The 72,089-nt window shown below is 37.7% G+C and overlaps 1 long non-coding RNA gene across 1 annotated transcript; it reads right to left on the bottom strand.

Annotated features, from left to right (window-relative positions):
• Positions 1–50,105: 50,105 nt before the first annotated feature.
• Positions 50,106–56,217, bottom strand: LOC139436374 (uncharacterized). Its single transcript, XR_011645589.1, has 3 exons — positions 55,812–56,217; positions 54,322–54,425; positions 50,106–50,601 (listed from the first exon to the last, which is right to left on the bottom strand). It is a non-coding gene; the product is annotated as an uncharacterized lncRNA (long non-coding RNA).
• Positions 56,218–72,089: the final 15,872 nt, after the last annotated feature.

The following is a 72,089-nucleotide window of genomic DNA, read 5'->3' as shown; positions in this document are numbered from 1 at the left end:
AATTTTAAGACTTGGGCACACTGCCATCAGAGGTAACTAGACTAAATCATTCACCGGTGCAAAAAGAGGCTCTATAATGTCCCTAAATTATAAATGACAAATTTAAATTTACATATTTTTACTAAATACAAATTGGTTACTAAGTATCCTACCTTCATTTGTTCATTCAAGTAAATCATAAGATTAATAATCAAGTTGCTTATATCTTCAAGGACTAACCCAAGTACCAAGGTAATTAGACATGATGAAAACTATACCTCTATTAATTTCCAATTCCCTTTACAGCTAAAAAGATTTTTCTTTGTCCTTAATATAAACCAAAGCTCCAAACCTAGGAGTAACCCATACAGCAGAGTCAATGTTTTAGTTTGGTTTTTAACAACTAGATAGCACTGTACTGATTTCAATATAAACATTTTCCTCAGAGCTCTTCCTCTGTGATCCTCTTACTTCATTTTACCCCTTAAATATATTTTTAAAAATACTTATTTTGTAAATTCAGTAGCTAAAAATCTACCTCTTTTTTTTTAGTGATTGTATAGAATTTTTAAATTATCCTTTAGAAAAATTACACTAGGCATCAATGTTTCATGACAAAAACTAGCAGGTAAGAGAAAAGAATTAAGCATTTATCCTGGCTTTTTTTATGAATTCTTTTTCCAAATTATCAAATAACACTAATTGATAAGGGGAAGGTTCTTCATTACAGAAGAAGTCCAACTTAAGAAATATGAAAGGGAAATTAGAATTGAAATTCACCATGTTGCAATCCCTAAGATAACAGGAAAAATACCAACAGATGCAATCATTAAGTAAAATATTAAAGAGGGATCGAGGTTATCTTCTAAATCCCCTGATCAATCTCAGCATTTCTAAAAAGGAGAAAAAGAACACCTCATGTTTCTAAATGTGAAGGCTTTATAAGTATACAGTACTACCTACAAAGTATTCTTACCAAAGAGATGAGCCAAAGTCAAAACACGTGAATTTATACAAAATATAAAGGGCAAATAGAAATTGTGGGACATTCTATCCTGCAATTGATTTGGTTTCTTCAACATATCAATAACATGAACAAAAAAGGGAGGAGTTAGGATAGCCTTAGATAAAAGAGACTTAAGAGACTTAAAACAGACCCAAGAAACCCTAGGATCTAGATTCTAACAAATTAAATATAAAAGTCTTTTTCAGCCAATCAGGGAAATCTGTATATGAGCTGGGTGTTAGATGATACCAAGGAATTATTGTGACATTTGTTAGGTATTATTTACGGACCTTATTATACTATTCTAAGTGTATTTAAAATTTTTTCAGTTAAAAAACTTTTAAATAAAAAGAAAAGATTACACTACATTAAAATTTACATTCACTGTTTGAAGGTGCCCATTTCTTTTCACCTTCAACAAAAGTATTAAATCTTTTGAATCTGACAAATGAAAATAGCATATCCTTATTGTTTTAATTTGAATTAAATTTTTTTTATCAGTGAAGTTGAGCATCTTTCATGCATTTATTTTATATTCGTGTTTCTTCTTTTGTATTGTTTGCCACTTATAAAATTGAGAAGTTTGCTTTTACCAGCTATGGGTATTAAGGCTAAGTATCATGCTAAGTATCAGGCTCTGACATGACAGCTAGTCAGTGTCAGAGCCTGGCTTTCAATTATCTTCATCAGCCTTTCAATGTACCATATGGCCTCTATACTACCTGCTTCATAACAAGAGTTGTTTTCTTCTTCTTTTGAAACTTTTCATCAAAAGGATGGAGTTTATATTACTTAGTGTCTATATCCCTCCTGCCATGCTCCATACATATTTAATTTCAGCATGACTTTTATTGTCTAGTACCTGTTGGTTATTGGTAACCCTACTAAACCTTATTACATAGGTAATGTGTACTCTAGTGTAATATTTCTTAGGATTGTTTCCCTGGTTATAACTGTAGAACTCTAAATGAGAACAACTTAACTAAAGCTACTCACAGATAAAAAATCCTGCCAAATGAATTAATACTTATATTTTCATTTTTATTTTAATAGGTTGTATGAAGTTCCTTTTAGCCTAATACCATGGGAAATTATTTCAGATCTTTCCCAAAGTGAATATACTGTCCTCATACTGCTTCTCTATAAAGCAGCCTATAAACTTGCTTAATATTAGTGGAACACTAAAAGTAGGGAGTTAAAGAATCTAAGATGAATTGAGAGCCTTTTATTGTAATTTAATATAATTGTTGAGAAAACAGTTTTTTACAATTACCTTGAATTGCTTCTTGATGCAGATTTTCCCTCATAACTCTTTAACTGAAGAATGTCTGAAGCCAGTGCTGGCTATTGCCTGTCTGAACAAAAGTAGGCCTTTTTCCCTCTTGTTTTCACTTTAAGAATTATTTCTGGAAAGCAAAGAAAATGCTTGTCTAGATAGTAGGCAGTAAGTCAAGAAGAATACCAATGAGCTACTTTAAATCCTCCGTTAGTAAAAAAGAAAATAAAGGCACAACTTTGCCATTGATACCTAGGTCTAATAGTCATCAAATTTTTAAAATACAATTTCTAACATTATGGCTCAAAATAGAGAAGAATCAGAGGCTTATGTCGCTCTATATGTTTGGAAGCCCTATTTTGTTTTCCCACTCATCAGCCCTCAGACAATGTGTAGGTCCCTTTCTTCACCTTTCTTCAGTTGAGATCCCTTCAGCTGTAACTCTCATGACTTGCAAAATTTGACTGGATTTAGCACCTCTTGGGTCATGCCTCACTTGTACCAATCTTAACTGACCCATTAAGCTGAGCTGACTACTGCATATATCAGAACTCTACCAACCCCTAAAATCAATCATTCCACTCCAAAATTCTCACCTTAGTGGAAGCAGGTGGAAATGTTTCAGACAAGGACCAACAGGACTCAGTAAACGCTAATGTTTGCTCTGACTTGTGATCTACCATCTTTGCTGAAATTCCTTAATTATGCTTCTCTGGATGGATTTAAAATGAAATTTATTCCATTTCTTCAGAACATGACACTCACCTTGCTAAATTATTTGCCTGTTATATTGTTCAAGGCTCATTCAAACTTTATCATGGCTTCCTTCCTAATAAACAAAAGTTTAAATTGTTTTATCCAATATTAACATCAAGAAACAAATAATTTTAGGCATAAAGCTCTAGTCTTGATGATGGTAACATATTGTTCATTTCATGCAGATGTTGTCAGAAACATATTTGGCTTGTACTGACTTTTCACCATTCTTTAGTATTTGGAGTTGTAGTGGGTTAGGTTATGGATCAGAGTTAATACTGTAGCAAAAACTGCTGTTGTGGAATCAGTATCCATTCTCCACTTCTTTCAAACTATATTTGCGGGAAAGGGGCAATATTTCCAGAAAAAACAAAACTACATTTCCCTGGGCCCCAAGTTAATAAAGTAACAGTTTTAGTTTGCTAAAAGTTGCTGGTAGCAATATACCAAAAATGTGTTGGCTTTTATAATGGGAACTTATTAAGATACGAGCATAAAATTCTGAGGCTGTGCAAATGTCCAAAGAAGCTGTCTTACTAAAGGTCAGCTGCTAACGGTCCTGGACTCCTTCCACATCAAGGTAAATGGAGGCATCTGCTTGTCTGAGTTTCTGCCTTTTTCTCTGGCTTACTTCCTCCCAGAGCTCAGATGTGGCAATCAAGCATACGGCTAGTCTCTCCCCTCTTCTCCAGACCTCCTCTCTTTGAGCCTCAGGGGCCTTTTTCTGTGGCTCTGTGCTCTGCTGTTTCCAGCCTCCAGGACTTCTCCCTTTACCTCTTTGGGTTTCTCTGCCTCTGCTGTCTTTTTCTTTGTATCAGCTATTTCCATCCTCTGTTTATAAAGGACTCCAGCAAGAGGGCCAAGATCCACCCTGGGTCATGCCTCACTGAATTAATCTAATCAAAGTCCCCCCAACTGAACCCAATCCAATCAAAGGGTTCCAAACCCACAGGAATGGATTAGCCCCAAAAACATGATCTTTTCCATGATCCACAAAAAGCTACAAACTGTCACAATAACCAACTAAATATAAGTAATTGCTTTTGGGTGGGGCTTTGAGAAGATATCTTTAAAGGGGTCTGACTAAGCTAGAAAGCACACTTCCTCCCCTTTTCTTCTTTTATCTATTTTCTTCTGAGATGTTATGTCTAGAGCTGCAGTAATTACCTTGTAAGTGTGAGACTAGCTTGGAAGCGGTATGCTGAGAATGACAAGGCAAAAGGATAGAAAGAGTCAGAGATATCACTGATGTGGTGGAGCCTCAAACAATTCTAGGGGCGCCTCAGTATGCGCTTTACCATGATGGGAAAAAAGCACATACTGGTAAATTCTTTTTAAGTCTTAACTACTGAATATAATTCCTGATTGAAAACTTGCTGTAGCAAAGCATCTGTGTTCTAATAGCATGTTCAGAATCAGTCACCCATGATGGTCTCTTGACAGACCATGCAACCATTTTAAGTGGTATAAAACTAGAGTATATTTTGAGCTCATTTGATTTAAATTTACATCTTGATGAGTGATTTAGTTTGCTAAATGCTGCCAAAGCAATCTACCAGAGATGAATTGGCTTTTATAATGGGGATTTATTAACATATGAGTTTCCAGTTCTGAGCTACGAAAGTGTTCAAATCAAGACATCATCAGACATGCTTTTTCACTGAGCCATACCTGTGGGTGATCAGGCACATGGCAGGTTGTATGCTAATCTTCCCCCTTTCCTTCAGGCCTTGTTGCTTTCAGCTTCTGGCTTCTGTGGCTCCTCTCAGTTTCTAGGAGTTTTTCTTTGTCTCTGCAGCTTTTTATTCCTCTGTTTATAAAGGACTCCAGTAAGAGGATTAAGACCCACCCTGGGTCACATAATCTAATCAAAGGCCCTTAACTAAAGTAACTTAATCAAAAGGTCCCACCTACAATAGGTTTATATGCACAGGAATGGATTAACTTTAAGAACAGGATGTTCAGGGGTACATTGAAAAAAGAAAAGAAAATACATTCATTCCATCACAATATTTCAAAAAGCCTTAAATCACTTCAGCAACAGTATAAAATACAGTCTCATCAGAATTGGTTATAGGCATGTCTGTGTTGGGGCAAAATTCCCCTCTGACTGTGGACCTGTGAAACTTAGAAAATGAGTTATCTGCTTCCAATATACAAAGGAGAGGAAGTCATAGAATATGACATGACGGGGGTCACCACTCAAAAGCTGGTAAGAAGTTCATCTGGGACTACTAGCAGCAATCTTACCAGCTAAATAAAGCCTATCCGCCAGGGCAGAAAAAAAGGTAGGAATCACAACATTGTTTGAAACCCTACATCTAGATATGCAGCTAAACTTCTTAATTACATAAGCTAGTGAAGAAAGCCATACTTGCATTATTTATTTGTTTATATTATTTTGCTTCAAATATTTTGCTTGTTAATTTTGATTTTGCTTCTGTTGTATGCAACAACGAGAACCTGAAGTAATAAATGACAATTCCTTGCAAAAGCTTGGGTTGTGATAATAGTGAAAGTAAGTTTACACCGTGTTAGTATGTTAGATGCCATCATGAATGTTCTTTAACTTTATGAAAATGTTCATTAAAAGGATTTGGAAGACTTTATTAAAAGTTTCAAGAAAATAAGATATTAGAATAGCTAATAAATCCTTGATGCTTGGCTGCTTCACTAGGGGACAGGAATGTGAAAGTCTTTGAGGAATTATGATAATACACTTATTTTTAAAATATTTATTGAGCACCTGTTATGTACCAAGCATGGTGCTACATACTGGGAATAGATCTGTGAACAAAATGGATTTGGTCTCTGTGTATTCCTAGAGAAAATATTTTAGAATATTAATAATAGATCCTGTATTAACCATGTATTACTAAAGAGAATGTGTCCATCAGTGCTCAGTTGCAGAGAACAGAATTCACACACCTGGTTTAAACAGAACAGAATATTGACAATAGAGCTTAAAATAACCAGATATTAAAATGGAGTATATGTGTCAGTTAATGTTCGTTTGCAAAAAAAAAAGTTTTAAAGGTACCTTTTACGGGTATTAAATGACTTTCAGAATCATTCAGAGGCCTGAAGAAGGATACTTCAGGTTCGTCTTTCAGATACTTTTGTGTGTTTCTGCTGAACTGGGCAGCTGCAGTGCCAGAACCTTCACTGCCACAATAAAGAACCTGCCACAACCATGTACTGATGTGACCAGAAGTTCCTAAAGCCAGAAAGCAGCTGCTGCTTCAGCCAGCTCCAGACCATGCAATGGCTACTGCCTTTCACAACAGCAAATGGATACCCCACCCCTGCCACTCCACCTCCAGGAACTGCACGGGGCCTTGCTCCGCTGCAAATGCTGCAGAGGGAAGCCAAATGCCTCTACGAGCAGTGGAAAGAGAAGCAGAAGCAAGGAAGCACGGGTCCCACCTTACTCTGTTTTCCAAATAGGAGTATAACTGATTAGAGAGAAATATAGAGAATCCATTATTAAGAGTTACTTAATAACATAATTTTAGTTTTTCTGCTTCTGCATGTCAGCTTTGGAGGCTATCGATGTTTTAAAAAATCAGTGATAGTTTTCTGTTCTCAAGAGTTCGTTTGTTTTTGTAGACTAAGTATGTGGTTCCTAGTAGTTGTTGGTTAATTGGTATGTGAGACACTCAACTCAATGCAAGACTTCAAGGGCCAAATACTGCTGCTGATTTGTTACTATTTTTATTTCAGCCAAAAAATTAAAGTAGATAATTGATGTAGAAAAGAACCAAAAGCAATTAGAAATAACTCACCAACATAATTATGCATACATAAAATCACAAAAAGATTCAAGTAAAAATGTAAAACTAGCCTCAAATTTGATAACGATGTTATCATAAAATAGTATGACATGAACAGAACTTTTTCAAAAGTATGGTTCTTTTGGACAATTACATCCATATACCTATAGCAGTAAAATTTCCTCCAAATTAAAGCATATTAGGGAACACCATTGTTTTGAAGAACAGAGTTACTCTGCATAGGAGCTGAAATAGTTGAAAATTAATTATACTAGTGCAAAACCACAGCAGAAAACATTCAAAAGTTTGTGGTTTTCTGGATTGTTTTTGTTTTGTTGGACATTTTTTTATGTGAGAAAATCACCTAAAAAGTCTTTCTTTTCAGGGTAGTAGAATTAAATCACTTTTTCTTAGATTTTGTTTAGTGATAGTCAACAAATGATACTTTTAATTAAAAAAAATAAAAAGATACTTTTTTTTTAGCTTTGCAAGGATCTGGGATATAAATGGTGGTGAGCGAAGTTAGGTATATTCAACAAGCATTTATTTGAATCTTTGGCTTTATTTTGGGGTCAAAGAACCATTTCAGAGGAAAAGGTATGGACCCCAAAGCCTTTCTTTTAAGGTTTGAGCATGGACTAGTGTGCCCCTGCCAGAGGATTAGCAGTGATCCCCAAGAAACTTATTACAAGAGCCTTGTCTACACTGATGAACTGTGTTCAATATCAAGGCCTTGGTTGTCAGAGAGGAGGACTGGCAGAACAGTGTGGCTGCACTTGACTCAGCAAGCATTAATACAGTTAAAAGCAATTCCACTTGGGCATTTCAATACACTTTTGCATGAAATATCATAGTTCAAATGCTTCATTGGGGATAGAGGATCTCTTTGTACCTGGAGAAAGTATTGCTTGCTACCTTAGAGGCAGACCTTGGCTAGTGGACTGACCATACTTTCTTGTGTCTTGTTTTTTGCAGCTATAGAATTGAACCCTTGTATCCAAAAAGCACTTTGGAATGAAACAATATGGAATTGCATTCCTCAGAGAGATGCCTGGACCATGCTATAAACCACTAAAATCAAATTCTCAAGAGGTATGCCTTAGAGGTCAGTATTTTCAAAGTTCCCTGGGTACAGTCAAGGTAAAAAACCACTGGGTTAGACCATCACAAACTGACAGCATCATATTCTCTTCTTCTTTATCTTTTCCCTGCAAGCCTCAAAACTTTGTCAGGTTGCTGGCTGAATGGGCATACACAATGAACAGGTACTAAGAATTTAGCTTCTTTTATTCTATGTTTATATTCATTTACTTTTTCATTCAACATTCAATACACAGTATGAACATTTATCTTTCACCCTCAACTACATGCTTAAAATAGGCAACTGGAAAATAAGCCCTTGCCCTCCAGGAACCAAGTAGGTTGTTTCCACCTACCCCCAGTACAAGATGAAACCACACGTGTATTTAGTCATCTCTCTTAACAGAGCAAGTCAGTTATACTGTGTGCAATTCAAAATGAGGAAATCAATTGATATAAAGCTTATTCCCAAATGCTTTCTCTTCAAGAAATATAACTAATTTCTCGTGAGAGTTTCAGAATTTCCTGTTCTCAGTCAAGTCTGGAATAACATGAACTCATATGACCCTTGTATTCCAGTGTATTCTCATCCTGTCTGTCTTAGACCAGAATAAGCAGAAAGACAAGCATAAAAAGCAAAAGTGTGCTTATTCATAAGCATTTGTTCCAATCTAAAGAATATTGTGGGTAAATTTCTTTATTCAAAAGCAGCTCATTAGTCTTTGTTAGGTAGCTAAATTATATTAATTATGTTTAGGTGTTAAAAGGGAGAAAAACTATTTCTAGAACTTTTGATTTGGAGACTATTGTTTGCAGATGATTTAAAAATGTGTTTTTTAAAGCGCCATTATGTTTTTTTCACTAAGGACAGTTTCTCTTGTTTCCATAGTGATATTTAAAAGAAGTGTAGGTGCAATCAAAGAGAGTGACTGCATTAATAGGTGGTTTAGCATTTCTGTTGAATATGAAGTTTGCCCAATATTTTAAAATAATTCTGCTATTTTTAAAATCCTCATTCCTTAATGGATACACTTAACATCAGCTGTCTTCTTTATGAAATGAGTAATAAAGCCCACTTCGTAGTTTCAAAGATACTGAAAGATATTCTGGTCATGCTTTGTTTTTATAAAGATCATATGGATAATTACTTCAGACAATTACTCAGAAAGCACTTTTTAAATAACTATGCTCAGTGTGAAACAATGAAAGGGGATGGGCATATATGTGAACAGGTATAAAATAAGAAGATTCTTACCCTCAAGGAATTTACAGTCATTTTTAATCTATTGATGGAATCTAGCCAGTAGTATTGTTTGGAAGTTAATTTCCAGTAGTAACAATCATAACCAATATTTATGTAACCGATGAAACCATAGTGGAATAAAAAAAAAAATACTTGAAATAGCTTACAGAGAGTCCTCAAGACGCTCTTTTTCTCTACCTATGTATTATGTGGAATTGACTCACCAAGGAGCTAGACAACTGTTGGGCCTAATGATTTATTATTGAATCATTTCAGGAGCAAACAGAATCAACACTATTCCTTGTGGCATTTATTCTGCCAACAGCTGTTTTCCCCAGATATGCTCCTAGGAGTCTCACGAATTACATGAACAATGGTTTTGAGGAGAAAAAAAAATGCCCCCCAAAAAACAAAACAAAACAAAACCCCCATAGATCCTGTCAAACTGTCTCTACTCACCAACTGTGAGAAGAAACTTTAGCAAATTAGCAGAAAGATCTAATTCAAGTTTGTAGGTAGGAACCTCCAAAGTGCATTGGATGTGTGTTGAAGGAAATATTTTAGTGTTCTAGTTGGGGCATTTTGTTACAAAATGAGTTCAAGGAGGATTACGATTAGAGAATAAGCTTTGTTCTCAAGGAGTCTGTGTGTATGTGTGTGTATGTATTCAGCTGAACATCAATTGAATGCGTGTGTGCTTTCACTGTGTTTGGCACTGGGAAAAGGGAACACAGATATGGTCTCCAGTTTCATCTCTTGGAGTGACAGACCTAAACTGAACACTGCAAAAGTGCAGTTGTAATAGGTGCTTCAATGGGATAGGTATTAACAGTAGTAAAAGAGGCTATGCTGGTTGGGGAGGCGGGTAGGTTGTCCCTTGGACAGAAGGTCAGGGAAGGCTCTCTGGAAGAAAGGATATGTCAATAAACCTTTATTTCCAGAACAGGTGCTGTGCCAGATTTGTCCTATGAGGCACAGTTTGCTGATCTCTGCCTAAACCTTTTGTAACAAAGCTTATAAAACAAACCTCAAAAGATCAGTTTGCTCTACCAATAAATTAACTGTGTGCCAGCTCTAAATTCAACTCTCTTTAAAGACAATAAAATCCAAACAATCAACAACATATCATTCACAGTGTTTATTATACAAAAATATGACTACATGTACAAAGAAGCATGAAATCGTGATCCATAATAATAAAAAAGTCAACAGAAAGATTAAAAGGAGGCAATGATACTGGGATTAAAAGATGAAACTTTAAAACAGTTATTATGACCACATTCAAGAATTTAAAGGAAAATATTACGTAAGTAAATATAAGAAATAAATCTATGAAAAAATACAATTCTAGAATGAAAAGACTATATGAAAAGAAAAATTCACAGCATGCTGGACACTACAGAAGAAAAGACCAGTGGCTTGAAGACAGGGCATTAGAAGTTTCTAAACTCAAATAGAGAAAAAAATTAAGAAAATAATCAACAGAGCCACAGTGACATTCAATAGATGTTGAGTGGTGCAAAATTTTGAAATGAAGTACCAGAAGGAGAGGAGAAAGAATGGGACAGAATATACTTGAGAAAATATGGTTAAATATATTCCAAATTTGGTGAAAAATATTAATCCATACATCTAAGAAACTCAACAAACTCCAAACAGAATAAACACAAGAAAACTACACACAGGCATATCAACTCTAATAGCTAAAAAACAAAGATAGAAGAAAAATCTTAAAAAGCAACCAGAGGAAAAAAAGAGACACCTCACTCGCAACACTAAAATTTACAACTGACTTCTTACCAGAAGTAATGCAAGTCTGAGTACAATGTTGTGGTAGGCAAAATAATAACTCTCTTCCTCCAAAGATGTCAACAACTGCGGCGGCTTGCTCAGTCGGTAGAGGTGGGGTCTGGCTGCGGACGAGGGGTCGGTCCAGCTCTGGACGAGGGGTCGGTCCCGCTTGGGACGAGGGGTCAGTCCCACTTGGGACGAGGGGTCGGTCCGGCAGCAGACGAGGGATCGGTCTCACAAGGGGTTGTGCGGTTCGGCTGACGGGGTCGCCCGGCGAAGCCGGCGACGAAGGGGTCGCCCGGCGAAGCCGGCGACGAACTGGGGACAAGGGAGGCCAGGCCCTTGTCGGGGGCTCTCAGGACTGGAGGGCGCACGGCAGAAGAACTACCGAGGAGACAAGGTAAACACGCAAGTCCACTTTACTGAGGGAGAGGCAACAGTTTTATAGGGGCTGGGGAAGGCTGATTGGTCGAAGCCACGCCCTGTTCTGATTGGTTGCCGGCGAAAGGTCAGTGGGCGGTACTGGACGGGGGAGGGGTGGTGGTTAGGGATTGGCTGTCGCTGTTGCTGGGGGAAGGGGCAGGGTTTAGGGATTGGTGGCTGCTGTTGCTGGGGTGGAGGGCAGACTTGAGTTTCCCGCCCACGCCTGGCTGTTGCTGCTGTCGGGGGAGGGGAAAAGGGCGGGCTGGATTTTTCCGCCCACACCTGGCTGTTGCTGCTGTCGGGGGAGGGGAAAAGGGCGGGCTGGATTTTTCCGCCCACACCTGGCTGTTGCTGCTGTCGGGGGAGGGGAAAAGGGCAGACTGGAATTTTCTGCCCTGCGCCTGCGCAGGGAGAAGGAAGAAGAAGGGTGCCGCCCCACAAGGCATCGGGTGGCGCCATCTGGGAGGAGGGGCGGCCGCGGAAGCATGGCTGCCGAGAAGGGGAGACCCGAGGGCACTCTGCGCCCATGCCGAGCTTCCTTCAGGGGTGGCGGTGGGCCTGACCAACCACCCTATTATGGGGGCAGCGGAATTAGGCCTACCGCGGCCGCTCCCCTGCCAGGCCAGCAAACCACACTTCAGCCTGAGGGGTGACCGCAAACAACCTAATCCCCCAAACCTATGACTATGTTACCTTACTTGGCAAAAGGGACTTTGCAAATATGATTAAGTTAAGGATTTTTTGAAATGGGGAGGTTACCCTATATCATCGGCTTGGGTTCCATGTAATCACAAGGCTCCTTACAAAGGAAAGAGGGAGGCAGGAGCTACCCAGAAAGACTGGAGATGTGACAATAAACCCAGCAGTTAGAGTGATGTGCTTTGAATCAGGAACGAAGGAAACCTTTAGAAACTGAAGGAGGAAGAATACAGACACTGCCCTAGAGCTTCCAAAATGAACATAGTATTGCCCACACTTGATTTTAGCCCTTTAAGACTCATTTTGGACTTCTGACCTACAGAACCATAGGATAATAAATTTGTATTGTTTTAAGTCACTAAATTTGTATGATTTTCACAGCAACAATAGAGAATGATAACAAATGGAATTACTTAAAGCATTGAAAGATGGAGGGAGTTGTTACTACTGATACTGTCTTTCTAAAGTAAGAGTCAAATAAAGATATTTTTAGACAAAAGCTGAAATAATTGTTGCTTCAAATCTTCAGATAAAAGGAAAATGATACCATATGAAAACTCAGGCCTAAAAAAGGAATGGAGAATTCCAAAAATGGCAAATATGTAGGTAATATATAATGTTTTATCTTATTTCTTTTTTCTGTAAAATATAATTTATTTTTATAGCAAAAATAATAACAGTATATTGTGGGGGTTATAGCAAACATGGAGGTAAAATACCGCATAGCCTGGGAAGTGGGAAATGGGAGTTTATTGCCAGTTCTTATAGTGAACATGAAGTGATAGAGTGCCAATTTAAGGTAGACTAGTATAATTTTTTTCTTTTTTCCTTTTTTTTTCTTGAGGTACCAGGGCTGACGATTGAACCCAGGACTTCACATGTGAGAAGCTGGTGCTCAACCACTGAGCCACATCGGGTCCCCAATTATTATAAATTAAAGTTACATTTTATAATCCACACAACACATATACAAAAGAAGTGTAACTAAAAAGCCAATAGAAGACATAAAAATGAGTGAATAAAAAATACTAAATTCAATTAAGGCTATAAAGAACAAAAAATGAATTAAGTACAGATGAAACAAAAAGAAAACAAGCAGCAAGATGGTAGATTTACACACAAATAAGCCAGTGATTATGAAACATTTCAATAAAAGGCAAAATTTGTAATAGTTATTTTTTAAAGATCCGATTACAAAAGATGCACTTTAAGTAGAAATATATAGATAGGTTAACAGTAAAATGATACAAAAAATGATATATCATGCAAACAATTAAAAGAAACCTGTAGTAGCTATAACATCTGGCAAAGACTTTGAAATTGGGAATATTACTAGAAATACAAAAGAACATTTCCTAATGATGATAAAAGGTTCAATTCCTTAGGTAGAGATGATAATTCTCAATATGTATGTACCTAATACTAAACCTTCAAAATGAATAAAGCAAAAGTTGACAGAATTGAACAGAGAAGTTGACAAATAAACAATTATGGTTGAAAATTTTTTAATCTCTTTTTCAGTAATTAATGCAAAAAGTTGGCAAAAAATACAAGATGTGGAAAACACTTTCAACCAACTAGACCTAATTAATATTTATAGAAATTACACACAGCAAGGCACAATACACAGTCTTTTCAAGTGCACTTGGAACAATTACCAAGAGAGACTATATGTTGGACCATAAAACAAATCTCAATAAACTTTAAAAGGATGGGGAAGTGGATTTGGCCCAATGGATAGGGTGCCCACCTACCACATGGGAGGTCCAAGGTTCAAACCCAGGGCCTCCTGACTGGTGTGATGAGCTGGCCCATGCACAGGGCTGATGCGCGCAAGGAGTGCCCTGCCACGCGGGTGTGTCTCCTGCATAGGGGAGCCCCACGTGCAAGGAGTGCGCCCCATAAGGAAAGTCGCCCAGTGCGAGAAAAGCGCAGCCTGCTCAGGAATGGTGCTGCACACACGGAGAGCTGACACAGCAAGATGATGCAACAAAACGAGACACAGATTCCAGGTGCCGCTGACACAAGTAGACACAGAAGAACACACAGCGAATGGACCCAGAAAGCAGACACCTGGGGGGTTGGGGGGGAGGGCGGGGAAGGGGAGAGAAATAAATAAAAAATAAAATCTAAAAAAAAACAAAAATAAAAACTTAAAAGGATGAAAGTCATACAGGGTATATTCTCTGACCACAACAGAATTAAACTACAAATAAATAACGAAAATATTTGGAAAATTAACAGCACACTTCTAATAACCCACAGGTCAGAAAAGAAATCAAAAGAAAATTAGAAAAGAATTTAAAATAGTGAAAATGAAAATATGACATATTAAAATTTGTGTAATACAGTGCTTAAAAGGACTTTTATAGCTTTACATGCCTGTATTAGAAGACTGGACCAAAATAGTGACCTATATTTTTACCTTAAGGGTTTTTTTTAAAAAAGCGAGAGAAAATTAAACCCAAAGCAAGTAAAAAGAAGGAAATAACATAAAAGCAGAAATCAGTGAATTAGAAAATGAATATATTAACAACCCCCGAAATTGGCTTTTTGAAAAAACCAATAAAACAGAAAACTCTAATGCCCTTTTTATATTGGAATTTTTAAAAATCTTCAGATACCTTAATTTTTATACAAGTTAGATTAACAATTGTCCCCACATCATTTTGTTGCAATTAACTTACTGTAACGAATTAACAAAATATTTAAAAATTTTTAATTAATTAGGGATGATTATTTAAGTTTATCCTCATATGCTCATATTCACTTTATTCATTAGAATATACCTTCCTGAGAGAAAAAAAGGGTGGCATCTTCAATCACACTTTGAGAATTTTACATAACCATAGATATACCACGGGCATGTCTCCTACACTTAAACATCGGTTGCCATGTTTGTTGAAGCAGAAAATAAAAGATTAAGGACCACTGAACTACCTCAGGTAATACAGTCTCCATGTTAGAACATGAGTATTTGTCACAACAAAATTACTTGGAATAAAATCACAGAGCATGATCAAAGGATTAAAGAAAACCCAGAGTCAAGGTTTGCTGGCAATCAAAATTCCTGCGTAAGAATCTATTAGATCCCAGGCCCAAGAGTTCTCTCAGAAAATAAATTCTGCCCTTTAAGTTGAGAGAAATGTTTTATGTTTTAAGTGGATCTTCCTGAAACCTTTAGATAACAGACTTACAAGCAGGGGCAAAAGCTTTCATGGTAACATAAATTAAGTAAAATTACAGTTCTTAAATAAATGTTTTCTCAGTTTCCTTCCTGACCTTCCACATATTTTTTTAGATTTCTTTCTTTTGATGAGGAAAGAACATGACTATTTTGTGTATCAAATACAAAAGTATGAAAGTAAATTTAGATCTGTGTCTGGGCAAGGACTTAGGTAAAACTCATATTTTTAGAAGAAATTAGCAACTTCCAACCCTTCTAACCCATGGCTACTTTCAAGGGCATAAGCATCTTCTATATACTCCATAGCAAATTTATTGAGTGTCTACTATGTACCAGGCACTGTCCTCGATGGTCAGGACACATCACTGACAAAACAGATTTCTCTCCTTGTTGAATTTAAGGATAATTTACCCACAATAGAGTTCCAATCATTTTTAAACTCTGTTTAAGAACTTTGAGCAGTGCCTTAGTTCCTGCTAAACCAAAAACAAACTCCTCAGTCTTTCATAAAGACAGTCCACTCTGGCTAAACTGCCTCTCCAATTTTTCTCTCCTGTTTTTTTTTTCATGTCCCTTGAGATGATTTTATGCTCCAGCCAAATAGGGAGATTATCTGCAGTTTTCTTTGTTTCTTGCCATCTTCCTCTTTTCTTTGTTTCTTGTCATCTTCCTCTATCCTTGCAGTCTGCCTTATTTTTTTCTCTTACTCCTTTTCTTCCTTCCTATCCTTTCTCCCGTCCTTGCTATCAACTTGTCTTCCTTGGCAAATATTAATGAGTACCTACTATGTGCCAGGCATTGTGCTAGGTACTGAAAGTTTTCTTCTCTTTCTGCTTTTGAACTATTCAGTGAACTAGCAGTGTTTGGCTTTGACACCAAATCCAAAAAACTCTGGAGTGTAAGAATGTGGGGTGGGGGTGGTGGGGTTGGATGGGACCTCATATATATATTTTTTTTAATGTAATATTATTACAAAGTCAATAAAAAATAATTAAAAAAAAAAAAAAAAGAAATAACAATGCCGCTCAAATGCCCTTCAGTCCAGTTACTGGGCAGTCAAGCTGTAAGCTCCAAGAAAGCAAGGGCCAGGTCTGTTTGTTCATTCCTTTATCTCCAGCACTTGGCATTACTGGCATATGGCTAAAGCACAATTAATACTGTCGAATGACTGAATGAGAACTAGCAAAAAAAGACCGAAAAATGGCATTGAAAGAACAGCAGGAGAAGACAACAAAGGAAACAGTTGGACTGCCCAGGACCCACGAGGAGAGGGTACTTGGAAGACTTGGTGATGGAATGACAGAACCAGTTGAGTTGACAGTTAAATATTCTTGGATTGTCACCCAATTTCCAAACTGTCTCCAAGCCTGGTAAGGTTTGGGAAAGAGAGCATATTTGTCTTAAAGATTCATCTCTTGAATTAAGGGCCAAGAAAATAACTTTCTTCCAGATGCACTTCCTTTTATCAGGCAATGAAACTCACATCTATTTCTCTTCTTATAATTATTTACAAGGAAACTCAGCTAAATCGTGCTCAACTCCCAACTCCAGCTGAGCCTCAATTGAAAGCACAGATGATAATTTCTCTCCCATCAGGGTACAGATAAGATAATTTATGATAAGAGCTCTTATCATAAACATATGAGAAGCTCAATGAGTGCAGCTACATTTAAATACCCCAGCATCCACATAATTCAGGACAGGACCAACTTGTTATGGATGTGGAATACATCTGTGACTTTAGGGATCTTGGGGAGTGGCATCCTGGTGGTGCCATGGCAGCATATCATAAAAGAGTGAGTGGTTGAGAACTCTGGAGCCCGAGAGCCAGGGTTCTAACACAGCTCTGTCACTATTGTGTAAACTTGGAAAGTTAGCCTCACTGCTTGTTTCCTCACCTATAAAAAAATAGGTATACTGTGAGTATCTATCTGATAGGATTGTAAAATAAATAAGCTGATAAATATAAAGGGCTTATTATACATACCCAGCACACAGTAAGCACTCAATAAACTTTAGCTCCTATGATATTTCAGGTTACAATCAGCACATAACCTTCAAAGCTGGAGCAGCGCGAAGATTAAGGGCACTGGGGTCAAGATGCCTGGGTTTACATTTTAGGTCTACTACTTCCTAGCTTATGCTGTGAATTCAGGCAAATTCATTTCCCTGAGATTAAATTTACTCATCTCTAAAACATGGAGAATGTTAATAGCATCCATGTCATAAGTTTTCATAAGGTTTAAGTTAAGTGATCATATTCTTAGATTCTGGCACATAATTAATGAAAACTGTTATAATCTTATAATGAAGAAGTGCTCAAGGTGCTCACAGTCCAGTAGGAGAGAAAGACCAATGTAGCAAATAAATTACAACATAAAATGAATGTATTGATACACATTTCTATTATGCACAATGAGAATAAAAGACAGACTTGTTTATGTGGAAAGTTAAAGAAATTATCATGTAATTGATAGAGTTAGCAAAATATATTTACTTAGGTATGGTATGATCATTTAATTATCTGATTGGAATAACAGATATTGACAAAAAGGAAACTCCACTAGAGGAAATAAGCACTTTGTTAATAGGATATCTTTGTTTTAATCAAAGATGACTTAGATACAGTTCATTTATTCTAGATCTCTTCAAAGATTGTTCAACTGTGGTAATAATAGTGAATCTGGATCTTACTTCAGAATGACAGGAAATATGTTTAATTAAGTCTGCAAATCAAAACAACCCACCACCACCCCTTGTAAATGTGTTATTTTCACAGCTTGCTTCACACCTCTTTTAGCAGCACCTGGTAATTTTTGTGTATTTTTGTACTCCAGAGGAAATCACTGCTATTGTCGCAGGCTATGTCTATTTAGGTTACATACACCCAAGTGTTCTGTGTTATTTCTCCACACTTATCACTCCCATCTGCCTACCCTGGGCTTTTTGTTCTTTCCATTTTGATCTATGACTGTGCTAAGAGAAATCAAAGAGGTGCCCGCTTTGACAAGTTTAGAAATGGGGAATTTGGAATGTAAATCAGGGAAGTTTAAACCAAAGTTATCAGAACCAAAGTAAGCCTGTTCCCTGTTGGAGTCTTAACAGTGGGGCTCAGGATTGTCATTACGTAAGGTAATAATTTCTGCCCCTGGTTCTGTGGACATGCTGATTAGTAGAGTTAATGGAATTTTGAGCATCTAAAAATATGTGACTGTGCTTAGGTTTTCTATTGTTCTGCTTGCCTCCTTGTTTTATTGCTACCTCAATTTCAGTTGAGATTTAGTTTGAAATATCTTTTCCTTACCCTTTCTTCACTCTTAAAGAGGAATGAAACAGTTCTTAGTTACTGTCCATGTGAGTGAAAAAAGATATAATGTTCAACTAATCATACAACCCCCTTCTGAATGAGAAACAGAGAAGTTTGAAGCCTCTATGTTCCAGAAACTTCTTGTCAGAACTGGAGGACTCTTCCCACTAGGAATAACGATCTGAACCTCAGGGAAGCAAAGACTTACTTTCTTAAAGAGTTTAACATCAGTAAATTTGGATCATTAGTAAAGAGAGGTTTTGAGAACATGCTTGTTTTAAGCTTAGGAAACACTGAATAAACAATAAGTTGCATGGTAATAATTTTATCATCGTATGAGTTGGAGTCTTTTGGTTACAAGCTGTGGAAAACAAAATTCATACTGGCTTGAGAAACAAAAAAGAGTGTTTGCTCAATAATGTCACCAGGAACTACTTTCCCTTCATACCTCTCTGCTCTGCCCCGCTCTATTGCCTTCAGTATCAGGGCCCATGTGGTAATAAGACATCTGCAGGTAGCTGCAGTGCTACATTGTACCAAGAGCAAATAGAGTAAAATTTTACTCTCCTCATTGGGAGTCACATGACATGGGCTGTAAAATGTCCCCTTGGCTTAAACATTGATACATGTTCTTTCCTGAGCCTTAGGACTGAATGCAAGGGAAGGATTGTTTCTTTGGGAAATTTAGGGTGCTATTAACAAACAAGGAAGGAGAAATGAGGTATTAGGCACTCAAAAAACAAATGTCATCTAGTAATAAGAGCTAGTGATGTCATCTACTGATAAGATTTAATGTGTATGGGGTACTAGCATTTGTAAAGCAATGTTCTATGAGTGTTACCAGCTCTCAAAAGAAAATAATTCCTGCTTCTCTACAATACAATAACTAATAGAATTAATGTTTTGTTTCTTGTCTCACTCTTAATTTAGACCCATACTTTAAAACTCAATATACTTGGTAAGAAATTAGAATCATAGAGTTTTAGAGCTGGAAAAAGTCTTGAATTTCATTATAGTGATATATAGGTACCATCAGGTGCAGTAAAACATAATTCAGGATTCTCCAAACCATTTTGATCAGAGTCTTCTATGAACAGAAATTTAGAATATATGTGCATATTACTAATGATTTACATTCCTCTACTCTATTAATAGATCATCTATATTATAAAATATACATCTAAAATAGAAACTACAGGGAAGCAGATTTGGCTCAATGGATAGAGCATCCGCCTACTCCTGACCCGTGTAATGAGCTGGCCCATATGCAGTGCACAAGGAGTGCCGTGCCACACAGGGTTGTCCCCTGCATAGGAGCCCCACGCACAAGGAGTGTGCCCTGTAAGGAGAGCTGCCTAGCGCGAAAGAAGTGCAGCCTGCCCAGGAGTGGTGCCGCACACGTGGAGAGCTGATGCAGCAAAGTGATGCAACAAAAAGAGACACAGATGCTGGGTACTGCTGACAAGAATACAAGCAGGCACAGAAGAACACCCAGCACATGGACACAGAGAGCAGACAAATGGCGTGGGGGGGGGCGGGGGGAGGGGAGAGAAATAAATAAAAAATAAATCTTAAAAAAAAAAAGAAATTACAAAAGGATATTTTGAAGAGGAAACAAGTGATTTCATAATGTCTTGCTAGTCATGATAGTTGCATATTTTCATCCATATGCTAATATCTCAAGCACAATGGTCACTTCATGAGATTCATCACTAACAGTGGTGGATGAAAATCTATGGTCCAGATGTTCTTTTGATAATTTCAAATTTTTGGTCAAATTCTTTTCAGTACTGATTAGGCTGCCTTTAAAAAAAATCTTAGAACCTTGCTGATTAGCTCATAGTAAGTCTAGGAAAAGAGTCAGTTTTGCCAGTTTCTTGTTCATCTGTGTCCAAATTATGGGTATTTTCTTTAATCAGCTGTTTTGCATTGTTATTTGAAGGAATGTTTTTGAACCATTTGTACATTCTGTGAACATAACATTATTTAAAACAAAATATGCAAAATCTGTCAAACCCCTTGCCTGGCACTCATACTCAATAAATAAGAGACAATATACTGAAAGTCACTTTCCTCTCTTGAGGACACTCCGCTCTTCCCTCAGAACCTTTCCCACATCTTAAGTACTCATAAATGAGGGGCAAGTATCCATCTATCTATTATATATTTGAAGAGGAGATTTTTTTCTCACTTTTTAGATAAAAATAACGAGAGCTAATATTTACTCTCTCCCGACCCAGTGGACTACTACCTTGAGCAGTCTCTGCATTCCAATGACTTGTGGCACAGAAAGAGTATTAACAAACAGTGCATATTCTGGTCCTGCCAGATCCTACTGTGTGACCTCAAGCCCATTTGTAAAAATGGAGGTTATGAAGTCATCTTCACAGAGCTTTTTTAAGGCTTATATGAGATAATTAATTCCATGGAGAGCAATTTTTTTTCTGGAAGAGCAAGACGGTGTCTGAATTAGGATCTTGCCTGGTCTGAAGTCAGACTGCTTAGACGAAAGGCCAAGTCTGTAGACTGCCCACGGTGCAACCTTGGGTCTATTCCTCACCTGTTAAATGGTATTATTAGTAGCATCATAGTAGTGGCATCCCGTATCTACATAGATAGATAGATAGATAGATAGATAGATAGATAGATAGATAGATAGATAGATAGATAGATAAAATAGATAGATAGATAGAGGCAGATATTATATATTGGTAGCTCATCTTCTAGGGTTGTTTTGAGGATTAAATGAAATAACATTTGTAAAGCTCTTAGCGCAGTGTCTGATATAAGGATGTCCCCCATTAGTGTTAGCTCTTGTTTCATTATTATAAGGATCAATTTCGAAAAACTAAAAACTCTTACTTACAGCTCATTTTATTCAAAATGAATGTAACTATATAATCCTATGGGAGAAACAAAACAAAATATAAAAGTATATCCTTACAATTTAGTCTAGCCACTCCATAATATAGAACAGTGACTAACAAAATGTAGTCTGGGGACTCCTGGGGTTCCTCCAAAACCCTATCAGGAGCTCTAAGAGGTCAGAACAATTTCTGGTAATATTACCAAGAAGTTACTTGTCTTTTTCACTCTCAATCTCTCAAGAGTTTATATAATGGAGTTTTGCAGAGTCTATGTGTGTGATATTGCACCAGATCGAATGAAGAAGCAGATATGAAAATCTAGTAGTAATCTATTGGGCCAGACATTAAAAAGATTTGTAAATTCTCCTTTATATTCTTCTCAGTGGATTTTTTTGAGGTGGAAAACATTTTTTTTCATAAAAAGTATGTTATTTATGTAAAGGGGCTTATTATTTTTTAAAAAATCTATACATATTTTAAAAATGTATCAGTTTTAATCATTAGTAAGGTAAGTACTAAAATCCACATAAACAAAAGATCTTTGGAGCCCTTCATGACTCTTGGGTAAATAGGGTCCTGAAACTGAAATCTTTGAGAACTGCTGACATAAAAGACTGCTGAAGAGAATATTGGCTCTTCTTTTAGCCACTAAAACTAGCCACACATTCTAGTCTTTCAGTGTGAAACTTGGCACCAGCTGGTAATGTGAGTTAAGCTGGATGCATAGAACCTACAGGATGATTATCACTGACAAAAGTACTGAGCATCCTACCTGGTAATACCAAGGGCTCAAATAAAATGTGGAGGTTAGAGCAAAGTGGTTATTAAAAAGAGATCCAGAATTGTTAATATCTTGCCTAACGCCACAGCCCATTAGCGGCAGAGCAGGAATCTCAATTGGGGCTTTTCTCCTCCAAATTTTTATTCGAGGCTGAGCTTTCAGATATAGGGATTCCGATGCTTTTTGATTCTCTTCCTGTCTTACTATCCCTCCCAAAAGTAGTAGAAAAAAACAAAGAAAAAAATCATTGTGATCATTATGAAACATTCGTCTTTTAAGTGTATTTCCATCTGAATCTTAACATGAATCCCACTTTACCATGGACCATTTTGGCTAGACCTTACAAGATCTGCAAAACAGTCACTTTAGTGTTTCTCCAACGGTAAACTAAGTATAGTACATCCTAATTAGTATCTTACGGGTCCTCCTTATAGTGTTGCTCAAGCTAGAATCTGCATTTTCCCTATGAAATATCATACAAATGCCACATTGTTTAATTTCTTTTACATCTTGTCACATTTATGATTGTTTTGGGGGTGGGGGACAGTTAAATATATTCCACAGGGACAATGACATAGTTCTTCATCCCTCATTCTCAAGTATTCTAGGGTGACTATATTTCTTCAACTAGGTAAATTATTCTTCTGTACAGAAAAGGAGTTTTCATTCTGATTGTAATCTACAGATGTTTAAAAATGCATGCTCTGTGTTTGTCAGTCAGTTCTGTTTGAAATCAACTTTTTGAGGCTACTGGCAGCCTTTATTTTATTTTTAATTTTTTTTTTATTTCTGAAGAAGCTTTAGATTACACAAACTTTATATCAAAAATATAGGGGATTACCATATACTCCATCCCCTCCCCCTTTATTTTATTTTATTTACTTCAGGCAGATGGGGTTGGTGACTCATTTGTTTATTTTGGAAGTTTTTTGTTTTGTTTTGTTTTTTAAATAGTACTACAAACCAAGTTTGAAATTTCAATGTTCTTCTATCAAACTCCCATAACAACTGGGAGATGTCAAAGGAAATTTTGAGGCAATGTAATCTTTGTCCAGAATAGGCATTTCTAAACCAGCTAATAATTTAATAATATTATTTTGTTATGCAGAAGTGATCTACGGACTTTATTTGCTTGTAGCCAAGTTTGCTGAATACATTTGCTTAACACCTATAGTTTTCTTCCAGGTTTGATGGTAGCAGTGATTTATAGAAAACATTTTCCAAAATGTAGGTTCCATCTGCTATGCTTAATACACAAAGCCTCAAATGCAAAAGTAACCATCGAAATCACAGGTTAGCCACATAGTTGGGAACTTGGGTTTTGTGTTCAGGTATGCCTGGGTTTTTATCTCTGCTCCTACATGTGTGATTCTGGGCAGATCACTTGACTGCCCCAAGTAACAAACTATAAATTACACTTGTACAAAGTTCCTACCATATACAGCTGCTAAGCAGATTAGAAATAAGCTAGATTTATTAACACCAGGTACAATTTTCCACCCCTACAGAGCACCGACACCTCCCAAACATTTACTTTAGAGTTAAGATAGTTTTAGAATCCTGATAAATGCCAGGGCATTTATTGTTCCTTTGAAGAAAAGAAAAAGAAATCGTTCCAGTCCTATTTTGTATTTCAGTCTTAAATGCCTTGGGAGAAAGAATGCAGTACAAAGTTTGCATTATATTTAGTTTAAATTCCTGGGGCTTTATACATTCTGCAAGTTAAGTCTACAACAACAAAAAATGACAATTTGCTGACTTTTTCTTTTTGACCTTGTGATACTAGAAAAGTGAAAGGGCTTGTTCTTACATTTTGGGAGTTAATACTGCAATTCTAATTTAACACATAAAGTTACACTTTCTGAAATTCATACATACAGCTTCCTATTAATATTCAAGTTGAATGGACACTGGAACTTTCCCGTATTTAAATTCTTCATTATAAAATAGCTTTAGCCTCATTTTCTTTCCCTTCTTTTAAATAATGCATCTGGTTGAGAGTTATACCACCAGCAGGCTGCATGCAGCTATGGGTTGAATTACAATAAGGAGCCTCTGCTGTGTAAAATCGGTTAACGTGGCTTCTCACTGTCATCTGGGTGCTTTTTAAAGATAAAACAAAGAAGGTCTTATTCGAGCTTAGGAAATCTTCCAGGAAGACTTATTTTTCCTGGAAAAGAACAGTATAGGGAATCAAAATGTCTCCTATGGAAATCGGAAGTAAATCAACAGGCAGGTATTTTTCATGAATGAGTAAACTAGGATCTCTTTGTGTTACCTCAGCCATTTTTAAAGAAGGGTGACTTAGGAAACATTTGTCTACTGATATTTCATGAACCAATGACTTGTGCTCTTTGGCTCAAACTCTAAAAACGTAATTAAAGATCAAGAAGAATATGGTAAATATGCCAACTTTAGCTAAGGAGTCACCCTAGTAACATTTTAATGCTTATAATATAACGTGTCTCAGCTCCCAGGTTTAGTCATATTTGCATTTAGGTTTAATAAGGCTTTAAAAATCTCTTAATATATGGTTACATAGCATTCACTCATTCGTGTAACAATTACTTATTCGAGTGCGTACTCTGTGAGAATTGTCTTACAATTCTCAATAAATCTGACACTGTTCTAGGCATGTTGAATGCTGGGTTCCCAAATATCATCAACACAAAACTTCGATGACACCAAGCTGAGTTTACTATTAAGAAACATCACCAGCTTCACCAAATTTTGGTGGTGTCTCTGAGGAGGAAGGCAAGGGCCAGATTTACTGAAAATTGGAAGTTTGGTCTGAGGTGAGCCTTTCAATGAGGTGTAGAGGGGTGGAGGGAGGGGGAAGGGTTAGGATTGGGTAAGCACCAGGATTGAACAGTTTAGAATTGGTGAATACAACAAGGCAAGGATTTTTGAGGCAAAAATTTGGTGTTAACTGTCTGTAGTTGCACTGATTCTTTCTATGGAACAGTTGACAATATTTTGGAAAGTTACCATGATGAACAATCAAGTTATGCAATCTGGGCAAGAGTCTCCTGGAACAGAAAAATTATGCCAATGAAGATGATGTACTCATAAAGTCATATTAATATAGCCAGTTAGCTGTGCTTGTATGAGTGGGGAGAAGGGGTGTGGCAGGGGTGGTAAGCAGTTTTGAGTCTCAGGCATTTGGGATCCATTAGTGGACAAAATGGATGAAAATCCTTGCATTTCGGAAGTTACATTCTAGCAATTTCAATCAACCTCAGATATTGAACAATAATAAGTAGTTAAAACCAGGTATCAGTCACTGGTTCTGAGGCAGGCTAGTTTAGGGAATGAAAAGACGAATCTGGGACCCGGCAGAGAGACACAGCCGTAAAACATGTGGCCATGGAATTCCACCTGGAATCCCCCCTGAAGGAAAGACCCCCACCAGAACCCCACAAGACTCCTCTGTTGAGAATGGGATTTCACTGGGGATCAAAGAGAAGTCCAGGATATTCTCAAGGAGCCTTATTATTGCTCCCCCCACTGCAGGAATTGATGGGTGGGGTAGTCAATTAAAACAGCGAACAACTGGGACCCCTCCCCTGAAACATTAACAAGGGGAGGAATAATTAATGGTTTAAAAAGCAAGCACAGAGGCTAAATCATCCCTTTTTTTCTTTTACTGCCTGGACAAGCCTGCAAGTCTACCTGCCACCCATAATCTGTTTTCTCTCATTTCTCTTCTCTCATTTCCTTAGAAACCTACTGGCCTAACTAAATCAGCATGTTTTTAAAGTCTTTCATGTAACATAGCCAAGAACCTAGAGAAAATCCGGAAACAGTTCCTTCTTTCATTGTTTGATTTTGAATTAGCCAGGCACTAGTTCTTCTAGGTCATTCAACAAGGATTTTTGGATTCTTGCAAGCACCTAACCTTGGACTGGGTGTTATGGCAAGATTCTTTTTTCAAGAATTTCATTTTTAGTGTGTGACGACTTGTAAATAGAGTCTTATAAGGTAGTAAGCTATTCCTAAGAAAGAGTTATTTATCTGATAAAATTACTATTTGCCTTAGCATAGTGTTCTTTTTTATAAAAGCGCTTACTTTAAAATTGAAGCGCAGGAAAAGGGGAAAGTGAACGGTGGAAAGGCAAATCCACTGGTCCAAGATTGTTAAATCTGTTTCAAAGGGACTGCATTTGAATAAAACCCAAGGTCGTTGTGTATACTTGTTCTTATGACTAAGCACGAAGAAGCAGCTACTGTGTCTCCTCCCCCAATTCCCAACCCATTCAGTTATTCTACAGGTGGTTTTCACACTTAATTAGAATTACAAAAATTTGAAAGACTTTTGATGTCTGCCCTGGGGACTGGGGAAAGGTGCCAGCCAAAAAAGTGTCTATAGGCCTGATTTAACCTGCATGTGATCTGTTTCTTAGGGCTGAGTGTTGTGTTTTTTTTTGCTTTTTTTTGGTGTTTTTTTTTTTTTGTTGTTGTTGTTTTAAAAGTCATAAGCTAGAACACACTAGTGGAATGAGATCTCTTGGTAGATTGGGAAGCCCTCTCCGTAGACAGAAAGTGCTGTGCACTTGCTTGTTCCACAGGGACTTGACCCTTAGTAATTCTTTGTTCTTTTTAGAAATTTCACTCTACAGTCCTTGTCCATGAAGGGGAATCTCAAAATGAGAGGCTTTTATTTTACATAAAAGTTAACTCAGTAGTCATTTCACTAGGAACAATTTTTATTTGGAAAAAGAGAAAACTATGTCTTTGGCTTGAAGTATCGGTCAGTATGCTATAATTAAGATACATTTAATTCTTATGCATCTTGTTTAATGCACAGTTTTTAAATTTCATTCTAATTTCAAAATTGTGTTTTTCCATATGATAAAACCTCAAAAAGTTAGTCTGTGGTCTTAGGTTGTTAAATTGAAAGAGATCTTAAAGACATCCTCCATTTTTCAGGTGAATGAGTTCAAATCCTCCATTTTTCAAATCCTCCATTTTTCAGATGAATGAACAAAGTCAGAGACGCATTTATTCAATCCATGTCACAAAGCATGTAAGAAGTGGAGCTGAGGCCAACCCTCAAGGTTTGTCTACCTTCCCTAAGGAGATTCTCTTGTAGGGAGACAGGGTAGGGTGGTAGAACTGTCTTCTTTTTAAAGTGCTTTTAAAAAATTAACAAAGTATATACAAGTTGAAAACAAACAATGCAGAAATCTATGAAGTGAAACATTAACGCCCCCACCTTCCTTTTCCTCCGTTCTAATCTCAGCATTCTCAGGGTTAACTGTGGTGGACGCAGAGGGGATGCAGTGATGGCGTATTGAAGGCTAGGACTCAGGAATCTCTGAGAAGGAAGATTTATTATGACCGGCTGGGCCCGGCAGACTCCTGTCCAAAAAGCCAAGCCCTGAGTAGAGGTTTTAGGTTATTTTTATGTAAGAGACACATGTGGTGGGACCAGGAGAGGTTTAAGGTCAAAAAGACTTTGTTAGTTTTTTAGGATTTAGTCATTTGTTTGAATACCAACTAAACCTGAATTAGCATATCGCCCACCCTCCAGGTAAGCTTGAATTAACGTATAGTCCACATTCATCTGGATGTAACTTTTAATACACATTCAGCCTACATTCTTTTTGAATATTTTAAAGCATATAAGGCCTATATTACTTAATTGGCTTTCTAGAAACTAGACCTACTTGGATACAGAATTAGATAAGTTTGAATTCATGCACAGGCTATATTATACTCCCCTTTGATACCTTGCTTAAGTTTGTTAAGCTTTAGAATCACTATTTTCGGAGTTATGAGGTAGGCCACTGTCTGTGTTCTTACTGCATTATTTATTAAAGGGTATACTCTCGTTATTAAGGGGAGAAAGCAGGGAAAGATGATGAGAGCATGGGAGGAGTTTCAGCTATTCACCATTTCAACTGCTCATTTTTCCCATTAATTTTTTCAGGGGGGCTTAATAAAGTTTCTGGGAATATCTGGGGATCTCTTGGCTTTTGGAGGAAGTCTTCTTCTGAGTGATGGAATCTTGGGGAGAGTTTTTGCTAGGTTCCATATCTGTCTACTGATTTCCTATCTTACTAGCCTGTTCTATTTTTTTCCTTTAGAGAGTTTACACCTTTAATCTTAAAGGGGGTGCTGAAGAGAAATGAACTTTTTTCTGTAGTTACTTCCTGCTGGTCAGGGGCAGTTGGCCCTAACTGACAAGGTGTGAAACTCTATTTTATCTCATGTGGAGGAAGACAGATCTGGCATCCTGGGTGAAGCTGGAGGAAGTTTCCATATGGCTAACAGGGTGTTGATTCTGGAAGAAATAAACTTAATTAGAATTTTGAGAATATATGGTCCCACTAAGAAAACACTGGGCCACAGAAGTAGAAAAGGTCAGGTTCCTGCAAAGGCTGCATTTTTATAAAGTTGGTAGGAAATAGTATATCTATCTATCTATCTATCTATCTATCTCGAGAGAGAGAGAGAAAGAGAGGGAGAGAAAGAGAGTGAAAGCGAGAGAGTTATTTTATGCTATTGGTTAACTTCAGAGAGAAATTGCAATAGAAACAGGGTTAGGTATAAATTGTTAATCCTAGTTAATCCAGTTAATCCTAGTTCCTAGTTCCTAGTTAATCCTAGTAGAGGAGAGGAATGAAAAGAGGAATTTCTTTTTTCAGTTAAGCTAAAGGAGATGAAAAGAGGCAAGGTTTTTAATGGGTAGTCTGGTTTGCCTTTTTCCTAACAATAGGCATTTGGGCTAGAGTTAGAGGAAACAGTTGATTTTGACATAGACACTACTTAGCTTTGTCTTTTGAAGAGGTATCTCAGGCTGTCCAATGACTGGCACTCATGTGTTCCGTCAGGTGCTTCTGGTGAACTAGCACTCTTGGGCAGCTGACTTTATTCAGGATTAGTGCACCAAGCTGGACATTTCTTTAGCTTTAATAGTTGTGGGAGTGATTAGAACTACAAAGTAAAGTTTTTATATTTTGGCTCTAATTGAGCACCTCTTGATAATTTCTTTGATTGTTTTTACCAGGCTTTGTCTATTGAAAACCTGTTTGGCTAAACTGGACATCCTTCCCCAGATGAATACTTGATGAAGTTCATGAAGGACTTTCTACCACACTGCTCCTGGCAGGTAGACTTGAGTATTTTTTTTTTTGCTAAAGCAGTGTTTGTTTTCTGATGCCCTGGATAATGCATAACTGCTATTTCCTGAGGTAACAGTATGGCTTTTAAGTAAATCTAGGATTTTTGCTTGTGTTTAATAGCAAGTAAGTAAGCCTTGCTCTCGTTACACAGCAGAGTGAGTATGAAGGACAAGGAAAGCATACTTAGAGTCTGTATGAATATTAGCCCATTTCCCAGCTGCTGGCTTTAAACTTTGGGTAAGGGCAACCAGCTATTCTCTCAGGGCTGAAGTTTCAGGGGGAAGAGCTCCAGCTTCTAAGGTTTTGAATTGAGAAACCGCTGCATAGCCTGCCCCCATAACTCCTCTCTCAATAAAACTGCTTTTATCTGTGAACTTATTTAATGTTTGGGTTCACAAGAGGCTTATCCTTTAGATCTGGCCTGCTAGTTTTGGTGAAGAGTCTCAAGGCAGGAGTGGAGAAGGGGTTTTTCAGGATCTGACTTTGGGTCCTCCACCAGTAGTAGGGTGGCTGAGTTGAGAGTTTGACACACCCTTATCTCCACCTCGGGGTTTTTTAGTAAATGAGCCTGGTATTAATTAACAGGCTACCTGTAAGCTACTGGTGGGCCTGGGCTCAAGCACATCCTTCAACTGGTGTGGGGTAAAGATTGTAAGAGGTTGCCCCCAAGTTAATTTGGTGGCATTTTCAATTGAAAGTGTTATTGGCCCCCCTGCTCTCAGGCAAGGTGGCTATTTCTTTATTTTACAGACATGTTCATTAACTACTCAGAAAATGAAGCTGATCAGGACTTTTAACATGTTCAGTGTCTTTTTGCAATGATTTACTAGAAGTATTACCATAATTATCAGACATATATCTAGAATAGGATATAGGTACAGTACTTAATACTAATTAATGTACTACTCAGTGTATAAGTTTCTCCTTGAGCTGCAATTAATAGCTTTAAGTTTCAGGTTTGCAATATCATACAGGTAATTTCTCCATGGGAGTAAGCTATAGTGCCAGTTGTGTTTAAGTTCTACTCACAGTACTCTGGTATTCATTGCTCCACTTCATATGTTCTTCACAGAAGCTGCAGCACCGTTGACCCTAAAGAGAAAGTAGAAAAGTAGATTCCAATATTTTACTGGCCTGGTGCATAGTGCTCTTTGGCACTATGAAACAGTGCCAGTATGGAGATGCTATCCACTGTACATTTGGCTGCACCGAGCCATTGTTGGCTGCTGTAGGAGCCAACTGCAAAGTAGTTCCACATCCACTTCAGGAGCATGACTAGAGATGTAGTAGATACCTCTATTGTTTCAGGGATCAGTGACCAACCTAGCTAATAACTCATATGGAGAAGTACCCTGCAGTGTATTGGATGCCTGGTTTGAATGCACAAGAGAATTTGACAATGCCGAAGTTTATCTTTTGATTTTCATATGTATTTTTTAAACATTTTTAATGCAATGTGTTATTTATTAAATGAACTTTTAGTACTTTGCTTTTTACTTTTACACTTTTACCATGAAGATGTTAATTACACAGTTATTTTATTTTAGCAGTAGAACAAAAACTACTTTTTCTATTTTTAAGATGAAAACTGAAGATTCCCAATGGAATCAAGGTAGCTTTTCATTACCACCACTTGAATATGCACATTGAAGTGACTTCCAGAGGTTTTATTGCTAGGAAGTAACTTTTTGCAATTAATATTAATTTAGATTTTTAATTACTAATGGCTTTTTAGAACTAGCCATTCAAATGCTTTAATTTGGAAGATGCTCTTAAAAACTTTTTATACTTAAACACAATTACATAGACTGATTAATTTACCTTAGATTACAATTAGCCATCAGTAGATTTTACTTTATTTATTTAGGAGAGGGCAGATCTACATTTCTTTAACTTAACTTCATTAAACATGAGCTTATAGCCTTTATCATGATAAAGATTTAATACATATAATGTTAATTTATTAACTTGGTATTTTGTAAACCAAAGAGATAACACCCAAGCTATATAAGTTGAAACTGTTATTGTTTACACAAAGAATTTTTTTTCTCTTTTCTTTACAGGGGCCTAAAACATCTTGTCTTTGATAAAATTCTAAACCTGAATCATCTTAAAAGCATACTGACATCTTAAAAGCATAGGCTCTGGAATATATTATAATTATTTAATTTGCTTTAATTATAATTTACTAAGGATCTTTTTATAGCTTTCAAGGACTTTTCCTTTACTTCCTGAAATTTGGTAATAGGGTTAGTAATTACCCTTATTTAAGGCTGTGAAAAGGCTTAAATTGGGGAACTACAGGAAAAACTGACTTTGTTCCCCAGCCAGAAGACAGAGTTTTAATCTGCCAAAACTGGCCAGTCCCTCAGAGCTCTTGCAAAGAGAAGGCCCTGGGGGCTGGGCAGGTTAAAGAGCTCAGAAAAAAATTTTTAAATTTTCCTTTTCCAATAGTTTCTAGATTCAGATTTCTATATGACCTTTTAATACTCTTTAGCCTAATTTGTGTTCTAAGAGTATTTATTACATATATAACTGCATATTTAATTTTTAACAATTTTTGAATAGATTTTTTTTTAAGAATTACTTGTTAATTTGATATTATTATCCTAATATATGAAGATATAAGCTGAGTAAATAGGCAGACATGAATAGTTTGGCATGGAAACACAACTTAGTTACTTAAAACTTTCCTTTTTTTTTCCTTTTTTTTTTTTACAAAACAAGTTCAACACTGAAACAACACTTGAACGATTTCCCTGAAGGCTTTCCTTTGCTGGCTTCTCCAGACGGCTTGCTTTATTAATGGCTCATAACCAAAATGTTTCCAATGCTATGATAAAATTTTTCTTTGCTTCAGAACCATAAGCAGAGGGAAGGGGCGGGGTGAGACTTGCAGTAACCATAAACAAAGGCAAACTCAGTTTATAATTACCATTACAATAGTTGAAGTCTAGGGACTGGGTGAACTTAGTTATAAAATAACCATAAATAAAGGTAAGTTTAAGTTGTAATTACAATTATTATATATATATTATAAGGTAAGTTTAAGTTGTAATTACCATACTGGATAAACTTGAAGTAGCCATAAACAAAGGTAAATTAGTTTAAGATTACCATTACGATAGCTGAAATCTAGGCTACATCTACTCCACTGTAATAATTTCAGTTATTAATTTTTTTACTGTTTTATATATAAAGGTACTTATACAATGATTTCAACTCTCAGTTTCTAGAAAGTTTTTACTTAAAATCAATTGGGTACCTTTATTAATTCTGCAATTAAAACAATTTTATTAGTAAAAATTTTGTAGTTTTTTGCTTTTCTAGAAATTAAATAAATTTCACTTGTGATTTATGCATTAAAACCATTAGCAAGACAGTATTGGCATTTAAAAATTCCTTTTTAGGTTACCTTTCACCATTATCCCACTTGTAACAGGTGAACCTCAAATCTGATTTCCTAGGTACAAGCAAATTGACAAAGTTAAACACAGATTTCAAAGTTGAACACAAGGTAATGCACAGATTAAAATGGAAGAATTTTATATTTTTAGCATTTTTAGGAATTCTTTGACCTTGATGGCACATGAGGTTTCTTTATTATGATCACTATTCACACATTTTATAGGCATGACTGAGTTTAAACTGAGAAGTTTGAGGTTTGTTTTCTCATTTCTTTAAGGAGACACGTTATGAAGTTTCTAGGTTTCAGATCTATCTGTTCCCTTTTTTTTTTTTTAAACACCAGTTGAACTGGAGTTCAGGGTTTCACACAGAGGCTGCTGTGTGGCCATGTGGACCAGAAGCAGGCAGAAGTTCCCAATTCCTGTGAAGAGACTCCCAGGGAGAGCCCGCTGGCATGCCAGAAGCCATGCTTATTACTCTAGGAAGAATGAAGAGACACCTTTTAGTTGACTGACCTGGTGTCTCAGAGTTCCAGCCTAACCAAAGTTCACCATTTCACACAATTCAATACCACCGTCCAGAGGCATGAAACCATACACTGGCATTAAATAAATGGACAAACACTAAAAAGCCACAGCACACAGACAGAAACACAAAGCCTGTCAATTTGACATATAATTTGTGTTTCTCCAGTATGGCTGTTTTTAAGCTTTTTACTTTTTACTTCTATTTCTAGGAGGTTTCTTTGTTTAACTTTTGGGAAGTGCTCTCATAGGCTATGGGGGTAGGGGGCTTATCTTTCTTTAATGCAAATCAGGGGGAACTGAGTTACAGCTAGTTAATTATTGCAACCTTAGTGAGGGGGAACTTCTAACAGGGCTCTTTGCTTACTCTTGCTGTTTACAAAAGAAGTTCATTTTCAATCCAGCACCGAAACTAAGACCTATTTCTGACCAAACCTTTCTACTATTCAACTCATATTCAGAAGCTTCATTACAAAAACTAAGCCATTTTTTTGTAACCAAGATCTTCCAAATCCAGACCAATTTTTCAGGATGAGTCCCAGTGAAAAGCACTGGGATACTGATGCCTCATTTCCTATGGCAGCAGAAAGAGAGAGAAAGAGAGAGAGCAGCCAAAATAAAGGCACAAGAAGCAGCGGGCCTTTTCTTAAAGTGAGGTTGGGAGCGGGACTTAAACCCATCAACACCTCTCCCGCTGTAACCTAACCTTCACTATCTTAGTGAAAGCAAACGAGATGCTAACCCACAGTCAGCTAAAACCAAACATCAGGTTTTTTTTTTCTTTTCAGACCTGGAGAAGATGGCTTCCCCCCAAACTTTCGAGGGTACTAGGGAGGGTCCCTCTTGGGAGTTGGTCAGGCCCCCCTTCTAATGTATACAGTTAGGCTTTTCTTACACTTTGCCCCGGGGGTCTTACCCATCTGACCTGCAGAGCTCCTTTTTCATTCTCAGGATTTCCATTTAGAACTTTGGTGTGTCCGGTTTTTCCCTGGTGGGGACTCCAGTGGAGCCCACATCCTTTATCTGGATTAAAAGGGGTTCAGGGATGCTCCAGTCCAGCGGGGGTGAGTTCCAGGGACCTGTGGGAAGAAGCAGAGTGGGGCAGGGGACGAGAAGAATGGAGACAAGACAGGATTCTGATCAAGTCTCGTTTATTGGGGGTAAAACACGGGGATATATAGAGAGGGAAGGGAACGTGTACATAGGTGATAGGCTGGTCTTGTGGGTGGCAGACGTCCAAGGAGGGGATTGGCCGACAGTTCGCACCGGGTCTGCGGAGTTTCGCGCCTTGCACATGCGTATTGCTGTGGTCACCTGAGTAGAGGCAGGAGGGGGAGAACAAAGAAGCAGGGAGGAGAAGAATAAGGAAATGACAGGGCAGATTTGTGAACTCTGCCATGTTGTGAGATCCGCCATGTTGTGGGAGGCTGTAAATAGGTCTCACAGCGGGTGGCTCCCTACACAGGGACACCCAGGACTGGGGCTTGTCTGAGCCCTCCCAGCTTCCTCAGAGGTGTCCAAAAGGGGCAAGAAAATGCTGCCATCTCTGGCCTTCACTGCAATACCAGACAAGCCCCCAAGAAATGTAGAGGAAGAAGAGAGGGTACAGTGATAACATATTAAAGACTAGGACTCAGGAATCTCTGAGAAAGAAGATTTATTATGACCAGCTGGGCATGGTGAACTCCTGTCCAAAAAGTCAAGTCCTGAGTAGAGGTTTTAGATTATTTTTATACAAAAGATACATGTGGTAGGGCCAGGAGAGGTTTAGGTGTCAAAAAGACTGTTAGTTTTTTTAGGGTTTAGCCATTTGTTTGAATACCAGCTAAGCTTGAATTAGCATATTGCCCACCCTCCAGGTAAGCTTGAATTAACATATCACCCACATTCCAGGTAAGCTTGAATGAATATATCACCCACATTCTGTCTGGATGTAACTTTTAATATACATTCAGTCTACATTCTTTTTTAATATTTAAAGCCTATAGGGCCCATATTATTTAATTGGCTTTCTAGAGACTAGGCATACTTGGATACAGGATTAGATAACTTTGAATTCATGCACAGGCTATATTATTACCACAGAACAATTTTGCATGAATTCTTCTAGATCTCTTTTACACTCATTAAAATATATCCAATATAGGTAAACATTTGATTTTGTTCGATTTTACAAAAATGGGATTATACCTCTGTAATTTGATTTTTTCAATATATCATGGACATATACAATTATTATTATTTCTAAAATCTGCAGAGCATTCCATGGTGGGTGAGCAACAACTTATTTTCAGCATTCCCCTAGTGACTGAGAGGTTGTCCCCACTCTTTGGCTAGTACAAACTGTTTCAATTTACATCTTTCTACATATATCCTTTATCAGATATAGTAATATTTTTATAGTAGAGATGTTTGTTTTTTTTAAAAGATGTACTGGGGTTTGAACCCAGGAACTTATACATGGGAAGCAGGCATCAGACACTCAACCACTGAGCTACAGCCACTCCCGAATGAGAGTTGTTTGTTTGTTTGTTTGTTTGTTTGTTTTGCTTTTAGGAGGTACTGAGGAATAAACCATGGACCTCCATGGGAAGGAGGCACTCAACCACTTGACTACTTGAGCTACATCTACTCTCAGTAGAGATTCTTACCAGGAGAATTTCTGGTACAAAAAGTTTTCATCTTGTAAAATATCATTTTTTAAATTTGGTAAATACTACCAAATTTGCCATCCAGAGAAAGGTTGCCAGTTTTCACTCCACCACTAGTGAATGTGAGAGCTGTCTTCTATGCTGAGTTTTATCAGAATTGGCATTTGCACTACTTGACTGGATTTACAGGAAACAAGTACCTGAAGCAAACATGAAATAAAGTAAACATAGAAGGGAAATTTACTGAGCCAAATTTGAAAGGGATACGAAGTGTTCTTAGAGAAGTCTGTCACCAGAGTGCACTTGAATGTCTCCACATTGCACTCGCTCTCACTCTGTCTCAGACAAACTTCTTTCTGCATGCCAGCTATGGTAGCTCAGTCTGATGCCTTTATGAGCTCTCCCCTTAGTTTCTAAGAAACCATGTATACTGAGCTCATTTTCTAACAGTTCTATGAACAAAGAGGAAAAGAAACTTATTTCTCCTAACTTTAGTTTCAAAAACCTTAAGGAAGATTCTGACTGCCCTGCTTTCATCACATGCCTACCTATTGGAACAATTACAGGTGGGGAGTGTGGAGGGGGAAGTATATAAAGTGCTGTGACTGAAATATGTGTCCTACCCCCACTCTTATTTCCTTGATACCCTCAAAGAGAGGGAAAAGAAGTGTTGGACCGGCTGGTATGCACACGCGCACACACACACACACACACACACAGCCATGGCAGAATTTAACTGTTTCTTACAATTTATGTATCTCTCTTTGGGATCATGGTTCAAATTTTTACATGTAAAGCAATAATAAAGTTGTTCAGATGTTTAAACAATGGCCAAGGGCAACATCTTTTAGCCTAGAACATCCCGATTCTCTAAAGGTTTGTTCTAACAGGTTTATAGTGAAGAAGGAACTACAGGTTCATATTAGAAAATCTTTTACTAAATTTCTACAGAACACATCTGGGCTATAGAAAAATGAAATCCCAGCAATGGTAAAACTCATTATAAACGTCTTTTGTTGGTGTTGGCCTTACTTCAGGGCTTCCTAAACCTGTTGACAGAGTGGAAATCCAGGGTTTCACTAAGTCACTGCACCAATATAGTTGGTTGCTCAGAATCTGGTTCTCATCGATCATCAAAGACTTGCAAATGGGAGCAAGAATGTAGAGAGTCATGATGGTGAATTCTCTTTTGGAACCATAAGTACATTCTGATGTCTTTTCTGGCATTGGAATTAGCAGGTCGAGGGGTGGGGGCAGGGGTCTGCATCGATTCTTAAAACACATACACATCAAAAGCCAAGGAGTGTGGTGGAGCCAGGCTGCTCGTCCTTGAACCCTGGTTGTGAAGTTCACTAGCTATGTGACCATGGCTAAAATATGGTACCTCTGTGCCTCAGTTTCTTCATCTATAAAATAATAACAAGGATGCTATCTCTTTCACATAATGAACTGGTGCTTCTTCTTATCATTATTATTTTGGGCAAATTAAGCAACAATTTCTTTAAGTATAAAATTGCATAGGGGGAAGCGGACTTGGCCCAGTGGTTAGGGCGTCCGTCTACCACATGGGAGGTCCGCGGTTCAAACCCCGGGCCTCCTTGACCCGTGTGGAGCTGGCCCATGCACAGTGCTGATGCGTGCCAGGAGCGCCGTGCCACGCGGGAGTGTCCCCCGCGTAGGGGAGCCCCACGTGCAAGGAGTGCACCCCGTAAGGAGAGCCGCCAGCATGAAAGAAAGTGCAGCCTGCCCAGGAACAGCACTCCGCACACAGAGAGCTGACACAAGATGACGCAACAGAAAGAAACACAGATTCCCGTGCCGCTGACAACAGAAGCAGACAAAGAAAACACGCAGCAAATAGACACAGAGAACAGACAACTGGGGCCGGGTGGGGGGGGGAGGGGAACCGGGGAGGGGAGGAAAGGGGAGAGAAACAAATAAATAAATAAATCCTTTTTTAAAAATTGCATAGGGTTGTTGTCAGTATTAATGAGATGATGTTTGTGAATTCCAATTACGAATTTAAAGAAATATAGTTAAAATTGATTGAATAATCACCATTACCACTCTTTGCTGTAATATTTATGACCCCATTTTAAAAATAAAAAAATGGAGGCATAGAAAGGTAAAGGTACTTGCCCAATATTACAGAGCTAGTAAATGGAGAACTATGAATTCAAACCCAGAAGTCTAATTCTAGAACCAAAGTGCTTAATTGACCTAACTACTCTGCTTCCAGGAAGGCATAAAGCAAAGGCCCTCCAGTTGCTTTTGCAGTTGTCTAGGTAACCTTCACAGACCTTCAGCTAGGGGAGCAGTGGGACAAGAGGTAAGGCAAGAATAGCAGGCTGGGTTTGCATCATGGTACTGCTTCTTACTAGTTATGCAACCTTGAGGGAGTTGTGTGAAACTTCACCAGGATGATTGTGATGATACACCCACAAATCCCCTTGAGTAAGATTTATTCCAAGAGTCCTTCACACAATGTTGGGTGCTTAAAGGACCCAGCATGATAAGTGCTGTGTTGGAAAAGAGGCAGTGTGGGTGTCAGCAGACTCCTTGAAGAGAGGAGTCAGGGGTGCCAGGGCTATGGGGAAAAAAAAGGGATGACTCTATTGCTCAATTAACTCATTCCACTAAATCTTCCCAACAAGCCTATGAAGAAGATATTGTTCTCATATTACAAATGGAAAAACAGGTATCTCTAAAACCAAAGGCAACAATCTAATGTCAGAACAACTTTAAACCCAGACATGAATTAGGGGGAGATTTTTTTGTCATAATGCACCTTACCATAACTACTTTCTAAAATTGCTGGCAATGATAATGAATTATGTGCGTCCAAAAGGAAAAAAAGCAGTAAGAGAATCTGTCACTTAGTAGCTTGTCACCACCACTGATGGAGAAAGTGTCTCAGCACCTTTCCCTCAACATTTTGCCTGTCAATTTCTCCATGGGGAGACCGATGCACCCCAGATCAGTGCCTCCCCCACTGCCTGAAGGCCTCCCTCTGGTGGGACAGGGTCATGCCTGCCCAAGTTCTGACTTGGGCTCTTCCACCTTTGTGGACCGCTGCCCCTCACTGGGTGACTGACACTGCCAGCAAGATAAGACCTTCCTTAAGTCACGGTTTCCACTAGCACCTCCTCTTCTTTTGGGTGGCCCTCTTCCCTCTTCACTTGAATCTAAGGACAAGGGGACGCAGTATTTTCAAACACCTTTCCCTCAGACCCTCTCTGTCAGTATTCTGTCATTCTAAATTTATCTATAGCATTCAGTCACTCCATTCTAAGATGGCAAAGACAATTATAAATTTACCTGGAAATTTTTAAAATGGTATATAGAATTTGATTTAACTTATTAGAATCCCTAGCTTTGTATTTACTTATTTTATTTTTAAAAAATAATCACTCACATGGTTCAAATCCAAGAGGCACAGAAGGTATGTATTGTAGAAATATATCCTGCTACCCCACCCCCAGTGAACAAGTTCTCCTCCTTAGATGTACTCGATGTTTGTGGTTTCTCAAATATCAGTCTGAATGTATTTTATATTTAAGCAAGCAAATAACTGTATGTATTTCCACACTCAAGGGAAGGGAAATTAGTCTTCACTTTTTCAAAGGAGGCCTGTCAAATAATTTGTCTATATTTTAAAATCACCCTACTTATTTTACGCTGATCCAAATAACCTATTTTTATTAATGCAATTTAGTGCAGAAAAACTACTCTTTTCCTTAATTAATTTTGTTTACAGTATATTTTGGCTATCACTCCAAATCCCTACATGAAGTGGTTCCTTTGTTTACTTGTATGTTTTGTATTAGCTGCATAATATTCCCCCATAAGAGGGGATATAATATAATTTATTTAACTAGCCTCTTACTGATAGGCAATTAAGTTGCTTCTAATCTTTTATTCTTAAAAATACTATTATTTCACACATGTTAAACACTTCTGTAAAATATATTACTTGGAGTAGGGTTGCTGGATCAAAGGGTTTGTGCATTCATGACTTTTATATGTATTGACAAATTTCCCTTCCTAGAGGATATTTCAATCTACACCCTCATCTGTAGAATATGGTAGAATCACCATTTAGAGGAGAAAACATTTTATTTGCATCTCAGTTCAAAATATCTGAAATTGCAGCCGTTATCGTCTTCCATAATAGGAAAAAAGTGAAAATACGAGATGACAAATTACCATCATGTATCTTTCTGTCATTAGCAGAGCCCAGATTTAGAACTCTGCCAGGCAGCCAGTGTAAGCAAGCATAGATGTGTAAATTTCCCTGTGCTGGAGGCGAGCCTGCCCCTAACATTTGCATAATGAATGCATCAACTCTCTCACTCTTTCCATTCCACTGGCTGTATGAGTAGCACGAATAATTCCCTCAGTGACAAAAATGGAATATGGAATCATGCATTGATCCGCACATTTAAGAGATATTTATGTTGTGCGTACCATGGGTCTGGTGATGCAGTGAGATATGAGCTCCCAGCCTCAGGCTGTTGCAAGCGAGACTACATCTAGGGAGCAAGACAGATGTGAAGTCAAACCCAGCACTGCTGGTGGAAGCAGAACCATGCTGTGGAAAGGAAAGTCACTAGAATTCATGGAAACCCCTGATTCTTGCAGACAGAAGCTGGGTTTTGTTTGTTTGTTTGTTTGTTTGTTTGCTGTCCTTGTAACATTACACACAGTTATTTCAAGTCTGTCTGTGGTAGGTTGAATATTACATACCCTGAGGAAAGACATGTTCTCAATCTTATTCCATGTTGCTGGGTGTGTGTGTGTGTGTGGATTTATTTGTAAAATGAACCTTTTGAAGACATTATTAACTAAGGTATGGCCAACTGAACCAAGATGGGGCCTAATCCACATGATGGGAGACCTTATAAAGAGAAGACCCAGGAAGCCAGGGTCAGAGAAGGCCACAGGGAGGAGCCAGAAGCCGCAGTCGGAGGGATGGGAAGCACGGACACAAGGAGAGTTCATGGTCTTTGATGGGAGTCAGAGAAGCAGACCAAGGAACCCCAAGGATTGCTACAAGCCAGCTCCAGAATGCTGTAGACTTCAGGGAGAGGGAATGGCCTTGCTGATGCCTTGATTTTGGACTTTCAACTTTCCAAACTGTAAGTCAAAAAATTCCCATTGTTAAGCCAAGCTCTTGTGTGATAACTTGTCACAGCAGCCTGAGAAATGAACACAATGAACTTCAAATTGAAATACTGCCTCTTTACTCCTCTGTACTTCTGTTTACTTGTCTGTAAACCAGAAATAATAGTAGCAGCTCATGCGTTATGGTAAATATAGAATAAATTAGCATATATAAAGTATTAGAATAAAGATATCCAAGACCAGTGATGTCCTGTTTCTAATTTCCTTTATATTGAAGAAAATAGTCAATCTTTAAGATAACACTACATTAGGGCACGTTTGAAATTGATCCAGATATGGATGAAGACTGTGATGTGGGTGGCAGCTTATCTGTAAATAACAACCACCTGATTATCCAAGTAATTTCTAGTCTCAAGAGCATTATGATTTGGTTGTCAGCACAAGGGTGGGCCCTTCCTGGAAGAGAAAGGAAAGCATTTTATTTTAAAAGTTGCAAATACTTTGTCTGGGTAAATAATTGGCAACCACGAGTAAATCAATTTCAGTTGACTACTCCAGCCACTTTTGCCTTCTGGAAATCCGATAAGGGCATGCCAGCCATTTATATAGAGGGAGAAAGAAAGATTAATCAATTAATGGTGTTGATACAGGAAAGACCTCTAGCAAAAATAAAATTTCCTACTTTATTCCTTATACCAGTACAAAATTCAGATGTAAATTAATTAATTAATTAATTAACCAAACTACAAGGGAAAATGTTTTTATAGCTTTGGAGTAGAAAATTCATTTCATGCATGAACCAAATCCAGAAAATAAAATAATTGAAAGATTCAATGCATAAATATTAAACATTTCTGCATGGAAAAACAACAAACAAAATGTAAAGTCATAATATCAAGTAATATACTATATATATTTTTTTAAAGATTTATTTATTTATTTATTTCTCTCCCCTTCCCCCCCACCCCCAGTTGATTGTTCTCTGTGTCGGTTTGCTTTGTCTTCTTTGTCTGCTTCTGCTGTTGTCAGCGGCATGGGAATCTGTGTTTCTTTTTGTTGCGTCATCTTGTTGTGTTAGCTCTCCATGTGTGCGGCGCCATTCCTGGGCAGGCTGCACTTTCTTTCACGCTGGGCAGCTCTCCTTACAGTGTGCACTCCTTGCACATGGGGCTCCCCTACGTGGGGGACACCCCTGCATGGCACAGCACTCCTTGTGCACATCAGCACTGCACATGGGCCAGCTCCACATGGGTCAAGGAGGCCCGGGGTTTGAACCGTGGACCTCCCATGTGGTAGACGGACGCCCTAACCACTGGGCCAAATCTGCCACCTATGTATATATTTTAATTGCAACATATATCATTATCAATTTGATAATATCTCAACAAATGTATATGTATACTTCTACAATTCAATGAAAAGGAAAGAAAAAGAACAAAAAATGGCCAGAAACATTTTTCAATGATTTTGAAAAGAAAATATACATGACTTTCAAATGTGAAAAAACTATCAGCCTCATTCATAATAACAGAAATATATATTAAAAATTGCAAGGTAACATTAATTCTCATCTGTTAGACTGGGAAATTCCTTGATTTGGGACAAGTATAGAAAAATAAGCACCCCCAAAACTGACACATTTTTAAGGACAATTTGTCAATATTTAATTTTAAATAAATTTTCCTTTCAACTCAACAATTCCTCTTTCAGAAATTTATGCCATCCACATGCATATGCACAGAGGAGTATATTGAAAGATATTCATTGCAACATTGTTTAAAACAGCAAATTATTTGAAATAACCTTAAGTAAACATCAATAAGAGACTAATGAAAAAAATCATGATATATGATTATGATAGAATACCATTTGACCACTAAAAAGAGTGAGGTAAATCTCAGTAAATAAAGATCTCCATGACATATTGTTAACTTATAAAAAATAATTAACTTGCAGCACAGTATATATAGTATGTGTTCATTTGTGTTTAAAAAGAAATGAAAAGGATACATGCAGACACATAAATATGGATATACATATCTTTCGTATAGGAATAGACTATCTCTGGGACAATATACAAGGAAGATATAACAGTGGGTTATCTCTGAGTAGAGCACTAGGGGCTTAGAGGAAAAGGTGAGAAGTAGGTTTATTTTTCACTGTATATTTTTTTGTTTGCCTTTATCATTCATATGTATTTTCTATTAAAAATAAATGTAAAAATAATATCAAAATTTTAAAAAATAGTGTGATCCCAACAAACACAATTAATACCATGGCAAAGCTGACCCAATATCAAGATTTCTTAAAACTTACTTTAGGCATCCTAAACATTTAGCTTTGTTGGAATTTGGTAGTGAATAAAAATGTTTTGGCTAATGCCTTCTGAATCAAATAAAAGAAATAGAAAATTTATTATTTGAATCATTTAATTCATCCTTCTATGAAATATAAGTTTTACATTACTTTTTAATTCATTTATTTTTCAATTAACAATTATTGCACACTCATCATGTGTCACGCAGAGTACTAAAGGATAAAAGATGTTAAAGCACAGTGCTTATCACCAAGAAAATTTCTTGTCAAAGAGGAAAAAGAAATTTAATTAGACATTTGCAAATATATTTCACCCTGAATCCAGAAATGATCTGATAATTTTATATCATTTTGGGAGATTGAATCATCTCCCCATAAAAGAAATGTTCAAATCTTAATTCACTTTCCTATGGGTGTGAACCCATTTGTAAATAGGACCTTTTGAAGATGTTATTTTTAGTTAAGTTATGCACTCATTTGTGAATAGGATGCTTTTTAGATGAGGCCAACTTGAATCTAGGTGGTCTTATTCACTATGACTAGAGGCCTTATAAAGAAAGGAAATTTGGGCACAGTCTGAAGAAGTCAGAAGAAGCCAGAGAGATCTCCATGTAACAGAAAACTGACATCACCAGAATGCTACTGCCCTTGGAGGAAAGCACGGCCTTGCCAACATCTTGATGCAGGACTTTAAGCCTTCAAAACCACGAGACAATGAATGATTGTTTTTTAAGCCATTTCATTGTATGATATTTGTCATATCAACTCTGGCAAACTGACAATCATTAACTTAAAAATTCATTTAATTAAAAATTCATTAATATGGTATAGCCTTATAAATTACTTGAATTTAAAAGGGTAAAAAAGAAATCTTTCCTAGGTTAATATTTATTTGCTTGATTTGGTGCTTATTGCTTTGTGTATTTGCTCTCTTTGATTTGAGGTCTGCTCACAATTACCTCTTGGTTGTTTGAACAACAAAATAAATAATGATTAAATGAATTATAACCCACACAATAAAACAAACACCCATAAGTCTGTACCAACAGAAATAATTGACTAAGGAAATAAATGGAGAAAGGATGGTTCTTCCTCATAGTAAAATTCCAGGTCATAAATGTAGAAAGAATGATGGAACTAGAAAATGACCATTAGGCAAACACTGCAGTGATAATTGTTGCAGACAAGAATAGTGGATGAGCACTAAATTGTGAATGAAACTATGACAAGAAACAAGATATTTGCATCATCTCAGAGTATCTCCCTATGAGATACTTATTAATTACAAAGGGAAATATTATAACTTTACATTGGAGAAACCTGGAAGACACCACCATAACCAAATGATGAAAGTTAACATCATCAGTAACAAGACTTGTCGATATTATGTACCTCCTGATACGATGCACCAAGAAGGACTCCCCCATCACTTCAGTGATAATATTACCAAACATGCATAACCTCAGTGCAATCAGGAAACAGCATCAGACAAATTGAAGAGCATTCTACAAAATAACTGACCAGTACCCTTATAAATCTCAAGGTAATGTGAAAGACAAAGAGAAAGAAGCTGTCACAGATTGGAAGAAGCTAAGGAGACCTGACAACTAAATGCAATTGAGGGGATCCTGGAACAGAAAAAAGACATTAGTGTGAAAACTGGGAATTTCTAATAAGGTCTGTAATCTAGTTAATAGTGGTTGAATTTAGTTAATAGTATTAATTTATTGGGTTTGATAATTGCACCAGGATCATGTATGATGTTAGCTTTTGGTGAGCCTGGGTGAAGGGTAGACAAAAACTTTCCATGCTATATTTTAGACTTGTAATTATTTCAAAATTAAAAAAAAACAACCATAGAAGAATGTCACTCCTTGACCCAAGTTTCGGTCAACTCAGAGGACTTTAATTTTCATAACTGCCATAGCAACGTGGTTGAAACTATTGGGTAGGGGGAAGAAGAGGAATCCAGCTTTGGGTATATATGGTGAAATAGCTGGATTCAATCTAAGGAAAGAGATTTTTTTAATCTGTTGTAACTTATTCCTCATGTGATATCTATATAGTATCAAACAGATAGCTTTACCAAATACCTACCAGAACTTTGAGATATACCCATAAGCAAATACTCCCAGGTAAAGGCAAAAAACTATTCTTGAGAGAAAAAAAAAAATGTCTGTTTTTCCTTCTTTCCAAATGTCCATATCTTCCTTGGACTAATTCAAGGCCAATTTACAATGGCATGAAAGAACTGGTCCAAGGAAAGATTCACAGCCAGGATAAAAGACTTCTCAGTAGTTATCTAGGACAAAACACACAGTGAAATTTGACTCATTCTTTTAGGACTAGATTTTGAGCACTTCTATGATCCAGGAGCCTGGGGTGGGGGGCGGGTAGTTGAGGGAATAGGAAAGAAAATAAAAGAATATTTGTGATTCAGGACTATTATCTAATTTGGGAGAGAAAAATACCCACATGAAATGAGAAGAATGAAATTTGAAACAATATATTGTATTCTCACCTCAGTTAGATTCTAGTTATTCAGAATCCTCATGTTTTGTTTTGTTTTTTTTTTTTCTTCTTTCTCATTTCCCTTTATAGGAGAATGACAAATAATAAGAAAACAGAATGGGGATCTGGGAAGAAAAAAAAAGCAACGTGCATAGCGCACAGCTTCAAGGCCTGCTGCACTGCACCTGCAGGCACCTGCCTCTGACATCTCCTATTGTCCACTCTCCTCCCACTTGCCTTGCTCATGGGACTCACCCTTACTCTTCTTCATACTGTACAGAGAAGGCGCTCGCATCCCAGGACTTCCGCACTTGTTCCTCTTCCTCAGTCCCTCCTCTCTCCCTTAGTTGTAGCTCACTCCCTGCTTACTTCAGGTCTTGCTCAAATGTCACCTTTCCTGAGGCCTTCCCAGAACATCCAGCATCCAAGTGCAGATCTCACCCTCACCCTGCAGTTCCTAGCTCCCTGACTCAGCTTTTTTTCCTCCCTATCTCTCACCACCATCTAACACACTGTACATTTGGTATATTTGTTTATTTCCCTTGGAACAACATTTTGTTCACTTCTGTATCTCCAGGGTCTAGAAAGTCCTGGTATATAATAAGTGTTCATCAGCATGTAAATGCAATGCCTTCCCCCCAGCGTGGGACATGACACCCGGGGATGAGCCTCCCTGGCAACGAGGGACCACTATCAACTACCAACTGATGATGCAACTGGAAAATGACCTTATACGGAAGGTTCAATGCGGATCAGCAGAATATCCATGTCTACATAAAATACCATGACTTTAAAATGCTGTTTGACCTAAAGTAAGGGGGAAATGGAAAGGAGAAATGAGTTTATATGGCTACGAGTTTCTAAAAAAGAGTCTGGAGGCTGGCAGAAGGTTTGCCCTCATGCACAACTGAGCAGAGTCAGAGAGACAGATAAAGCAGATACAACCCCCAGATATTGGTTCCTTTGAGGGCTAAAGAGACCCATGGGAGTTATGGTCATGGCCGATGGGGTTAACTACCAGGGCAGATGGCCCCTCTTTGGAAATGGTGTTTATGTGTGATGAATCTGGACTCAGATGGGATCTCCCTTCATAAGACTTTCATGCTAATGTGCTGGAGGTGCAGTTAATGTTGGGGTTTAAGATATATTTAGGGGATTTGAATCTCTGGACTGACAATGTGATAGCCAGATCCTGAGCCTCAACAGACTCCAGCACCTACAATCTGATTTATTGGACTTACCACACTCAGCTAAGATGGAGGTGAAGAAGGACAACCACCACACCATGGAGCCTAGAGTGATTACAACTGAAAATGGGAGGATTGCATCCAGCATCCAGGTGGAATCTGAGCCTCCTCTTGACATAAAGGTGCAATGGACACAACCAATCCAGTGTCCACATAGAAGAGGTGGCATTGGATTGGGAAAAGTGGACATAATGGACAAAGGGTATGGGGAAAGGCAGGAAGAGATGAGAGGTGGAGGCGTCTTCGGGACATGGAGCTGCCCTGGATGGTGCTTCAGAGGTAATCACCGGACATTGTAAATCCTCACAGGGCCTACATGATGGAATAGAGGAGAGTATGGGCCATGATGTGAACCAATGTATATGAGGTGCAGAGGTGCCCAAAGATGTACTTACCAAATCCAATGGATGTGTCATGATGATGGGAACGAGTGTTGTTGGGGGGGGGGAGAGGGGGGGTGGGGGGGTGGGGTTGAATGGGACCTCACATATATATTTTTAATGTAATATTATTACAAAGTCAATAAAAAATAAAAAAATTAAAAAAAAAAAAGAATAACTGGAAAAAAAAATAAATAATAAGTGTTCAGTAATTATTTGTTGAATGACTAGATGGACCGGTTTCATTATCTGTTTATCCCAATATCCTATAACCTCTGTAATCCATGGTACCTATGAAAATAACCTATTCCTCTATTAAGGCATTTATTACATCCAGCTCAATGTTAGCATTACTTACATATGATTATTATACTCCCCTGCTGGACTCTAAGGTTTCTTAAGGCAAAGCCTATACCTTATTCATCATTAAGGGCCTAGTACTTACAAACATTTAAAGAATGAATAAATTTGACCTTACTGATCCAGTGCCTTAAAGCATGGCAAGAACCTAAATTCCCAAAATAGTAGTCGACCCATTTATTATATTTTGTTTACCAAGGCAAAAAAAAAAAAAGTTATATCTTTGAAATATTTCAACCAGGGCATAACTAAATGAATGGGTTTTTTAGTCTACCTTTCACTGTGAAATCTAATTAACTGGCACAATGCCATTTTTTAACCTTCTGACTTAGCTGGGTTAAAGACCCATTGGAAAGAGAGAAGTTAATTTTACTTTCATTAAACCAGAGAAATGGAACAAAACATACAAAAGAATGCCAAAGAATATTAAAGTATCAATTGAAAATAAAGTCCATCTCCTCTGGATACAGAAAGAAAAATTACTTCATTCAGCATAGCAGTATATATGTCATTATCATTTACAGAGATGGCGTTTACTTTCCTCTAAAATGTGTGACTCTGTTTGCCCTAATTTCTATTAGATGTTGTCTCCAAAAATTCAGCAGAAGGGCAGTGTGCTAGGTGTGATGCCTGGCTGTTTGGCCTTGGTTGACCAAAAGTGGACAGAGCAAGTAGAGTCAGATGAAAGCTTAGAGAGGTCCAGGAGAAAAAAGTCTGGATACACAGATGTTACTTAAAGGATCAGATAGAAGGAAAACAAGGAAGCCACTGGGATGATGTTGCATCAGAAAGTCCAAACGATAGTGATTGTCTTAGCAGACGGGTAGAGCCGAAATCAAGGCATACAATTTTAGCATTTAGGAACAGGACTCTAGTAAATGAGAAAATTATTTCAAACTTTAAGCTTTATAACAAGACAAATTTTTGGTCACAGAGAAAGGTAATCTGTATTTTGGTACTCTATCCAAATGTCCCCAGGCTTGGAGGAATAAGGCAGATGGAAGGAATAAAGCAAGAGTCACTTTCCTAGTAATTGCACCTAATATCAGCTTTGACTTGATGACTCAAGACCTGTGACTGAGAAGAATAACTGGTCTCAGTGGGTAGAAGAGTGTTAATCTAGTAGATGAGGGCTGGATGGCCCCACTTGGGAAGAGGTGAATGGTATGGAGATGGACCTTACCACCACCCTGCACTTCAATGAGAGAAGAGTGAAATTCAGGACTGCAATGGGGTCTTTCTTTCTCAAGCTCATGAACTGACAGCTTTCTCACAACCATAGGAATCAATTCTAAACCCAAAGGTATTTCATATATCTTGCCTGCTAAAGACCTATGTGATTATCTCTGGGAGAACCAAAATCAGGGAGGAGTCTGAACATCGGAATTATCTTCCCTAACATTTGGTGTCTTTATTTTTAATAAGTAGGCATTAGAGATAATTTGGAGGTCACACTAGTTCAGGAAATGAAAAATTTTTGGATAACATTATTTTGAGAGACTGTGCATTTATATAATTACACAAGGTCTGATTTACTTAAGTAGTGCCACACAGACTGTGTAATGTTATCTGCTATAAGAGAAAATGGCCTTTTCCCACAAAAGGGTGAATGTGAGGACAGAGGAAGAAAAGGGAAAGCAGAGTTATTGGGACCAAAAAGATATATAAGACCATAGGTATGTAACTTTTTATGGGTTTTAAAAAATAAGTGTATAATAATTTATCCTAAAGGAATTAAGTCCAGGAAATAGAGCTCTCTCCAGACGTGAACACAGCTAATTCTGTCCCTGATTCAAGAGCAATTTAGGCACGAGTGTTGTTGGGGCATGAGAATGTTGAGAATTAGGATAGAGGTAGAAGGTGAAGGAAAGCTTGAAAAAAGGAAACCAGGAAAAATAAGAAAGGAGACAAGGCACGGCGATCCCAGGAAATTGGATTAAGGAGCTGAGCCCAAAGTTAGCCTATGATGAACCATTGCAAAAGACAGGACAATTCGAAGCTTGCCAGTGGATGGACCACTCTAAGCCAGGTTTTTTAGTAACCTGAGCTCACGAACCATGAGCTGGTAACTTGTAAGTGATCGAGCTACAGGTTGATGATGGCCCCTTCCACTGCTGTATCCCTACATTGAGTTGGGAAGCCATCTTTAGGTGCTGAATTACATCAGACCAAAGTTGGGTGGAGAAAATACACATCCTAGTAATGAGAGAAAGACTTAATAGTCCATATATTCTGCTCAAAATTTAAGCAAGAAGACTTTATTGAAACCATTTTCAGTTGTTTCTTTTATTATTCACAAAACCTAGATTTCTTTCTGACTTTTTCTTTTCTTTCATTAATGCTACCATGCAACAAAACCTTTATTAGCATTTTGAACAGGCTCAGCTATTACTAAAACAGGTAAACAAATGGCTATCTCAGAGTAAGGCCTATCATTGGGACTCTGTGAATGCAGGATTGAAGAGGTAATGGCCCTCAGGCTCAGGGTGGAGTTTTTCTGGATATCGTAGTAAGAAAGAGTGCAGCCATCATCTGGCTGCTTGCTGGGAAAATGAGCCTCTGCTGGTCAGGGACTCATCTCCCTTATCCTGGATAGTGGCCTTCAAGTTCCCTATGGCGCTAAGGGGTTCCGCCTCCAGGGTGAGATGGTCTTGCCGGGCATGGTTTTCACAGAGATCTGCATCTTGACCTTTCAGTGAGGACCGCGGTACCGTCAAGCCACCTGAGCACCTAGCGCACCAGTCCGCAATGCCAGTCGCCTCTCACGTTTTGCCTTTTCGAATGTCTTAAAGGAAATATGACAGAGCAGTTATCCATAGACAATTACACCATGCTTACAAATTCCTTGAGGCAGACATTGTGTTTTACTCATTTCTTTGGCATCCTCGTAATGGCTACTTCAGTACTGCGCACAGAGTGGGACTTAAATACTTTTGACTAATTGACTTTTAGCTGAGGAAAATGAAGTTGTATTGTGTCCAAACTGTGGTGGTTACAAAAATGAATTCAGGTCTACCCACCAAACTCAAATAATCAGATCATAACAATCCGAAATTAAAGTGTTTTCTATTATGATTTCAAAATAAATGGAGTTCTAGGAATATGAATTCTTTTACAATTAAAGTTTGATTTTTAGCTTCTTATGTTTATTTTAAGTAAGAGAATTAAATTTTAATGATAAAAAGTATACTTCTAACACCATAAGGATTAATTTTTGTGGTTTTTAAGGTTTTCGTCTCATTTCCTCTTCCCATTACTAGCAGAAAATTCTGATTCTTTTGTTAGTCCTGTTCTGCATCACTAACCCCCGACTCTTCAACTCATTTTTTTCATTCAATTATCTCTTCTTTTCTAATCTCTTCTATTAATTTAGCCAAAACTATTTACTGATAATTGCTGCTCTTCTTTTTAAAATTTTCTATACCATTTTTTTTCCTCCCCTAAATTATTATTTGGTATATCGGTTAGTCATTCTTATTATTAAATGTTAATTTACATAAACAAACCCTGGTTTTCTCCAAAGATTTGGCATGCTGTAAGTATAACCATTAATTTCCTGATTCATGAGCTGTGTTTTATATGCTCTTTCTTTACAAGGAGGAACATGTTTTGAAACAGTAACTCTTTGAAATCTCTCTTTATAAGGTAATATGAAACACTTGTATTTTTTCTTTGACTGGTATCTGATGTATTAAGATCACTGATTTCTTTACTTCTAAAAATCACTTTACTGATAAAACCAGTATCATCCTAATTTTGAAGCTATATTTGTCTGCATTTTAAGAGATGAATTTATTTTCAGGAAAAAGCAATTGGGCGTAATAAATTCTGGTATATAAGTGGAACACAAAAATTTGAGAAAATGAAATGCTGACTCATGGCCTTGTTGTTCTCATGAAATCATTTACCTGAACCACAAAAATACTGGTCTCTCAATCCAACTGAGGTTGGTCTCATTTCACCTATTAAAGCCAGGTGCTCAATGTTGTTATTACAACAAATTGAATTATTTTACACATATTTAGCATTCATTAGCTTCCAAATCCTTGGAATTTGTTTGTTTTAGGAGGTACCAGGGATTGAACCCAGTACCTCGCACATGGAAAGCAGGTGTTCAACCACTGAGCTATATCAGCTCCCCTAGTTTTAAATAATATAATGAAAGATGAAGCATTTTCAAGCTTCTGTGTGTACTGTGTACTCGAGATGGTGTACTGTGTTGGCTTGGAAGTCCAGTGTGGTTTTATTTCTCCCATTTTACAAGCTATGTGACCTTAAACATGTTTAAGTTTTCCCATTATTAAAATAGGGGTGATAATCGTACTGTCTCCTAGAATGAGTGTATTATATGATTTAATAACTGGTTTTGCATGTTTGATATACAACAAAAACTCAGTAAGTGGTTAGTAAAGAGGCATAGTCCCTCCAAAGTCAGCAGAAATTTAAGTCATGTATCCTAACCTTAAATACTCATCCAACAAAAAATACCTTTACTATTTTTACTCCTTTGAAAAACTTTCAGGACCTTATTATAGCATGTAGGTGTCATGCTCCTCTATTCTTTTGAATAAATACTGAGACTTACCTTATTTTCAGAAGTATATTTATAAAAACTCTTTAACAATTTATTTACTTGTGAACATAAGACCCCCTCTCCCCTATAGATCATTAAGTAATTTCCATAAGGCAGTTCCTACAACAGATGTGTGCGTGTGGGTGCACGTGTGCATGTATAGTTGGGAAGGGGGGGGTCAGAGAATACTTGGGTTTAAAGAAAGCCTGTAATTCTGAAGGGCTAAGGAACGGGGCAAGGGTGGAGGGAAGAATTGGAGGGGGTGCTTCCCAACTCTTGATTGGTGAGCAGTCTCCTCCTGCCATCCTACAACACTGTTCTTATAAATGACAACGTTTGTTATCTAAAATTTAAGTTTGTGATCCCCCCCACCGCCAACTTTAGAAATTACTATAACTAGGAAAATATTTCAAAATATTAACGGGCAAATAATAAGAATTATTATTTTTCATTAAGAATTTTCTTAATTTAAAGCACTTTAAAATTTAAAACTCTTTCTGAATTAAAAGGAAGCTATTTACATATACCGTATAATTATATTTACATATATTGTATATTTTTCCAGGATATTCATTTTCTACCTTTGTAATTAAATGGGGCAGCGAGAAGATTTATTTAACTCTGAACTTGAATTTCCCCTTTCGTGAAGGGGAAATGAAATTACATTAGAGGCCCAATAATTAAGTTTTGCAAGGGAAGAAAGATTCTCAGAGTAGACTATACTTGGAATATAACTTTTCCTTCTCTTTTACATAATACAGAATAAGAGGAATATTTCATAGCAGAAAACATCAATAAAAAAATATCCTCTTAGAGACAGGAAATTGGGAGGCAAACACCTCACATACAAATAAATACATTCCAAGCTGAGCCCGAGTACTTTTTTGGATCTCAATCACCATGGAGTAATAAAGGGGAGAAAAGTGGTAAAGTCAACAGTTCCTAAACCTTTAATAAGCAAATATCCACACATCTCAAATGACATCTGAATGACATGGCCTGATGTGATGTGACATGACATGATATAATGTAGTGCCACAATAATTTGGGTGTAAAGAAAATGTAGCCTTATTTCATTGTCACTGGTTGGTCAGGACATTTTGGTTTCACATGCCTGGTCTTTCTGAAAATAAAAATGCATCAACGTATATTTCTGAACTTTTAACACTATTTGTAGAACAAACATTATTTTTTTTCATTAGAACAGGTCTCAGAGGTCAATGGAAAATTAAAGGGAAATTTATAATGCAGTTGTCGAGTCTATGAGTGATGTTCAGAGTTGGAATAAACAAAATTTATATTTAGAAAGCCAGGTACACTCTAACCTGACCTTAGATTCTTTAACCAGACAAAAATAATAAACTACTATTCCTAAAGCCAAAAATACTACTATGGCTATAGAAGTCTGCTTGATCTATTTTTTTCAGGTTATTTATGTTGGTTTAACAAGCATTACTCAAATGTCTCTGGACCTCACAAGCCTGTGAATCCAAATCATTTTGTTATTTAGATGCACCTTCAGCTCAATAACAGTCACCACTTAGCCCAATTCTGATAGTCCCCAGGCCCTATCTCTGCGTGCCCATGGAGTGTTCTGGTCCTACCCTCTCCACAACATCACTCCAGACCAGCCCATGATGTTCCACGGAGGCAGATGAAGCCACTCCTTGCCGTGTCCTCAGGGCCATTGCGCTTTTGCCTGCTGCTCCTCACCTCTAGTTGCCACTCGAGAGTATAAACTCTCTCCTTTGAATATGTGGAGGGTGCCTCTTCCTCTGAATGAGCTCTTAGAACAGTTCAGCCAACAGAGTTGTTTGAGACCCCAAACTACGAGAGCTCGCTAATTTAAATTCAAACCTTCCTCCCCATGTATGAAAGGAATTCCTGTCTGGAAGGTTTCAGAGTGCGTTCCAGTGGCAGTCCCATACTCACTCTATATGTACTATTCCCCTCCGATTTTTCTCATTCTGGATGAACTTCTCCAGGGAACTCTGTTATTCCTTCTTATAATTTGCCTTCTGTCATTTTCTCCTCTCCTAAGACACAAATATATATTAGAATCCCAATTGTAGACAAGGTTCTGGTTCTCCTCATGGCTGTTTCCTCAGCCATTGTAAAATTAACTGACTTAACTAGATATCAGGGAATATGATATCATACGCCAAAATAGAAAAGGGCTCTCAACTCCCTGAACTTGATTCTAAAATGTCTGACAGTCTCAAGACTGCCATTTAGAAGGTGTAACCTTGGGCAAATTACTCACCCATGTTGCAGTACAGTCTTCTTATGCTCAAAATTAGAGCTAGTATACTTAGAAAATATTGCTCTTTTGAGATTTGAATCAGATAATGTAAGGGAAAGCTCTTTGTAAAGAGTTCTGTATGTAAGGTATTTTATATGTGGCAGGAGTCCTCATTTGATCTCTTGCCAGGATTCAGGGGTACATGGACATGTCTGGGGAACTTGCTGTCTAGACTGAGTCTATTTGCAAGAAGACTGAAGAGCCTTCCCAGAAAGATTCCATCATAAAAGGAAGATTCGGGTTCAAGGCACTTGACTCAGTAAGAACCTCAGTCTTCAGGAAGAAGAGCTGATTTTCAAATCAGTATGATGATAGTAATCTGGATTTCTCTTCAAGTTCAACTTCCACTGGACCCAGGTCTCCCAAAATATCTATTGAAGAAGCTGAGTTTCTTCTTGATCAGGGCAAGCTTTAAAATACAAGAGGACTTTGAATGATTTCTGTTAAGGTGACTACGTTTGTTCCAAAGGTGGTGAGGCCTGGGGAAATGAATTACATATGTATACACGCATATATATGAAATATATTCTACTTTTGCCACACTAAGAAATAACAGTAAACAATTCCTAATAAATTATCCTGCATACTTCATCACTTTATACAATTTTTGCTGAGACTATTAAAATTATAATTTTCATTTCTTTTTTTTTTTTTTTGATCTACAAAAGTGCTTAAAAGTACTAGGTTTAGTTAGTTACCATAAGAATGGCTTGGACAATTAAAATTAAAAATAAATTACTACTTTAAAGCAAATCTTATGTCAAGGAAATGTCTTTTCCTTTTCGGAAGCTAGCTATCAAACTAAGTTGAATCACTAGCAATGTTTATTTCTTCATGAATTGGCAGGAAAACAATTAAAAAAAAATCTCAAAGGAGGTTGCTGAATAAGGTCTCACGGGCATTAGTGCTCTTGCCTGAAACCTTCACAAAGTTAAAGGCCAAAGACATAGAATTTAGAATTTCAAAGGGTCTTCAAATTGGGAGTTGACAAATTCAGAAGACATCATTAGCCTGACCATTCAGAAACAACTTAGAGCAATGACAATTAGTAATATAACAACAGATTGAAAGCAAATTAGCACCTCAGAAGAGAATGGCAGAAGTTCCCTACACCAAATACCTTGCCAACAGGAACGGGGGAGAAACAGAACACTTTCTCTTGGATCTTGAAGTTATACTTGTCTCTTATGCTTGGATAGTGTTTATTGTTAAAGCGTCTTCCTATCTGTTATCTCCTGTGTGCCCTCACAACAACCCCATATAAGGATGGAGATATTGAGGTCCAGAGAAGAGCAGTGACTTGCGTAGGTCCCACACTCAGCAGCAAACCAAGCATCAGCGCCAAATCCTCCTAATTTGCCTGTAGGAGCAGCAGCCAATGTTTGATGAGGACAGATGTGCCATTACTCCACAGTTACTGACGAGGAAACTGAGGCGCGATGTGACTGGTGACCTGCCGAAGGTCCCCTTGGCAGCAAGCAGCCTGCCGGGGCCTGAAGCCAGGCCTTCAGGCTCTGGATCCCGGATCCTGGATCCCGTGAGGTTTTCACTGTTCCGTGAGAGTAAGTCATGCACTTCCTCTGCAATCCCAGGACTATTCTTGGCTTCCTTCCTCTCCTTCCTTCTCCTCTGCTTGCCAAGGAGATGCCAGCTCACAGGCCTAAAGGGAAGCCAACCCTTTGGACTTGAATTTTAAAACTTTTCTAAGAATCCTCTACTATTACAAAGACAAATTTGTACTTTCTATGATTTAAATTTTTGTTCCTAATGAGAGAAATGCTTAATCTCATTTGTTAAAAACAAAAATATTAAATTACACCCTTTGAAAGAGGAGATAGGTTGTTTTTTCTCTTATATGAAGAAAAGTCATCTAAAAAAGACAAACCCGGATTGGGGTTAGGGGATGTGCAGACACTTACTTATATATATACAGAGAAATTTGGAGAGAAGAAGAGATGACTAGAAGGGTTTTTAAGATGTTTAATTTACTATGTACTGTGTAAACATCACTGTGTAATCCCCCCTTGGATGACTCCTAGAGTTATTCGCTAGAGGGAAGCCTTGTCTTCATTGCCTAGGGCTAATATAACAAAACACCACCAAGTAGGTGGCTTAAAACCACCGAAATCTATCGTTTCACAGTTCAGTAGGATGACAGTACTCTGGCTAGAAGTCTGAAATCTAGATGTCAGCAAGCACCTGCTGCATCTGAAGCCAGTAGGCGAGAGTGCCCCTTGCCTCTTCTAGCTTCGCCTGTTGCTGGCAATCCTTGGTGCTCCTTGGCTTGCAGATGCACCCACCCCCGCCTCACATGGTATTTGCCCTGGTTCTCTCTTTCAGTGTCCAGTTCTCCCCTTCTTGTAAGACACCAGTCATATTGGATTAGGGCCCTTCCCAATCAGTCTGGCCTCATCTTAATCAAGATTCTATTTCCAAATACAGTCACATTCATCAGACCAGGAGTTAGGACTTAACCATATCTTTGGGGGACACATAAATCAAGCCCTAATAGGCATGCATTATTTTCTTTTTTTTCTTTTTTTAAAAAAAAGATTTATTTTATTTATCCTCCCCCCCCACCATTGCCGCCTGTGCTCACTGTCTGCTGTCTATCCATTCGCTGCGCATTCTTCTGTGTCTTTTGCCTTTTCTTATCTTCTTTCTGGAGGCACTGGGAACCAATCTTGGGACCTCCATCGTGGGAAAGAGACACCCAATTGCTCTACCTCAGCTCCCTGGTCTGCTGCGTCTCTCACTGTCTCTCCTCTGTGTTTCCCTTTGTCGCATCATCTTGCTATGCCAGCTCTCTGAACCATGGCACAGGCCAGCTTGCCTTCACCACGAGGCCCTGGGAATTGAACACAGGGCCTCCCATATGTTAGAAGGGAGCCCAATTGCTTGAGCCACATCTGCTTCCCATGCACTACTTTTCAACACTTTTTGAAGATGGATTTTTACTTGCTTTATTTTGAATGTCATACCAAACTGAGGTGAACCAATTTTATTTGAATCACACTTTTTCCCCCCTTAGGTTCACTGAGAGATGGAGAGAATATGCTACTCTGGAGTGAGAGACAGTGAAGATTAAAGGGAGTAAGCTGCTAGGAACCAATCAGAAATACTGGAACCTTACAGAAGCCAAAATGTGACTTCCATATTGTCTGACTCCGCAAATTCTTCCGGATCAGACAATATTTCTTAGCAAAAGTCATGATTAAACCTGAAAAAGAGTAGAATCTATCTATATCCTCTCTCTCTCCCCCCCATCTATCTATCTGTCTATCTATCTATCTAATCCATCTATCTATCTATTCTACTGAGTATTTTCTGTATACTCATACAGTATAACTGCATACTGTATACAATATACAGTTCACTGATATCGAACTGTAAAAATTGTCCATATGAAATCTCCAAAAGCAAGAAACTATGCAAAAATTTTAAAAGGCAGTGTGAAAATCAGAGCTCTGGTTGTTAGTTCAACCTTCCGCACTTGCTGACAAATGACTCACTGTCTCTCACCGTCATGAAATATAAAGCCAAGGGGTGAAGAAGCTAAAGATGACACATATTTTCATAATGGAAAAACAAAATGCTTTAAAAATACATAAAAAGTTTCCTAATTTTTCTAACTCTTCTATCAGAATCTTCTAGTCCTTTCATACTGTCAGTTTCAATTTATAAAATGTAACTATCCGAAAACAGTAAAATCCAGCCAGGAATTCCAAAGGGAATGGGGAGGGTCTCATTCTGAAGGAATGCTTCTGACTCTTTCAGCAAGTTCCTGGGTACTTGTGTGAGTATCTGTATTAGTAAGCCAAAGGGGTGCTGAGGCAAAATACCAGAAATTGGTTGGTTTTCATTTGGGGTAGGAGCTTACAGAAACCAGGCCATAAACCATAAATTACTTCCCTCACCAGAGTCTATTTTCACATGTTGGAGCAAGATGGCTGCCAATGTCTGTGAGGGTTCAGGCTTCCTGGGTTCCTCTGTTTTCTCCACAAAGTCAGCTATAGACTATGAGGCTCTCTACGCTTTGCCTTTCTCCACAAGGTCAGCTGTAGACTATCAGGTGAATGGCTCTGTCTCTCTCTCTGGGGTTTCTGCTGTGTCTAAGGAGCCATCTCTATTCTTCTGTGTTCTTCTCCTGGCTCAGGTCCTCTCTTCCCAGGGCTTGCTTCTCTTTCCTCTGTGTGCTTACTTCTGGGGCTCCAGCTTAAGTCTTCAGCATTAAACTCCAACTTCAAAACTCCGACATCAAAACCCCTCAACCCTGTACTTTGCTGTGTCTTTTATTTGACATGGCCCAATCAAAGCCCTAATCATAACTTAATCATGCTCAGGTACAGACCAGATTACAAACACAATCCAATATCTATTTTTGAAATTTATAACTATGTCAAACTGCTACAGTACCTTTTGGAGAATGGGTGGCTATTTGCCTGAAACTCACTGATATGCAAAATGACTCTAGAGACTCCAAAACGACCTCCACCAGTGAAGGAATCTGGCAAAAATGTCATGGCCTAGACTTAGAAAGCATCTTGTATGATAAACGTTAGGATGCAAATGTCAGATGCTAGTCAGCAGCTCTTATAAAGTGAGAAAAAGTGACCTTGGGCAAAAAGCCACCAAAAAGGGGTCAGAATTTTCCAGCCAGCCATGGCACAGAAATTAGGGCTTTTTTTGTAGCTGTGGCAGAGTAAACTCACCCCACTTCTCCTGTGAGCCACAGGGAGGGAGGCTCACCTTTCCAGCAATTTCTCTCCCTCCAGCTAGCCCAAGAGCTATGGGCACCTGTTCATTCTTTATTTAGTAACAGTACACTTTGCAGTCTACTATTCCCAATGGTTTGTCTAATTTTATACCTTTCATAATCTGGCTATTCTTGGCTCATAAGCTGCTCCATCCTGACCCTCTCACCCATTCCCAAGGTGCATCCATCAATAAACACAAATATTTTTATAGACTGCCTAGCCACCCTTGGCTCAATTCTCCTCTTTCTGGGGCCTGTGGCTACCCTTAAATACCTCTCTTGTTGAACTTAACCTTTTGGAGGGCTTTCCAGACCACTTTCCTTAGACACACCTCTCTTGGAAGGTTAGTCATAAAATAAGTTCCAGGTCATTGCTCATCTTTTCAACAACATAATTTCTCTTCTAGGCCTCTAAGGTTTTTTTGTTTTTTAAAAGTACATCATTAAAATTCACATACTCCTGGAAGTTATGAACCCTTGTTAATAAATATCTTAATTGACGAAGAGTAGTAACAAGACCTATGGATGCTTGATGCCAACTAATGGGCTAATGACACATCAGTAGTTTTGGACCCATATATTCAACCATCAGCTAGGATGTTGCCTACCCTTCTAATTCCATGTGGTCTAAGCCCAGCTTATCTTCTTCTTCTCTAAGTCTTCCTATTTCCTAGTGTACTGAATTAGCATGCCATCCACCTAGGGCCCAAAGCAATAATCTTAGGTTCTCTGCATATAAATTTATATAATGAGGATAAAGCTAAACATTATAATTTTATTTGATTGTAATCAAGGTGCCTTAAATTAAAAACCCATACTATATTCTTTGTGGAGGAAAGCAAATATGCAAATATCCTCCTAAATAGTTTAAATAGTTAAATCAACATTGTCCAATAGAAATAAAATTTGAGTCACATGTGTAATTAATTTTAAACTTTTTACTAGCCACATGAAGAAAAAGTATAGAGGTGAAATTAATTTTAATAATATATTTTATTTAACTCAATATATCTGAAATTATCTTTTTGACATACAACCAGTATAAAATTACTAATGAAATATTTCACACTGTTGTTTTTTTGTTTGTTTGTGTATTGTTTTAAAGATTTATTTATCTTATTTATTTTTCCCCCTCCATTCATTGTCTGCTCTCTGTGTCCATTTGCTGTATGTTCTTTTGTGTCTGCTTGTATTCTCAAGGGGCTCTGGGAACCAATCCTGGGACCTTCTGGAATGGGAAACAAGTGATCATTCTCTTGTGCCACCTCAGCTCCCTGATCTGCTGCATCTCTTATTATCTCTTCTCTGTGTCTCTTTTTATTGCATCATCTTGCTATGCCAGCTCTCTGCATGGGCCAGCTCGCCACACGGGCCAGCTTGCCTCCACCAGGAGGCCCTGGGTATTAAATCTTGGACCTCCTGTATGGCAGACAGGAGCCCAATTGCTTGAGCCACATCTACTTACCCACACTCTTATTTTGTACTAAGTGTTTAATGTTAAGTATGCATTTTATATTTACAGCATGTCTCAATTTACACTGACCACATTTTAAATCCCCAGTAGCCACATGTGGGTAAAGACTACCATATTGGGATTGCAGATCTTACATAATCCTGTCAAAATCAAAATTGAAAGAAAACAGGGACATGATAATCCACAAAATGATTCTGAAATTATTCTAAAATTTATAAATTTAGTATCTAAAAATACTCTGAAAAAAAGAAAAATAATAAGTATTATATTAGTACAATATAGAAACTTAGATTAATAGGGCAGCAAAGTTTATAAGTAGACTGAATTATAATTAAGAATATAGCCATCTTCAAACAGCAGAGAAAGGAAGGAACATTTGATAAATTGTGTTAGTATAACTGTTGAAGAAGGTGAGAATATCGTATTTTTTTATCTTCAACACTCTTTTTACCATGGATAAAAATAAATTGCAGAGAGTTTAAAACCCTGCATATCAAAGGAAGAGAGAAAATAGTAGAAAATATTAGAATTTTTAGGTCTTCAAAGGGCTAATCATTTAGAAAATAATGTAAACAAAATAAAAGGAAAAGAAAGGAAAAATGTGAAAATTCTGAAGGATATATATAAAAATATTTAGGTTTATAATATAAAAAATAATCAAGGTACTGATCAATAAAGAACACAAACAAAACTCATATTAACAATATTATACGATCTCACCAATATGAAATATTTAAAATATTCATATTCATGAAGCAGATTTGGCTCAATGGATAGAGCATCCACCTACCCCATGGGAGGTCCAGGGTTCAAACCCCGGGCCTCTTTGAACCGTGTGGGACTGGCCCATGCACAGTGCTGATGGCACAAGGAGTGCCATGCCACACAGGGGTGTCCTCCACGTAGGGGAGCCCCACGCGCAAAGAGTACGCCCCGTAAGGAGAGCAGCCACACGCGAAGAAAGCACAGCCTGCCCAGGAGTGGCACCACACAAAAGGAGAGCTAACGCAGCAAGATGACACAACAAAAAAGAGGTGGTTTCCCAGTGCTGCTGACAAGAATACAAGTGGACACAGAAGAACACACAGTGAATGGACACAGAGAGCAGACAACAGTGGGGGGAGGGGAAGGGGAAAGAAATAAATTTTAAAAGAGAGAACATCTTTAAAAAAAATTTCATGTTCATAGTCAGAAACTAGAATACAGATAACCAGGTGTGGGGATAGGGGTAGGGAATGGCAGTGACTGCTTAGTTGGTACAGAGTTTCTGTTTGGAGTGATGGAGAAGTTTTGGTAAGGGGTAGTGATGGTGGTAGCACAATCTTGTGAATATTATTAACACCACTGAACTGTATGTTTAAAAGTGGTTATAATGGGGAATTTTAAGTTGTGTATATATTCCAGGATAAATTTTTTTTAAAGCCATAGGCCACTAGAACACAAACAGTGAACCGTAATGTAAACTATGGACTAAATAGTATAATTATAATAATATTGTTTCATCAATTGTAACAAAAGTATCATACTAATACAAAGTGTTAATAATCAAGAAAACTGTGTGTGAGGGGGGTATATTTTTCTGTAAACCTTCAACTACTCTAATTTTAAAAAGTAAGTAAAAAGAGTAAACAGAGCAGCCCTGGAGTACTACTGATTCTCAGGCCCTGTATTCAGAAGTAAGATCTGTGAGAATCACAAAGGAATAAACTATCCACATGAATATGGGGAAAAGTATTAGAAGCAAGTATATAGAATCACTATTAGTCAAGTAAATGAAAATAACCATAAGTAATATCTATATTGATTAAATTCATTCAATATTTTTTGAGCACTCACTACACGTAAGGAATTGTTCTATATTCTGGGAACCCAGAGCTGAACAAAACAAACAAAAGAAACGATGCTGTCATGGAACTTATATATTCTATTTTTTGTATCCCATTGTGGAGACAGGTAATGAGCACATAAACAAGTTAATACATGTATCACATGGTGAGAAGTACCAAGAAAGTTGCATATGGGGGCAGGGACTGGGGAAAACGTGAGCTGGCAAGGAAGGCCTCACTGCTAAGTGGCACTTGAGTGGAGACCTGAGGGAAGTGAGTAAGCCAGCTAGACGTTGGGATAAGGAATGCTCCATGCAGAGGGAAAAGTAAGTGTGAATGCCATGAATTAAAGGGTGTAGGGAAGCAGAAATCCACCTCAGAGAGACTCACAGGTTATTGTAAGAACTTTGGTTTCTTTTCTCAGTGAGATGGAGAACCATTTGAAGTTGTTTTAAATATAAATACATATATATATATAGAGAGAGAGAGACATATTCAATTATATAATTCAGTGCTGTTAATTACATTAGCAATGTTGTAGCATAGGAGTGACTTAATCTGTCTTTGTTTTAAAAGCTATGTTTTTGTGTATGGACAGCTGAATGTAGAATGCAAAAGTGGAGAACAGATTATAAGAGGACCAAACTAGAAGCAGGAGGAGACCAGTTTCAATAATTTAGGAGAGACAAGGGTGGATCAGGATGAAGGTAGAGATGGTAAGAAGTAATCAATTCTGGATATATTTTAAAGGTAGAACTGATAGGCTTTGCTGATAGATTAGACATAAGTTGTAGAAAAGAGAATCCAAGATGACTTGAGATGTATGCTCCAGCAAGAGGAAGAACAGCCTTGCTGCTTCTGAAACCAGAAAGATGGATATCAAGGGAACAGATTTCAGGATGGAGAGGTTGGAGGGGACAGAATTAGGGATTCCTTTATGGACATGTTAGTTTTGTGCTGCATATTTGATATCTGAATGGAGATATTAAATAGGCAGAAAGATATATCTGTTTAGAGTCGAAAGTAATAATGTATGTGGGAGATACAAATGTAGGTGACCTCAGTGTTCACATGGTGTACATATGCGTGTGTGTGTGTATACAGTCAATCTCGTCATTCACAGATTCCGTATTTGTGAATTCATCTACATGCTAAAATTTATTTGAAACTCAAAAATCAATACTGGCAGTGCTTTTGAGATCATTCACAGAGCAGCGAAAAATTTGAGTCATCAGATGCACACGTTCTTGGCTAAGGTGGAACAGGTGACATTTTCTGACTTTTTAGTTTTAGCTCTCATACTGGGAACAAGTGTCATTTTCACAGTATATTTAGTACAATGCTTTTCTCATTTTTATGCTTCCTTTTGGTAATTTCATTGTTTCAAATGGGAACCTAGCATAATGCTGAAGTGCTGTCTATTGTACCTGAACACAAGGGTGTGTTAGAAAAGCATGATTTACTGTATATTGGCCATGAGTTCTTTGCCAGTGAATCAACAGTATGTATTATGTAAGGTGTCTTTAAACAGAAACATACATAAAAAAGGTTATGTACTGATTGTTGATGAAAATGCTGTGACCAGAGACTCACAGAAAACTAACTATATTTCCACTAGGAACATTGGTTCAGCATTCACTAATTCAGTGTTCTCAGGAACTTTATATAACTACTGCAAATAACAGTAATCGAATATATGCAATAAAAAGAGCATCAGAACCAATGGGGAGACAATGTTGTTTAATACGTTGTATTGGGAACTCTCACTCAGAACATGGAGAAAAATAAACTGGATTTGTACTTTATGAAGATGGACACCAGATTAAAGATAAAACTCTAAAGTTATAAGGTCAATAAATAGTGTAGGGGTATATTTTTGTGAACTTAGGTCAAAAAAAGATGTACTTGTACATATGTACAAGATATGCTTATCAAATTTGATTACTTCAAAATTAGGGCTCTTTCTTTACAAAGAATTTTATGGACAAAGTTAACAAACAGCAGAGTGCCAGAAGATTCCAATAATATCTAAAACCGAGAAGGGGTTAATATTTTAATAACAAGAAACTCTTAAAAATTAAAAGGAAAAGGAAGTGGACAGAGACTATGACCAGGAATCATACAAAAAAGAAAATGGAATAAATTCAAGAGATCCTCAAACTCATCAGTAACCAAAGAAATGCAAATTAAACAAGACACACTTAAGATACATCAAATTAGCAAATTTTAAAAACTTGAAGACTGCCTATTGGGGATTAAATCATGTCCCCCACAAAAAAACGATGTTCCAGTCCCAACTCCTGATCTGTGGGTGTGAACCCATTTGTACACAAGACCTTTGAAGGTGTTGTTAGTTAAGGTGTGCCCAAACTGAATGAGGGTGGTCCTTAATCCAACGTGGCTGTAGTCCTTATATGCAAAGGAAATTGGACACAGAAAGGGAAGCCACTAGGGAGCAGCCAGAAGCTATCAACAGAACCCAAAAGAGAAAGATGATGACATTGTCATGTACATAGCTGCGATGGAAAAGTGAAGGAACCCCAAATATTGGTGGCCAGCCAGAATTTACCAACCCTAGAGGGAAGCAAGTTGTCTAGCCTCTGAAACCATGAGTGAATAAATTCCTGTTGTAAAGCTAACCCATTGTATGGTATTCGTTTTACCAGCTGAGAAACTAGTACAATGCCCAGTATTGATGAGAATGTAAAAAGAATAGAAGCCTCATGCATTATAGTTGAGAGCAAAAGATTAAAGTCAATCTGAAGAACAATCTAAGAGTATTTAATGAAACTCATTGTGCAAAACGTCTATAATCTGCCACCCCACTCTTGTGTATAAATCTCAGAGAAATTCTCTCAAAGTCCATCATTTGACATTTGCAAGGATATTCATTGTTGCCTAATTTGTGTTTGCTAGAAATTGGAGGCAGATTAGGTGTCCAGAACAAAGTATGTTTGAAGTCTTACAAATATTATGTATTTTACAAGGCACATGCATATCTGATAGATGTCTGGTAGTTATCTACCAGAGAAGAGAATGTGCTTGGGATCAGAAAAAAAGGGGTGAAGAAAAGAAGACAAGAGAAAGATCTTGACTGTGCTGAGAATGATGGGAGATCATAAACTAAGGGTATGAGCAACTCTACACTGTAAACAAGGTTCAAAGGGAGAACTGTACTTACTTCTATGCTACAAACCAAGTTATACAGATATAAATAAGAATTACACAGGAATATAGACAGAAAAAGTAAATGTTGAATGGTTGGTTCAAGTGATAAAATTATGTGGACATTTTTTCCTTTATTGTTATAATGCTATTAGTGTTAATCAGACTTTTTTTTAAAGTAAACATAATACGAGGGAAACCCTAAAACTGATACTTTTTATGAGTACTAAAAACTAACAGAGCAGTGAATAAGCAAAATTCATAGTTTGAGTAAAATGGCAATAATTAGTTATTTATTGGACCATCTTAAAATTTTTACTCTATCATACTTACTGAGGCAAATATTTTGGCCATTTCTAACATGTCATGGTCATGTTATTTCATTTCTTTATGTAACAAATATTTGTTCATTTTTTAGTGCTCTCCCAGTAATAAATTTTGGGATTGAGAAAAGGCAATAGGGCTCTGCTTCAATACCTGTTGGCCTATCTTGATAGATCTTGACAGTGTAAAGATTTAAGATGTTTCCTGCAACCCCTACACTGAGTTTTTGTTGTTGTTGTTGTTGTTGCTGCTGTTGTTGTTATTTTTTGTTCATTTGTTTTAGGAAATATCAGGAATTGAATCTGAGACCTCATTCATGCAAAGCAGATGCTCTGCTCAGCCACTCAGCTATACCCAGTCAGCTCCACACTAAGAGTTCTTGATAACCCTAAACTAAGTTGGACTCTCTCCAGTATACTAAAACCTGTTTTAATTACTAAACCCACATGTTTTCGTTACTAAACCCACATAGAATGGACATACTTATCCTTAGCCACCTACATTGGAGAACATTTGCCTCACTCTAGACATCACATTTCCTTGTTTCCTTGTTTCCCTTTAGTTCTGACCAATCTGAGTTCCTGTAACATATAAAACTCTTGTTCACTAACCAACAGGGTTGACCCACTTTTAGAATGACACTCCTGCTAGCAGCAAACAAATTTCTTGTCATTGCTCCACTTTGATGTCTTTATTTCAGGACCTTTCCATAGTGATTAAATGCGACTTTAAGCTCTAATTCACTCTATACATATCATAACATGATATATATACATCAGTCAAACTTTCATAAAGGTCTTGAGTGTAGGACCAATTGGTCTTTTAAAACCAGTAAGTCTTCCCTATATGTACCATTCTGTGGGTTACAAATCTTGAAACTAGGAGATACTTTTATCTTAAAAGGAGAGAAAGTGATCCTCATGCCTTCACTTTTCTCCTTTCTAGACTAATGGTTAAGCTTGCCAGAAGCCAGATGCCTACAATGGAATGTTATCTCCACCACTTACTATCTGTGTGCTGTTGGACAAGTCACTTAACCTTTCTGTGTCTCAGAAAATAACAGTAGCAATCTCATAAATTTGATGTGAAGATTAATTGAAAAGCTTAGTTAGTACTCAATGCATTAGTGCTTTTATCATGTTCCCATATGCCAAACCCTCTATCATTTGCTAAGGTTGCCAGACATAATCCTTGTCCTCATGTTACTTCTAACTCACTGAGAGTCCATCTGTTATTCAGCATCATGTTTCCATTGACTAAAAGGCAAAGGTCCCAGATCCATACTGCAAACATTAGGATGATTTGTGTTTTCAACCACCCTCCTCTACTTCCTCAGTTGGGGCCAGGGACTCCAGGGATACATATTCCCTAGTCTCCTTGTTTCTCTTTTCTCATCTCCTCCACCTATGGAGGTTCTTGAATATCACAACCATCTGCTGTAGTATCTTCATTCTCTAGAAGGCCATACACTGGGTACTGAAGAGTACAATAAAGAGAACACCAGGCAGGAGGAATTGTGAGTCAAATTGTAAAGAGAGTGAAGATGACATCCTTGTAGCCTCTATAATGGTTAAGTCAACAACTGGTGTCATAGTTGGAATCTTCTTTACTGGATTTATATTAATGTGTCAAAGGGGAAAGAATACCATGGATGAATTTGGAATGGAAAAGTTTATAAGAAGTTACGAAACTAAAATTGGCTCAAGAAAAGCTGACAAATAGTCTCTACAATGTGTTTGCCTGTAATGTTTGATCTGTACAAGGCTCCCCCTGTTTTAGATGCACCCACGTATAAACTTGGTACCAAATGATAGAACTATAGAATGCTATAAGTAATACGGATAAAAAGGCAGCTTTGTTACAAGGAAAAGATGGAGAAAAGAAAGTGGATTATTTGAAAGAAGATGTTGGGTAAGTCCAATGAAGACTTGATTGCTGTAAGGTTGATGTAAGCTCCTGGACTCATGGAAATTAAGCTCTGAGGCATGTTATTAACACTTGAACACAAATGGATCTTGTTCACACACTGTTCGCCAACCCTTGAAAACTATTCCAACTAGGTGTAATGTTTGTATCAGTATGTGTGTGTGCATATGAAATAAACAATGGCATAGGTAATCCAAACAAGACTTTAAAGTTTGGAACTTGAATCTCTTGGTGAATCATCCTAATTTTCTTCACCACTGGTGTCTTACATTCCCAAAGATAAGATTTGCCTTTTACTTGCCATGTTTGTAGTTAAAATCCCAGCCACTGGCGGTGGCATTTGCCACAAGATATCAGAGGGTATGAAATATGGAATCTTGGACTCAATTAGGCAGTGAGGAATGGAAAAGATCAAGATAGACAGACAGGATGGCCTGCTATTAGTAGAGAGGGACACAGTACAGGGTATTTGTTCTGAGTAACCCAGGTTTTGAAACAAATTCTATCTAAAATGTGAAATATTTGATATAGGTTGAGTCTGGAATCTGCTAGGTAGATAGATCTGGTGGGATGAGAAGAGGCTCAAAGAGTGCAACTCATTTACTTTTTAAATCAAATACTGAGTGCTGAATGTTATCTGAGAATCACGTGTTCCCAGTCCTGCCTGAGAGTTGGCTTTCAGAGGTGTGCATATATTCACTAATGCCTGAACACCTATCCCACCAACCACCAAAACTGCTAGGCTTAAATGTTCTTAGTTAAACTTTGCAAATCTGCAGGTGAACACTTACTGACCTCAAATATTTGTTTTTATTAAGAATAAATGAAAACATCTGGAGCTCTGGTAGAGGGATTCTATTTAGAATGAGTCCAAGATAAAGTCACAGAACCTCCTATAAATGAACATACTACTTTACATTGTTGACCAATTTGATGAAGAATTTAAGTTTCCACAATGGTAATCTCTTCTTCCTGGACAAGCTTCCTTTATTGACTTAAATGTCGACTACGGCAGGATAAATATGTAAGGGATATATTGATAAGATCTTGTAGGAGGTTCAGGAAAAGAGAAGCATGGTCTTGCCTGAACCAATATCACCATTCTCATCTAGCCAGACTAAGAGGTCTAGGATTTGTGTATGTTTTCCTATTTTCCATGTTTTAAAGAGTGATTGTCAATTTTAGACACTAAATATAATTTTTTGGATGAATGAATTCCACTTTTTAATCTGTTTCTATTTAAAAATATAAACTCTCTATCTCATTCTCTCACTAATTTTATTGTATTTTCTCTTTTTTCTTGACTTTCATTCCTTCACTATCTTGTTAACTGCATCTTTGTCCCCCAAGGTTCACACCAACAACTGCTGTTTTCCCCAGCCTGATATGATGCAAGTGCATCACAGAGGAGTTTCCTAAAGAAAGAGAAGTTCTAGAGTTTTCAGAAATGATAACTGAATACATGAAAATATATCTACAAAATTCAGACATCCATTCTTCAGAATCATTTGCTAGAAGGTAGCAGAAGTAGGGGGATGAAGGAATATATGAGCATCCTTGGTGAATGTGCTTTATTTAAATAGGAAAGTTTATGATTGCACACACACACACACATAAAAATAGCAACAACAAAAAACATTGATCCTGTGAGCTATAATCATAACCCAGGACAATCTCATTGTGAATGCCCCGACCAGCGGGGCAGGGAACGGGGGCTCGTGGTCCCGCGGAGGAGAATGGTGAGACAGGAGACGCGAGGAATGACAGCGAGACAGGGTGAGGATCAAGCTGCAAAGTTTTATTGTGAGAACAAAGCATTTATACTCTTGGGAAGGGGAGGGGTAGTGGGAGGGATGGCGGTTAGGGATTGGCTATTGCTGTCACTAGGGGAAGTGGCAGGGTCCAGGGACTGGCTGTTGCCGTTGCTGGGGTGGAGGGCAGACTTCAGTTTCGCGCCTCGCGCCTGCGCGTTACTGTATTAGCCCAGGCAGTGGCGGGAACAGAGAACAAAGGAGCAGGGAGGGAGAAGAACCAGGAAATGGGCTCCGCTCCGGCAGCCATGCTATTGGCATCGCTGATCTTAGCGCACGCCCTCACCAATCGTCCCCAACATCTCATAATTTCAACTATTCCATATTATGTTGAAATAAAATAAAAGGTACAGAAAATGTATGCATCTGAAGTTATTTTCTGGTATTTTGTAACAACACGTTAAAGAAAAACCTCCAGTGTCAAGGATGACCTTTTGGAGTATGCCAATATTGACAAAATCAAGGAACTCTTTTTAAAACCTGAAAAGGACAAGCAAATAAGAAACCCCAAGAGATTATACTATGGATTTAAGTAAACCAAACCATACTTTGACTAAATCTCTTTAAATCAGAAATGTCAATGAATTTTTCTTTTATCTTCTGTAATTGTTCTATGACATTCATAACAGATGAACACAGACCAGTAATTAGTCCAACTAGTTCTTTTGCATACCTACCTTAAAGCTACTCAACATTAAAATTTTCTGTAATACTTAAATTAAGTTGAAGCCACTTCCAGTGTTTGCCTAGAAGTAATAAATATATATGTATGTAATTTATATGTCTATCTATGGAGGTGTACATACATGTATCTATGTATGAGTATATGTAGATGTATGTTTATATTTATGTGTGTGTACACGCACATTTAATGTTTCTTTAACAACAAAAACAGTAAAAAATGTCAAGCCCAATGCATGTTTAGGGTCAAAATTAAATCCAGACTCCCAAGCCTTAGCATGTTAATGCTCCCTTGCTTAAAAGACCACATGTCTGAATTCTTAAACATCTATAGTATTTTTAACTGAATCGAGGCAACAGGAAACAAGAATTCTCCTTACAGTTGGATGCCTTTCACCAGCTTCCTTATCAACAAAACTTTTTTCAGGTACCTATTCCTTAGCTCATTATTTAGTTCTGCCTCCTAAGAGATTTTTCTCCCCTTCCCGAGAGTCTGGTTGCATTTGCTCTAACAATTCAGCTGCAGTGTCATTATTAAATGATTCGTTACATAGAGCCAAGGGTCAAACACCCTTTAAAGTCTACACTAGGTTTCAATGCTGTGGGTGGCAAATAAAACAGATCCAGTAAATAATTCAAATTTGTGAAGAAAATGGTAGAAGTTTCCTATTTTCTTTGAGTCCTTCTGAAAGGATGTGGTTTTTAAACCAGAGAGCCATTTCTAACCAAACTCTAATTTTAATTCAAAGATTGTTCCACTCAGTGTTTCATATCTGGACTCTTATGGGTACTTAATTGCTAATGGAATTTATAAGTGAAGAGCAGGAGGTCTTTGTCTTTGTAAAATGCTCTGAATATAATTTCCTCCGTGGTCACCTCTATTTGACAGCTCAATAGTACTTACTGCTATGAATTGAAAAGCTTGAAGGAGGACTATAATACCAGTGTTTGGGAAGCAAAGAACAATTTTGAAGAAACTCTCATGGAAAAGAATAGGTTGGATCTAGGGGAAATAAGTTTCTCATAACTCTGAAAAAATAAAGATATCACAAATCCATACACAGGTTACTTTCCCTGCTTTCCAGTTAAAGATGAAGGCCATTTCCTAGTATTTCTGGATTCAACTCACCTTCTAGCCCTTTTGCATTTAAGTGGGCTACTTCTTCACTGCATGTGCACCCCCATTCTCATTACCAGAACATCATTCCTTTGTATTTTCTCTTCTCTCCACCTGGATGACCCTAATATAGACTCATGATATAGACTGTGAATATGTTCAAGCTTCAAGCTTGCATAGTTTTCTGAAAGCCAATGAAGTGATATAGGTTCTATAGGCTCTGTATTCAGGACGGATGTGGGTGGATGTGGGCGGTATGTGTATTTGTGCTTACCTGGTGTCCTAAAAGCCCCTAGGCCCCAAGAAACTGAAACCTGA

This window comes from Dasypus novemcinctus, chromosome 14 (assembly GCF_030445035.2).
Source record: "Dasypus novemcinctus isolate mDasNov1 chromosome 14, mDasNov1.1.hap2, whole genome shotgun sequence".
Classification (NCBI taxonomy): Eukaryota; Metazoa; Chordata; class Mammalia; order Cingulata; family Dasypodidae; genus Dasypus; species Dasypus novemcinctus.
The sequence above is the reverse complement of the archived record's forward strand: the minus strand, read 5'-3'. Positions and strand labels throughout refer to the sequence as shown.